Here is a 72,089-nt window from a genome sequence, read left to right on the forward strand (position 1 = left end):
CTACATATACGAATTTGGAATTCATGTAAGTAAAAATGTCAAGATTTGAGATGCCTGATTGTTTTTTGAAAATAGTAGTACCGCGTACTGTCTCAAAAATTACTAATTTTGGATGCTCTGTTGTTATTAGTGAATATCCACATGTATTGTATTTTCCTTTGCTAGTCAATGCAAATATTGTCTCTTGTGAGGTTAAAGAATAAACTGTTTGAGGATGATCCTTGTCGTTATCTATTATTTTGTATGCGTATCCTTCAAATAGTACACCGAAGTTATGGAGTTTGCAAGTATCAGTAGGTACGGGATCCCAGTAAGTATCTCCTCCCTCTACATCTGTACAATGTGTGGAGCCAAATTTACATGCTACCCCGGACCTGAGTTGCACTCGATTAGTATTTATTTTTACGTCGGCTACGTAATCTTGCAGCGTAATTCTTATGCTTGCGAGTACGATTACGTCTGTCCATGTTCCATAGGGATCGGAATACGCTCCTCCGATACATTCCCCGTCGTTGTCCACACTTCCAGCGAGCGTTATTGGACGAGTTGTAGTTTGATTTGATCTTAGACCGGTTATATAGGTATGCCCCATTTGATAAGTACCATAATCGTGCATTCGTTTGCATATATCTCGGGGTATTTCCTCTATGTATGAATATTTTCCGTTATATACGTCCATAGTGTGAGAGAACATTCCGCACCTTTTTATTAATCGGTCTATTTCAACTTTACACTGTATTATTTTCACGGATTCAAATTCATTAATTTGAAGTAATTGTATATATGCTTGTTCACGTTTAACGTTTTGTGGTGGAATGTCACACTCTTCGATAGTTAGTAAGGATAATGTTGTTAAATTCGCTGAAGGAGATCCGCAATCGTACCCTATTATTCCAAGAGTTTGGTAAAATTTGATTAATACTACTAGTATCGCGATTAGTCGTTTAATGTTGTTATCCATCTGAAAGTTTACATAATTATTTCTTCGATAATTATTCCTTATTGGTAGGTTTGATATGTGAAATTCGTAAGCGGTTAGGATGTACAATTCGGCTATTCTTTTTTATTCTAATTTTTACGTTGTTTTTATTCAAGATTTCTAGAATTTCGTAAGGCCCAATATATTGATCTCCGAATTTACCTGGTTTTGGACCTTTTAATAAAAATACTTGATCTCCCGGTTTAAAGGTTTGCGGGTTGATTTTTCTATCATAATAATTTTTTGATCTAATTTTGGCTTGAATTACGTTATCGCGTGCGTTTCCCTGAATTGCGTGAAGCTGAGTGACAAGATTTATTAAATATTCGTCGTAATTTGCTAATTTATCCCCAGGAGGTAGAAGTTCGTTCGATGGAACGCGTGCTATCTTTCCAAAAACCAGCTCATATGGAGTGTGCTTTGTTGCTTCATGTACGCTTGTATTATAATTAAACATAGCAAGGCTAATCCATCTATCCCATTGTTTTTGTTCATTTGCGTATTGTTTTAAATATTCGCCTAATGCGTGATGTGATCTTTCTAAGGATCCGTTTGATTGAGGATGGAAGGCTGTTGTACGAAATTTACGAATTTTAAACAATTTTGCAATTTTCTTTATTAGGTCGCTAAGGAAATTTCTGCCTTGATCCGTTAATATTGCTTTTGGTGCTCCAAGTACGCAAATAAATCGGTCTACAAAAGCTTCTGCGATGGTTTCGGAAGTTTGATTCGGTAATGGTATTCCCATGCAAAATTTAGTTAATTGATCTTGTAATGTCAGAATATATTCGTTTCCTCTTTCGGTTTTAGGTAAAGGACCTACGATATCCATAGCTACTTTATCAAAGGAAGATCCTGGTGTATCTGTAATTATCATAGGTTGTTTTGTTTTTACTCGGACTAGTTTTTTCAATTGACATTGTAAACATAGTTGTATATACTGTTGAACATCTGCTTTTAAGTTTTCCCAGTAATAATTATGTTTTATTCGGTTATAAGTTTTTGTGACTCCCCGGTGTCCTCCCGTTGGTAAGCAATGCATTTCACTGATTATAACGGAACATAAGTCCTTCGGTGGATATTTAATTAGTCCGTGGCAAACAATAACTTTAGTAGGAGCGTCACCGAATATTGATTGTATATGTGATTTAACGTCATTCCATGGGACATTATTAATGAACTCGGTTTTTGCGATACTAAATGTTTCTAATTTTAAGTCTTCGGTTATATTTCGTAAGTCTGTTAAGATTTTAATAATTTGGTTAAGGGTAGTCGTAGGGCCTTCTCGCTGTCCCTCGCTGATGGGTAAAACCAGATGATAATGATTTTTATGTTTTATAGCCTTAGTTTTTCCTAAGACAAGAAATCCTAGGTTCGGAAGCTCTTTTCGTTCGAAAAGTTTTTGTGAGCCTGAATCTAAAGGTGTTCCCTGAGTGTCGACGAAATATACCATGTTATCTTTTCGTAAAAATAATAATTCTCGAGAGTCTATAACGTTACCATGAATTATTCTATTTTCAATAAATGCGGGTTTTCTTTTTCTCGATTTTAAATTTTGGTTGATAATATCTTCCTCGTTTTCTTCTTCTTCTTCTTCTTTTTCACTGTTAGAATCTTTATCCGGCGGGTCGTTTCTTTCTCCAATCTCTTCAATCTTTCCGTCGTTATGCAATTCGTCGGTTATTTTATTTTGCTCAATATTTTGTCTTGCAGTTCGGCTTCTTGTTTGAATTTTGTTTTGTTTAGGAGGATCATGTATTAAAGCCTTTTCGGTAATTGATAGATGATCTGGTTCATTTAGTTCTGTTAGTGTAAATGGAAGAATATCGTTATTGTTATTTAATAAATCGCTTTCAGGTATTATTTTTTCGTTTTCTTCCATATCGGAAAGATATAAATGAAAATCGTCATCTCCTTCTTCTTCTTCGCTATCGGATTTTTCTAATAGTTCGGCAATTAATCTTGCATCTTTAGGGCTATCTGGGTTTAAAAGTTTCTTGGTTTTCAAAATTTTACAATCTATTTCTTCGATATTTACAGGATTTCTGTACAATACGTCTGCGTTTACGTTTGTTTTTCCCGCTTTGTATACGACCTCATAATCGTATTCTGCTAATTTTAATCTCCAACGAAGTATTCGCATATTTGCATCTTGTGCGTTTTTAAACCACATCAAGGGTTTATGATCTGTAACTAAAGTGAATTTTCTTCCGTATAAGTATGGTCGAAAATGTTTAACGCAATATACAATAGCTAACGCTTTCTTTTCGTAAGTATCGTATTTTAATTCGTTATCTGTTAGGGTTCGTGAGGCGTATGCTATCGGTAGGACTTTATTTATCTCTCCTTGTGATAATATTCCTCCAACGGCTATTCCTGATGCATCAGTAGTTAGAATAAATGGTTTAGAAAAATCTGGATATTGTAGTGTTGGTTCTTCGCATAGTTTTTGTTTTAAGATTTCGAAGGATTCTTCTTGCACGGAGGCCCACTCGAAGCGGGTGTCGTTTTTTAATAAATTTGTTAATGGTTTGGCAAATTTGGAAAAGTTCGGTATAAAGCGTCTGTAATATCCTGCAAGTCCTAAAAATTGTTTAATATTTTTAGGTGTTTTAGGTCTTGGAAATCGTTGTACTGCTTCTAATTTTTTCGGATCTGGTTTTACTCCGTCTTTACTGATTACGTGTCCCAGGTAAGTTACTTTTGTTTTTAAAAATTCACATTTGTCTGGTTGTAGTTTTAAATTAGCTTCTCGGAGACGTTCCATTAAAATGTTGTATTTTCTTTCGTGTTCTTCCAACGAGGTTGCGTAGATAACGATATCGTCCATATAAACAAATAATTCCTTGCCTTGTAACCCAGTTAACACTAAGTCCATTAGGCGTTGGAAAGTAGCCGGAGCGTTTTTTAGACCGAACGGCATACGGTCAAATTCGTAATGTCCAAAAGGAGTAGTAAAAGCTGTTTTATGACCGTCTTCGCGGTTCATTTTTATTTGATGAAATCCTGATGCTAAGTCGCATACCGAAAAATATCTAGCTCCTCCTAATTGATCTAATATATCGACGATATTCGGTAAAGGATATGCGTCTCCGATGGTTTTGTCATTTAAAGCGCGAAAATCTAATACCATTCTCCATCGTTTGTTTCCCTTGGAATCTTCTTTCTTCGGCACGATCCATATAGGCGTGTTATATGGCGATTGTGAGTGTTTTACGATTCCTCCTTGTAACAGTTCTTCTACCTGCTTGTTTATTTCTTCTTTATGAATTTGCGGAAATCGATACTGACGAGTGTTTATTGGTTGGTCATCTGTAGTAGGTATTCGATGTTGTAATACGTGAGTTGCGGTTAATTTTTCTCCAGGGATATGAAATCGATCTTGACTGTCCGTTATTAATTTTATAATGCTTTTTCTCTCTGCTTCATTTAAATGTTCTAGACGCAATGATTCTATGATTTCGGCGGGTCGATTCTTTCCTTTTTCCTCGGAAATTGTTAGACAATTATGCAAATTATAATTTCCAAGTTCTTGTTTTCTTTTATATCTTGTTTTGCGTTTTTGCATAAATTTTTCTAAAATTACTTGAGATTTATTCAACAAAGATATAAGGATTTTTGAAGACGGTTTATTTTTATTTTTAATATTTCGTAGATTCGAGTTTTTAATTTTTAAATTATATTTTTGAGCCTCTTCAGGGAGGTCTTTTATAGTAACATGAGAGGGTTTTAATTTATTTTCACTTTCTTCTTTAAATAATCCAACCTTAGGAAATTTGAGATCCAGGGAGGATATAGGACTTCTCCCCTTTTTGGAATGAGGTTGTGTCGAAATACGTAGTGAGGTTTGGTAATTTTCCTCCTCGCGATCGACGGAGCTAGGATTTTCTGACAAGGTTTGGAAATTTCCCTCCGAAATCCTAGAGTTATTCCCTTCTTGAGAGGATTGATAATTTCTCTCTTCGAGGGTTTTTAAATTAATCAAATTTTTAGGAGAGGGTTGGTAACTTCTCCCTCCAGGAGTGGTTAGATTTATTGGATTTTCAGGAGAGGTTTGGTAATTTCCCTCTCCAAGGATTTTTGAATTGTTTATTTTTGTATTTTTCCTCCCAATTTTAATTTTTATCTCGTCTTCGGTTTTAATTTTATTCTTATTTTTATTTTCTTCTTTGTTTAAAGTTGTTTCTTCGTCTTCATAATTAATTTCTTCGATAATAATTTTTTCTTCATCCACATTTTCACTTCCATTTTCAATATCCATATTATTTTCATAATCGTATTCATTATGTATAAATGTTCCGTTAGTGGTTTCTTCTTTTTCCTTATTCAGAGCCTCGGTCTTCGAATCATGGTCATCTAATAATTCGCTGAACGGTTTTAAGCGCAAGGTCGGGACATGTACTTCTGCCTCTTCATCTAAAGTACTGATAACATTTAAGTATGCTTTTCCAGAAACATTTTCCACGATGGTATCTCCTAAATAAATTCCATGTGCTATCTTTAATCTTGGTATGTAGCCTATTTGTATTTCTGGATTTTTTATTCTTACATAAAATAATGATTCGGATCGCGGAGCTACGATAATGGCTTCAGGCGATAAGAAAGGTATGTTGATTCCGGAGACATCCAAGTGCCCTTGTGCGTAATCTATCTTCGATGAAGTTTGTTTAAAGAAGTCGTTTCCTAATATGCCGGATTGTGAAATTGGAAAATCGTTAGATACAATATGGAATATAACCGGTGTTTCAAAAAGAGTTAATGTAATTTCACCTAAGGTATACACAGGGTAATTATTTATACCGTTCAACTTAAGGATATTAGTGTAATTAATATTTATATCTTCAGGAACGAGATTTTCTTTAATTATATTAGGTCCAGATCCCGTGTCTAGCATAAAGGTTATATTAGCAGTTAAATTACCGATGTTGATTTGAACGGTAGGCACGCGACTATGTTTGTCGAGGTTTACCGTCACGGGCCTTATGGTAGTCCTGTCCTTATCTACTTGGCTACCTGGGTTTTGGGCGGGTGCGGCTCTCGTTCGGACCCCTGCTGTGCACCCGACGTCGAGGGACCGTTGTAGTTTCCCTGATTATTTTCCTTCTTTCGAAAGTTACTGGCATGGCGTAATTGACAATTTTCGAGAAGATGACCTCGCTCCTTACAATAGCGGCAGAATAAGGAATTCCTGGATCCCGTTTGTTGGTTTAGTTTTGATCGACAATCTTTAGCAATGTGTCCAAAGTTGTTGCAAATTTGACAAGTTACGCGAGTTTTGTTTTCCGTATAACGTTGTTCGTTCTGTTTCTTCCAGCAATTATTTGCAGAATGGCCGGGTCTCTCGCAACATTGACAAATTACCGAGATTTTATTGTTATTAGTATTATTCTGTCGGCAAGATTTTGCATCATGACCGGATTTTAAGCATAATTGACAAGTTATTAATCTTCCTTGAACTACGTTTACCGGGCGGCGAAGTTGTGGATCGCGGAAGCGGCATTTCTCTGCTCCATGCCCACGTTTTTTACAGATTTGACATACTAATATTGCGGTTCCTAAATCAATCTGGTTATTAACTTGTTGAGGGGTTTGTAAATATTTTCTACAGTTACTACCTACATGCCCTTCCTTATAACAGATTTGACAAGTTTCCCTTAGGCTGTTAGTTTTTTGTTTACCTGCTATTCCCTGTCGTAAATCTGTCATTGCTCTGATTTCTCTCTCTATCCTTATAGCGTCGGCTGCGGTTGCTTGTACATCTGGTAAATTTCTTGAAACTCGTTGCTCGATTTCTGGTATTAGCCCTTTTTTAAAACATTTGCACATGTCCTTTTCTAATGATGCTTTAATACTTTGGTCAGATAACACGTTTCCGGAACTTCTATATGCTTCTAAAATTTGTTTCCCAAGAATTTTTACCCTATTTGCATAATTAATAATATCTTCATCACTCTTTTGATATATGCAACCTAATTCTCCTTGTAATTGATAAACGTTTTTTACAGGTCCATAAATTTGTTTTAAATATTTAGTTAAATGAGAAACGCTATCAAAATCTTGATTTTGTATTGTGCGGCGAGCCTCACCTATTATCCTAGTTCTTATTATTTTAGTAAACTGTGATTCAGCCTCATTAGGCAACATAGATTTCGCTTCTTCACATCCTTCAATAAAATAATTTAGTGGAATATTCTGACCGTCAAAATAAGGGACGGCTTCGACCGCGTATTTCAAAGTAGCGAAAGGATTATTTTGAGTCATGTTGCCGTTGGTACCGCTCGGGTCTTTCCTTTTTTCAGATTTATTAAATTCAGGTATAATAGTCTTATCGCAGGAATCGGCAAAATGAGATTCGGCCGCTGACTCGCTAAACTTTTTTTCGAAATCTTTTTCAATTACAGTTTCGTCTAATGAAAAATTAATGTTTTTAGTGGTTTTGTTAGGAGTGGAAGTGTGATGTGTTTCTGATTTGTTAGATTTTGTTCGATTGTATGTTTCCTGAGCAAACTGAAAATTTCGTTCTACTTCGTCTTTATCAGCTGTACCTCTTGTCCCTTTACTCATTCCAGTTTAAAAGATCGCACATTACAATCCCGGACGAGCCCCCAAAATTTAAAGAACAGTATGTTACGTCCAGACTCGAGGAAGGATGAGTCGACGGAAGGACGCAACAACTATCTTTTATTTTCCCGAAGTTAAACGTCTCGTGGCGTTCGGAATCGGGTCGAACGAACTGATAGGTCCGCAAAGCAGGTAAACGACCGTTCGGATCGCTATTACGCTGTTTATTCAGACGTTCGTTCGGTGGCCCCTTTTCGGTCAGGGAATTTAATCCCTTTTACGCGGGATGGGACCTAGTGCGATCTTCGTACTGGGATCGAGAGAGGGGTTAAGAAATGTTTAATTAATAAAAAAATTATCTTTTCGATATCAATTTATTCTTCCGTTGGAAAATTAGTACTCTGCGTTGATACCACTGCTTTATTTATTTTTAGGCGACTGGCGCGGTTTCGTCACCGGTCTCTCGCGTCTTTCCCACGGTTCCTCATAGCTATTGATATTGATAAGTGACTAAATGTTTAAAGAAATACGTGGCGCAAGATGCTCTATTTACTGAACGACTTATTTTTATCACCGATCGATTATCGTTGCCGCAACATTGCGGTAGGAAGGAATCGTGGAGTCGCCAGGACGTAACACTATAAATGATTGTATTTCTTTTACCTTGGTCGGTGTTGGGAATTCTCGTACTGTTTTTAATTTAGAAGGATCAGGCATGATTCCGTTTTCGGTTACTATATGAGTAGGAAAGTAAGGCCGGTTCTGGCTCAGTTTTTCGTGAGTGTGAGAGAGAGGGTACCGTTGGGGAGTAAGAGAGAGAGATAGATTTGGAGCAGTTTGTAGGCGCTCGAGGGATGGAGAGCGGGCTGGGCGGGTGCATGGGGGGGTAAGTAGGGTGAGAAGGGAAGCGCGGCCGGGGGAAGCGGTGGGTACGAGTCGCCGAGAGCGCTCGAGAGATGGCGCTCGGGGGTGGCGGTTCCTCCCGATTCGCGACCTTGACGCGACTCGTTCTTTAGGGGCGCGCGCCGCTTCTAGCGCGCGATCCGCTGTCACGATTCTTCGGGGGGGCGCGCCGCTTCTAGCGCGCGATCCGCTGTCGCGATTCTTCGGGGGCGGGGGATCGTCGGTGGGCGGTCGAGCGGACGGAGGGGCGTCCCTCGTCGCTCCGCTCTTCTCGAGGCGCGCGTTAGCGGCGATACGAGCGCGCTTATCGCGTTTCGGGGCGAGTTTTTTTCCATTTTCCAGCGACGTCGCGCGTCCGGTGACGAGACGCGTCCGAGAACGAGTTTCCGGTTCGGTTAATCGAAGGCGCGTCCTCGCTATTTTTCCCAGTTATAAAAGGACGCCGCGACGGTCTCGAGGTATTAGTACGTTCGAGAATATTTCGCGGCGCGATGAAGCGCGCGCCGAGCGCTTTAACGAGATTAGCCGGAAGAGCGGTGAATGTTCGAATCGGAAGTATCGAGGATATATGGAATTTGGAGATACCGAATTGTTTGAAGAAAGAACTACGCGAACGTTATATAGAGGACCGTTTGTACTGTATAGAAAAGATCGGCTTCGCGGAAGAGTTCGTGCGAGAGGCGAGCGAGACGCGATTCGACGAGCCTTTCGCTAATGTCGGAGCCGATGGCTATTTCCTTTATCGCAATTGGAAACAGCAATACGGAATTCCGAAATTTTCGTGGGAGGTGAATCACGTCGTGCATTGTTTCTTTAAGTTCGGTTGCCGATTCGAGAACGGAAATTATTTCGAGGAGAACGAGAGATATTGCGCGTATTGCGCGCGTAGCTCGAGTTTCGCGAAAAGCGTATCGACGCACGTGACGAAAACGGTGTATAGCGAGATGGTGCCCACTTGCGATCTCGTCGACGAGGTTTTCGACGTGTCGAATAATTGGTGCGCCGGCTGCGAGACGAGAGCTTTGTTCTACATCGAGAATTACGACGAGGAAGAAACGTGGTTTATTTGTAAAAAATCTTGGCGTTCGTTAGACGACGAGTGACGAATCGAGAAACGATGGATGCGCGCGATCTTCTCGATAGCGCGCGGGACGTCGCGACGGAGGACGCGTATCGCGCGTGGGCGCAACGGTGCGACGTGTGTCTCGAGTCTCTGCGGGAGAGATGTCGAGGCGAGCGCCGAGGGAGATCGACCGGAGCGATCAATTCTCTTGTCGCTCGAATCGTTCGATTGACGGGCGCGAGAGACGATCTGCGTCGACGTTTCGAACGCGTGGGAGGCGGTGTAGAGGGACGCGAGGGATTCTCGTGGTCCGAGATCGAGACGGCTTTCTCTAGACGCGTTTTAACTGGCGCGGTTATTAATTTCGATTATATCGAACCTCGACGATTTCTCGAGGACGCTAGAGATACCGTGCTCGATCGAATACGCGATGTTATGAATGAATATAACGGTGTAAAAGTCAATACCGTGTTTGTTGGCGAGTTCGTTTCGGGTGACAAGATCGATGTTAAGACTATTGTTACGAAGAATTATCCGCTTCTACCTCTTTCCGACTTGCGAGAGTGGTACGAGAAGCGAGTGGTCGACGCTACTCTAGCCTCGTTGGAAGAATTTCAGGAGCGCGATAGCGGATGGGCGTTATCGCGAATATTCAATTTAACGGTGAACGTGAACAGATACAATCCTATGCGCGCGGGATGCCACGTCAAATTACCGCGAGAGATCGTGTTGAAGAAAGCGGTAATAAACGTGCGATCTAATGACAATGCGTGTTTCGCATGGGCGGTGGTCGCCGCTTTGTATCCAGCTGAAAAAAACGCGGGTCGGGAATCTTCGTACCCGCATTACACGACAGTGCTGAATCTGAAGGGCGTTAAATTTCCTATGAGTTTGAACAAAATTACTAGATTCGAGCGTATTAACGACATATCTATTAATGTGTATACCGTTCGAAATAAAAAGGAGGGAAAAGGCGGTTGTCGCGTTGTTCCTCTGCGTCTCACTGACGATAAAAAGGACAGACACATTAATCTGCTGTATTTTGACGATATGACGCGACGAGATAACGCGACGCATTTCGCGTGGATCAAGAATCTGTCGCGACTCGTCGACTCGCAACTGAGCGGTACACGACATAAATCGCATATATGCGATCAGTGAGTACTAATTAAAAAAATCGTCGCGCGATGTTGATAATGCGCGCGATTTAAAAATGTGCGTTATGTCGCAGATGCATGCACTATTTTCGAACGAGCGATAAGTTATCGGCTCACAGCGTGGACTGCGGAAGGATGAACGAGTGCGCTATAGTCCTTCCTACCAAAGACGACAAATGGTTAGAGTTTCGCAACTATAGTAGAAAGGAGCGACTTCCATTCGTGGTGTACGCTGATCTCGAATGCGTACTGAAGAAGAAAGAGGGGAGGAGAACGTCGAATACATCTATCGTTCAGCATCACGAAGTCTATAGCGCCGGATATTACGCGCGATGCGCGCTCAATAGCTCGACCTACAGAGCTTATCGCGGTGAAAATTGCGTATTGTGGTTCGTTAAAGAACTGCATGATCTAGCGCTTCGCGCAAAGATTATTCTCGATATCGATGCTCCTATGACGAATCTTACATCGGATGAATGGGAGAGATTCGTAAACGCGACGCGCTGCAGCATATGCGAGAAACCGTTCGAATCGGGAGACGCTCGCGTGCGCGATCACTGTCATCTGACTGGACGGTACAGAGGTCCGGCGCATTCGAATTGTAATTTAAATTATAAGGATATTTACGTAATTCCCGTATTCTTTCACAATTTATCGGGTTACGACGCGCATTTTATCATTAAAGATGTAGCTAACGCTTTTCCTGGTAGCGTGGAAATATTACCGATAACGAAAGAAACGTATATCTCTTTCACGAAGAACGTCGAAGATGCGTGGGACGAGGGATGGTTCAGGAAACGCTTGGAATTGCGTTTCGTGGATTCTTTCAAATTTCTAAGCGCGAGTCTCGAGAAATTGGCGTCGTATCTAGACAAAAGCGAGTTGAGAGTCGCGCGTTCGGAATTTTCTGATCTTAGCGACGCCGATTTCGAGCTTCTCGCGCGAAAGGGTGTATTTCCGTACGAGTATGTCGACGACGTGAATAAATTGTTGGAAACTTGTCTATCGCCGCGCGAGGCTTTTCACAGTTCGCTAAACGATAACGCGATATCTGAGAGCGATTACGCGCGCGCGATAAGAGTCTGGGAGCGATTTCGTGTCGAAACGTTAGGCGATTATAGCGATTTGTATTTAAAGACCGACGTTCTTCTATTGGCCGATGTCTTCGAAAATTTTCGCGACGCGTGTATGAGAAGTTATAATTTAGATCCCGCGTATTATTATACGTTACCGGGATACACATGGGACGCTATGTTAAAGTATACGGGTGTGCGATTCGAATTATTAACCGACATCGATATGGTGATGTTCGTGGAACGCGGAATACGCGGCGGGCTAAGTCAATGTTCCAACAGATACGCGCGCGCTAATAACAAGTATTTACAGTCGTACGATCCTTCGGAACCATCGTCGTATCTCATGTACTTCGATATAAATAATTTGTATGGATGGGCAATGTGTCAATCGTTGCCTTACGAAAATTTTCGATGGGTCGATAACGTTACGAGTGTTGACTTAATGTCCGTGACATCGGACTCGCCTATCGGTTATATTCTAGAGGTCGACCTTGCATATCCGTCCGACCTTCACGATTCTCACGCTGACTTGCCATTCTGCCCGACGCGCGATAAGCCGCCCGGAAAACGAGACGAGAAGCTTCTCGCTGTACGATAAGAGCCGTTACGTAATATATTATCGCAATTTGCAGCAATGCGTTCGACACGGATTACGCGTTACGAAAATACACAGAATATTGCGATTCGCGCAATCTTCATGGCTGCGCGAATACATCGAACTGAATACGCGATTACGAATTAACGCGAAAAACGAGTTCGAGAAAAATCTATACAAATTAATGAATAACGCCGTGTTTGGCAAAACTATGGAGAACGTGCGCAATCATTCGAATGTTCGACTCGTGACTCGATGGGACGGACGATACGGCGCGGAGGCGATGATCGCGAAGCCGAACTTTCACAGTAGAAGCGTTTTCGCGGAGGATCTCGTAGCTGTAGAATTGCGCAAACTCGAGATTAAGTTCAATAAACCGATCTATGTGGGTATGTGCATTCTCGACATATCTAAGATTCGTTTATACGAATTTCACTACGAGTACATGTTACCATTGTATCGAGATAAATGTAAAATAATGTACACCGATACGGATAGTCTCATTTATCGCGTCGAGTGCGAAGACGTGTACGAGAATATGAAGCGCGATATCGACAAATTCGATACGAGCGATTACGCAACGGACAACGCGTACGGTATGCCTCTCGCTAATAAGAAAATACCCGGTGCGATGAAGGATGAGAACGCTGGCGCGATTATGACCGAATTTATCGGACTCAGAGCGAAGTACGCGCTGCGAGTCGACGGTAAAAGCGATACAAAAAGAATCAAGGGTGTTACGAGCGGCGTCGTCGCGAGAACGATAACATTTGACGATTACGCGCGCTGTCTTCGACAAGGAATCGAGATGAAGCGCGAACAGTTTTGTATAAGATCCGAGTTACACGAGATGTATACAGTATCGGAGTTGAAGATCGCGCTCAGTCCGCACGATGACAAGCGAAACACGATATCGGGAACTACGGATACGTTACCGTGGGGACATTATAAAATACCGCTGTAAGGAGCGAAAAAAACGTATATCAAGAAAATACTATACGTTTTTTAAAATATTTAAACTTTAGTAGTTTATTGTTAGTATAAACATATTTTATAAATAATATATTACCATCGTATTTTCGATATAATTCGCGGTCGCGTCGAAAATAATAGTTCGAGAAAAACTTCTAACTGAAATACATATTTTTAACTCAAAAGAAAAAATTATACCGAAGAGACGCGTTTCTAAATTTCATATCAAAGTATACAAGTTTTACATTACAGGCTTGTGTTCTTTGATTTGGAATTTCAAGACTCAAAACATTCGTGAACGTTTTACGTTGATTAACATTCTACGAATTATCGTGAAGAGACGCGTTTCTAAATTTTATATCAAAGTATATAAATTTTACATCACAGATTTGTATTCTTTGATTTGAAATTTCGAGACTCGAAACATCGGTGAACGTTCTACGAATCGTTTCGAAGAACACGCGTTTTGCACGAATAATATAATTTAAATATAATTTAAATATAGTTTATTGTAATAGATTTTAATAAAACTGAAAATATTCGATCGGTCTTATTTATAATAATAGATTTTAATAATAAAAATGGATCGGTCTTATTTATAATAGATTTTAATAAAAAATCGTGGAAATGTTCGATCAGTCTTATATGTAATAGATTTTGTTAAAATCTATTATAAATAGGACTGATCGGACATTTTCACGATCTTTCTATTATGCTCTCGAAAGTGTTTTATATAGGATAATGTGAAAAAAATGTTAATGCGAGTTTTGATGTTATCATAGTGACGTAATAGAGAATATATACAGAGCGCGAGAAAGAGTACGTATAAAGTTTGAAAGAGAGAACGCAGGATACGGCGGCCGCATAGCGGCGCAAGAGAGAACTTGTATAGAACGCGAGAAAAAATTCGTATATAACGTCAAAAAAACAAACTCGCGCGTGTTTTTGCGATGTAAAAGTCATAGAAACCACCATTCTGTTTAAGTCTCGGCTGATCTAGACTCGATTTGGCAAATTCTCGCGTTCTCTCTCATTAGCATAGAGCATATATCATGCTACATATGCAAACGGGAGAGAACGCAACGAAGCTTACCATAAATCGAGGCGAGATTAGCCGCGAATTAGACAGAGCGACGATTTCCATGACTCTTTATTATATTCTTGAAAGTGTTATATATAGAGCAACGCGGAAAAAAGGTCACCGCGAGATACGACGTTCGCTTAACAATGCGATGAAGAATGAATATAAAATATAAGAAAGAGTCCGTATAAAGCGCAAAAGAGAGAACGCAGGATGTGGCGGCCGCGTAGCGGCGCGAGAAAGAATTTATGTGAAACGCGAGAGAAAACTTTTTCACAAGCCCTAATTTTAATTGTATTGTATTATTTTTTTCTTTGTTTTATATATAATTATACGATTATTTTGGTTTTAACATGTCCACAATTTTTTCTAAGATTTTTTTGTTCTTGGTAACACGAGGTTTAATATATTTAATATATGTATAGTTATAATATTTAATTGTATAGTTATAATATTTAATATATGTAGTTTTATTTAATAAAAATACATTTTTATCATAATACACAGCTGTTTTATTTATCCAAGAATTGTGCGATTCGTCCATTCCTAACCATTTTACGTAAACCTCGTCGCCCTTTCGACGCAGCACCTTTTCTACGAGATATACGTCGGGATCGCCGACGCGTAGCAATTCGTGCTCGTAGAATCCTCCAGCGATCGGCTCGCCGCGCAAATCCTTTAACAGATACGTTACGGGATTAGTCCGTTGTATCTTAGTTATTCGAAAAATCTCTGTAGTCCAGTTGGGTGTAAAGCCTTTCTCGAAAATCGTCTTAAATTTACTAACGCGTACCGGATCGGCTACTTTGAATTTCGCCGGAGCCGCGATCTTTATATTGCTGTATACGGTATGTAAAAGTTTATCGGCGATCGCTGGAGTCACGTCGACAGGTCTCATACTTATAGTGCGATGTTTTCGCGCGTTATATTCCTCGATGAGTCGTGGTAACTCGTCGATCCACTTGTACGTTCCGTTTAGCGTGAAGTACTTCCACATAGAGTTTTTGAGTGTACGATTGAATCGTTCGACTATCGACGCTTTCATCACCGAATACGTCGAATAATGATTTACTCCGCGTTTCTTCGCGAAATTTCGCATATCGGAGTTGTAAAATTCTTTTCCTTTATCGGTCTGCAGATTTTTCAGACACCGCTTAGAGTCTCGCATTATTTTAGATAACGCTCGAGTAACCTCGTTTGCGCTTTTGCTCTTAAGCGGTACAGCCCATGCGTATTTGCTTAATGCATCGATAACGGTGAGTATGTAGTTGTGGCCTTTGTTGAGTCTCGCGTAAGGACGCATCTCGACCACATCCGCTTGCCATAGGTCGTCGTACTCGCGCACCGCAACGCGACGACGCGGGAAGTTTCTTCTCGCGGGCGCGTGCAATTCTTCGACTAGTCTTCGTTTTTCGACGCTCATAATTCTCTTCTCTTTCTCTCGAGAATATTGGATTGAATCTCTCTTTCGAGCGGATCGCCGCTCCCGCTAATCTCTCTTTCGAGCGGATCGCCGCTCCCGCTAATCTCTCTTTCGAGCGAATCGCCGCTCTTGCTAATCTTTGCCAGTTCCCTCACTCTTTTCGATAGCTCGTCCGCGTCTCTCTTCAATCGCGACGTTGAATTTTCCAATTCTCGTATCTTCGTCTCGGATTTCACCGCGGAATTCGCCGCGATGCGCGATTTTTGATTTAGTTCCCGTATTGTTTTACCTTGATTGAACATTATTTTATAATCGCTCGCGTTTCTCGTCGAGAACTCCGCCGCGTTGAGCGATATAGTTTTTTTCGCGATCTCGATTTGATCGCTTAAATCTTTAATTTGTTTATCCAAAACATCGATTCGTTTATCTAGAGCATTAGCGCTCGTTTCTATTCTCGAAATGGAATTTTCCACGGCGTCTATTCGTTTACTCAGAACGTCATCGCGCGCTTTTATCTCGGAAACGAAACTTTCCGCGACGTCTATTCGTTTACCCAAAGCACTATCGAGCTGAGCGAGTCTCGTGAACAGTAGAATGACGCCTTGCCCCGCCTCGTTCGCGTCTTTTCTCAATTGCGATGTGATTCCTTCGACGTAGCTTTTACTTGTCGCATCGGCGTCCTCCTCAGGTTGAGCCAAGCGTTTTATCTTGCGCTCTCTCGCGTCGTACTCGATGGAAGAACTTAGACACAGCGCGTTATCGCGCACGTAATTTCGCAGAGACTCGATAGCCGTACGTAGTCTTCCGGTTCTCGCGTCGTAGCCTCGGTTTCTTAGAGGTGAGCCGAATTTGCTCACGGACATCGCGAATTCCGCGTACGACTGCGACGGTCATCCACGCGACGGTTCGATTTATACGATTGCTCCTGTCTCGCGAAGCTCCTCGATTATCGATAGAATCTCGTTTTCGTGAGCGTTGTTGCCGGCTCGACGCGAAGCATCTAATAATCGCAGACGATCCACTAATTCGTTCGGATCGTCCCAATGGATGTAATTGATTTTATTGTTCGTGACACGCATAGTCGACGGTACGCGACCTGTGCCTGTTTTTTTCGCACCGCTGCCATGAATAAGCGGAGCGATAATGAATTTGTATTTGTATCCTTTATTTCCTAAGACAGACTTTTTAGCATCATGATCGCGTCTATGAGCGTTCGTTGTTAACAATATACTTCTGTATGTTAATTTATCCTTTTCTGTATATATGAGACTATTAGGAATTTTCATAAAAATTAATTCATACAAACCGGGAGTACCAATATATTTAATCTCATCTATGAATATGGAATCATTCGCGTCTACGTCAAATTGCTTATCGCCGAGCATCGCACTTTTCTCGCCGATGTAAACTCCGTAAACGTGATCGATCTCGTTCGGCGCTTCTCCGCCGAGAAGAGTCCCCATATATTTTCGCCCTAACGGTCCTAATCGACCGTGCGATATTTCGCGATCTTGAGAAATTCGCGAAATTTGTTTAACGGGTATTTCGAGCGTCGAGGGCGATTCGAGACTCTCGGATTCGAACGTTTCGTATTCTTCGGTTTCGTTTCGCGCGAATGGATCTCTTTCGACGAAAGACTCGTTTAATGGAGTAGAAACGGCGTTCAATCGTCGTCGCGCGCGTATTCGTTTCGCTTTAGGTTTTTTCCAAACGGGAGTCAGCGCTTCGTCCTTCCATTTTTCCTCGACGCTCGTTGTTGAGGGTGAGGCGTCGATCGCGTCTCGTTTTATCGTTTCGCGCTTAATTTCGTTTCGCTCTATCTCGTCTCGCTTGGCGCGATCAGCGATGCGTCGCAGCGGTTCGACGATCGGTTTGAAACGACTCTCTATCGCGATCTCGCTTTCCATTTTGCCGGTCTTCAATGCTCTGTGTTTTTTACGAATCGACGCGCGCGTCTTAGCTATCTCTTTCGCTGTCTTTTCGCGTTCACCGATATCCGTCGAGGCCATTGCAACTTCTTCTAACTCGCGGGAGAGAGCGATCGGCGCGTTCGACGTAATCGCGACAACTGATCGTTCTACGGTACAATGAAGTCATTACATCCTCGTCTGTATCTACCGGCGCGAAGCGCGCTATCTTTGTCGATCACTAAGAAACCATATTTATACCGCCAACACGCGCGACATAGCGCGTGAAAATTTTCGTACGACATATCCGTGTTCACGTGATCGTTGTATGCGTGACGTAAATTAGTGCCATCCTGTTTAAAGAGAATTAACAGATTCGCGTTATCTCGAATCAAATGTTTCGGTATTTTAGCATACGTTTGACACAAATAGAAGCAATCGACGTTCGAGTGTCGACCCATAGCGAAATATTCCCTGATAGTATCTTGTTTGTCGCACGCTACATCGTCGAACACGAATATCGAATTCGGGAGAGCTTCACTGGATGAAATAACATCAAAGTTATTAGAAAATGTAAAATAACCTATATCTTCCATCAGTGTTAATAAATTTTCTAAATATTGATATTTAGGCTGCTGCAACGACTTCGAGTAAACGTAAACGTTCTCGAAGCGTACGCCATGCGGACTCTCCAACAAACTTATTAACGCGTTTGTTTTGCCGCAACTAGAAGGCCCGCAAATGACGCAGCGAATAGCGCTCGGTAATAGACGACCGTGTCTACGCGTTTCTTTCGACAGTCGCGTCTTATTGTCGAGATTCGTCACCTTTATCGCGATCGGTTGCCGCACGAAGCGCATTCCTCTTGCTGCGCGCGTGCGCGGTACACTCGCGTGAGGCAGGGCGAGACCTTTTTATTTATATACGAATAGATCGCCATCAATCGCGCAGTAGCGAATCGCGCGCGGTGAATCGAGATGTTTATCTTACTAATAGATGGCGACGATATTCTCGATTTCACCACCGATCAATTGCGGTATATTCCGAAAATAATTTTACTAAAGCATTTCGGTCGCTACGTAGAACGATTGTGGGAGAAACTGCCTGAATATATAAGAGTGGATCCGGAGGTGCGGCGCTACCGTCGATGTCTAGAGCATTATAATCGCCCTTGGCAACGAACGCACATCGACGGTCCGGCGCCGCTTGTTAAAGATTGCGGCGAATGCAATTCGCGAAACAGCAGTACGGTGTGAGCCATGGCGCTGGCTTGTTGAATAGAGCGATAAATGCGCTCCCTTTCGAACTACATATACCTGGATATCAATTTTGCGGGCCGGGTACTCGTCTCGCGAAACGACTCGCGCGAGGCGATCGAGGCGTCAATCCTCTAGATGCGGCCTGCCGCGAGCACGATATCGCGTACTCGCGAAGCGGCGAGCTCGCTGATCGACACGTCGCCGACCACGCGCTCGCCAAAAGAGCGCGCGAACGCGTCGCGGCTAAAGACTCGACTCTCGGCGAGAGAGCCGCCGCGGCGGCTGTATGGATGGCTATGAAATCGAAGACAAAACTTGGAATGGGTACAACGAAAATCAAGAGAAAAAAGAACAAAAGGAAAATAATCGCTACGAGGAAAAGAACGCTTCCGATAGCGAAACGCGGCGGCTTTTTACCCCTGCTACCGTTATTGGGAGCTCTCGGTTCTTTGGCCGGGGAAGCGGCGGGAATCGCGAAAGCGGTGAACGATCGCAAAGCAGCGCGACGACAGCTGGAGTAGTTGCAGCACCACGATCGCGCAATGGAAGGTCGCGGTTTATATCTTGCGCCATACAAACGCGGGAGTGGCGCGTCCTCGACGAGAAGAAGAGCTAAAAAAAAACTTCGCGTAAACAGACGCTAGAGATCCTCCCATCCGTCGGAGCAACGACAAACGAACAATTAAATCGCGCAGCGATACTCTCGCGCGTACCTCACTTTAGAGGTGTGTTTATGCGCAACGCGCTTCCGTCGCGAGCGCGCCGCGATGAGAGCGGCATTGTGAATTTAGACGACGCATCCGGACCGGGTACTCATTGGGTGGCGTACGCGAAAAAAGTGGACGACGCGATTTACTACGACGGTTTCGGCGATCTTCGTCCTCCGCGTGAACTCGCGCGTTATCTCGGGCGCGACGCGAACATTCGATACAATCGTCGCTCCGAGCAGACGCGCAATCAGAATATCTGCGGACAATTGAGTCTTCGATTTCTCCGAGAAGTCGATTGGAGGAATCGTCGACTATAATATCAACCGTTATTCGTCGATCGAATGCAGTTCGATCGCTCTCGCCGATCATGTCGCTGACTCTCACTCTTTCCGGACGAAGCAGTATTTTCACGGCGAGTTATTTTCCGCCTCTCGATTTAAACGACGACGATTACGAATTAGGTATAACCAATTTCGAAACTTATAATACGATACCGAATATAAATTCCACAAATAATAAATTTTACTTCGACGATAATGACGAAATTATCGCGATTCCAGTAGGATCTTACGAATTAAGCGCTATAAACGCGTATCTAAGAGCGGTGATTCGTCACAAACGACGAGCGAGAGAGGAGGAACGAGAACGCGAAAACGAAGAACCGGAAACGAACGACGACGATTACATATATGATGTTGATGACAATTATTTCGAAGACAATGAGAATGGCGATAAAAGTGAAAATTCTATAACGCTTCGCGGTAACGATAACACTATGAGAAGCGAAATTAAATGCGCTTATCGAGTAAATTTCACAAAACCCGATAATATCGGTTCGCTCCTGGGTTTCTCGTCTCGTGTATTACAACCGAATAAATGGTATGCATCCGATAAACCAATAAATATTATGGCCATTAACTTTTATTCGAGTAGAGTGCAACGTCACAACAGGAGCGTATCACAACGACAAATCCGCGCATACTATACACAAATTCGCGCCTAACGTTCCACCCGGATATAAAGTGTCAATCGCAAATCATTTACCTTCCGATCATCGCACGGACCATTACCGATATAAATGTGCGTGTTGTGGACCAAAACGGAAAATTGATTGATTTTCGCGGCGAGGAAATCACGATTCGTCTACACGTGCGACGAAAACCGTAGAGAAGCGCGCGATGCTCGTAGTGAACGGATCGAACGCGAGAAACGCGCCCATTATCGCTGTCGCGTCGCCTCTAAACGCGGAAAAGAGAAGGAAGAAGGGAGGAAGACTAACCGTCGCCAACGAGACTTTTCTGCGCTCTTTGGGTTTCGTCGTACCGAGAACCGCTTCTTCGTAAAAAGCGGAATGTGCGACATTTTAAGTATCAGTGGGGAGCCGATTTTCGACGATCGCATCGTCAAGATTGAGACTCACACGTACAACCCTTACGCCAATACTACGTTTGGAAATAGCGATGAGATACGAATTCCTATACAACAGCAAGATTTGTATACGTTACCTTGCGACAGTTTTCTCTACGTTGAGGGCAGACTCGAGTCGAAGGAAGCATCGAGCGCGCAAGGGGAAATCGCATCGGTAACGAGATTAGTGAACAATTGCGCGGCGTTTATGTTCGAGGAAATTCGCTACGAGCTCGATGGCGTGGAGATCGATCGAAACAGAAACGTTGGAATAACGAGCACGATTAAGAATTACGCGTCGCTGACGGTCGAGAGAAGCAAAATATTAAAAAACGCTGAATGGGACTTATTAGCGACAACTCATTCGTCGATCGGTGATTTTAATTTTTGCGTACCTCTTAACGTGCTATTAGGTTTTTGCGAAGATTACAAGCGCGTTGTGATCAACGCGCGACACGAGCTTATTTTAATACGAGCGCGCAACGATAACAATTGCGTTATATCGCGCGAAACGCAAGAACCTAAAATCGTTTTGTTAAAAATACAATGACGAATGCCTCATATAGTATTGAATGATGTTAATAAATTAAGATTATTGCGCACATTAGATAGTGGACGATACTTGAGCGTCGCTTTTCGCTCATGGGATCTCTACGAGTTTCCGCTTCTACAGAGCACGACCAAACACTCGTGGGCCGTCAAAGCGGCGACACAACTCGAGAAACCGCGATACGTTATCTTCGCGCTACAATCTGGAAAGAAGAACGTTCTGTCCGAGGAGCCTTCTTTATTCGATGATTGCAAACTAACTAATGTCAAACTGTATCTTAATTCCGATTTTTATCCTTACGACGACATGAATCTAGATTTCGATAAACATAAAGTCGCCGTTATAACATAAAATTCGATAAACATAAAATCGTGTTATACGATATGTATTCGAAATTTCGAAAAACGTACTACGGATGCGAAAACGACGAAACGCTCTTAAATCTAAATAAATTTTTAACTCACGGCCCACTCGTAGTCATCGACTGTTCTCGACAGAACGAGTCGATTAAAAGCGCCACTGTGGACGTTCGCATAGAGTTCGACTGCAAGGAAAACATCCCCTCTAACACCACAGCTTACTGTCTTATTATTCACGATCGAGTGGTAGAATACAATCCGCTCACTAACGTCGTGCGCAGAATCGTGTAAGCGCAACGATACTCGAAAAAATATAGAGAAAGAATAAAACGCTTAGAAAAATCTAGAAAGAAACACTTCGAGTATCGCTAACAACGACGATGGACGCACCGATCTTTGTCGATCTTCAAGGTTTCGTAGTTAACGAAAAATTTGTCGCGAAAGAAGTAGCCGTATTAAGAAATGGTGTAGAATTGACGCATCACATCTTTCGCTCGCCGATGTCGTGGGATCTGCTCACGAGAGCAGAAAAATCGCGAGCGTGTTGGCTGATATCGAATCATCACCAGCTAAAGTGGAACGATGGACACACGAATTACGGGTCGATGAAAAAACTCGTTCGAGATGCCATATGTCGAGGATCTAGCCCCGATTCGACGGTGCAGATCTATGTCAAAGGTCACGAGAAGAAGAAGTGGTTGATTGAGATCTTAGGAAACGTCGCCGACGATCGCGACATAGCCGTCTCCGTCGAGACTATCGACGCCGATTACGAAGACATCGAACGTCTGGAGACTCTGAACGCTTCGCGGGCATTTCGTTGATATCACGCGAAAAATTGCGCGTTAGAAAACGCGTGCAAACTGCACGATTGATGGTTCGAGCGATGCGATCGTTTACGCGATATGCGCGATTGATTTTATATTATATAAATTATATTATATAAATTATATTATATAAATTATATTATATAAATTATATTATAAATTATATTATAAATTATATTATAAATTATATTATAAATTATATTATAAATTATATTATAAATTATATTATAAATTATATTATAAATTATATTATAAATTATATTATAAATTATATTATAAATTATATTATAAATTATATTATAAATTATATTACATTATTGTATATTATTGTATACTATTGTATATAATCTATAAATTTAAGTTATATATAATCTATAAATTTAAGTTATATATAATGTATCAAATTAATTATTAATTTTATATATTTTAAACTTTGAGTTAATTATATAATCTATAAGTTTAATCATGAATATATTAGTTATACTGTTGCAAAATACACGTTATACGAACGAACCGCGTTTTTCCTTTATCGCGGTTGCATCCTTTATCGCGGTCGCGTAACAAACTTAATTATAGAGATTTTAAATCTATTTAAATATACTATTTAAATATACTATACTTAATGCGGACACAGATGGTTATTACGAGAAGCGCGAGAACAAGAGGATGCGGAAGAAGAAAAGAGAAACGTAAAGAATCGACATTTCGCTTAACGTATGGTATTTATTTATACAAATCATATCTTACAAATGCGCTTTACGCGCATAATGCATTAACGCGTAAAATTATTCCGTGTCGAACAGTTGCGATTCGGGCTCGTAGTTCGCCAATCGTACATTCGCCCGCGATTCACCCTCGTCAACCGTCGCCGATTCGGCCTCGTTCTCTATCGATCGCAATTCAAGCTCCTCGCCGATCGGTCGCGATTCGGGCTCCTCGTCGATCGGCGATGCGACGACTCGCCTAACCTCGGGAACGGCGAAGTTGCGCTCGCTCTCGCGAAGCGGACCAATTAACTCGGGGATGGCGAAGCCGCGCTCGCGCTCCTGAAGCCGACCGATTAAATTGAATCGTTCGGGGGCTCGCGCGACGTCGCGTCGACGAGCGTCGCGTAACGCGCTATGAACGCTTTGCGCTTGTGCGAGCATAGTTCTCGTTCTAGTTATTAAATCGTAGAGCGATTCTCGCGCTGTTCTTATACAGCTTTCTATTTCTTGTCTAAAATACAAAAGTAAAAATTAGTAAAAGTAAAAATTAATAAAAGTAAAAATTAGTAAAAATATTATAATTTATTATAATTTATTTATTATAATTTCAATTGGATACTTACATTAAACGCGCGATATCTACGTCTTCGTTCAACTGAAAAGCGAGTCTAAACGAATCCGGACTATTTTCAATAACACCTTGTGCCTCCGCACGCAAATCCGTGGCGAGATCTCCCAGAACGTAGGACTTTATCGCGATTAAATCTCCGTTTACATTAATGTAATCGGCCGCGTTAATTATCTGTTCGATTCGTTCCATATCAAACAGTTCGCGACCGATTTCAACTCTTGCCACTTCGCGTTCCGCCGTTTCGCGCTTCGTTATCTCGCGAGCGAGAATACTTTGACACTTCTCGAAACGATCTCGCGTTTTATAAAGATCGACGCGCGGATGTCGCGGTACGATTTATCGATCGCGCCACATCTTCCTTCCGCGACCGCTCCGTCGCCGGAAGGGGGTATTTCTACTCGCTCATCGAATGTCCTTTTTAGAAGACCAATGAATAATAAAAATAGAAATAACAAAAAACATCCGTTAGATAACGCGTATCGTTGAAAGAGATATCTTTAATCGCTCATCGAGTGTCCTTCTTAGAGAACAAACGAATAATAAAATAGAAAAAACAAAAGAGGAACTCGCGCGCGTCCGCTAGATAACGCGCATTCCGAACGCTCGATGTCGAAAGAGATGCGTTTCCCTCTCCCTCCCCTCCACCCACCCACATTATTCATCGACGATAAAAATAGACGTCTCGCGGAACGCGCGAATCAATTGCGCTCGGCGTCTCTCGATAGTTTACCGCGTCTTCCCCGCTTCGCGCGATGACTAACACGAGGACGGCTCTTCTCGCTCTAGCGACGATGTCCGTCGCCGCGACGGTCGCCGCGCCCTTCGACTCGGAAAAAATCGAGGCGCTCCGTTTTCTGCGCATATACGGTTTTCTAAAGGACGATGGAGAATCACTGTCGTCCGATAACGCGACATCTCTGCGTCGCGCGCTATCGCTGTTTCAAGAATATTATCAATTATCGGGAAACGGCGCGTTAAACGCCGTTACGCTTCAGCTTATGCGTAAACCGCGATGCGGTCTCGCGGATATTCCCGATCGCGCGTATAGCCCGATCGCGCGAAAATGGCCGAAGACGCGTCTCGCGTGGAATTTTCAGATGGCTAGCGAGGAAATCTCGCGAACGGCCGAAACGGCGTTCGCGTTATGGGCGGCGAACTCATCGCTAACTTTGCGCGCGACCCGTTACACCCCGATATATTAATATCGTATCGAACGGGCGCGCACACTTACACGAATCGTCGAAACGTCGGTATTTGCCCGACGGCCTTGGACGGTCCGGGAGGAGCTCTAGCTCACGCGATCTTTCCCTCTGGAACGACCGACTTCACATCGGAGATACACGTCGACGATTCCGAACCTTGGTACGTGTATCTAAACAAAAATCCTCCCGACACGCATCACCTGCTACAAACGCTAACGCACGAGATCGGCCACGCATTGGGTCTACAGCGTAGCATGCGCAATGACTCTATAATGTTCCCGTATATACCCGACATCGAGAATCAATTTCCAGTTAAGCTGAGCATAGAAGACATTCTCGCTATACAGAATCTGTACGGATCTCACGACGACGGAAACTATCCAACGGCGACTCCCGCGATCACCGCGGCGCCCGCGACGACGAGCGTCGCGCCGACCGACCCAGCGCGCGCCGATCTCTGCGCATTGCGGCGCGTGGACGCCGCGCTAATAATGAATCATCGATTATATATAGCTAATCGCCGCAACGTATGGTCGGTCGACATGACCGAGAAACGTTACGGTAGACCCATGACGCTCACGGATTACGCGACGTTTCTACCGCCGAATTTCACGCGTCTATCCGCCGCGTATCGAAGACCCTCGGGCGATCTCGCGCTATTCGCGAACGATTCGATCTACTTCGCGCAATATCCCAGTCTTAAACTAAAATCGGGTTGGCCGAGATATCTCCACGATATCGGACTTCCCCGAAACGTTAAAATCAACGCAGCGATAAATACGCACACGGGACGAACCTACGCTATATACGACGATGATAAAGTCGCGGAAATCGACGAGTGTCACATGATAGTCGTTAGACACGCTCCATTAAAAGATATATTTCCCGGAATTCCGTCCGCGATAACGTCGGCCTTCCGATACATCGATGGTAATCTATATTTCTTCGCCAAACGTCAGTTCTACGCCTTCAACGACAAGCGCGCTCGTATCGCCGCTAACGCGCGCCTCGAGAAGAGCGGAGCGACGAGGGACGCCCCTCCGTCCGCTCGACCGCCCACCGACGATCCCCCGCCCCCGAAGAATCGCGACAGCGGATCGCGCGCTAGAAGCGGCGCGCCCCCCCCGAAGAATCGCGACAGCGGATCGCGCGCTAGAAGCGGCGCGCCCCCCGAAGAATCGCGACAGCGGATCGCGCGCTAGAAGCGGCGCGCGCCCCTAAAGAACGAGTCGCGTCAAGGTCGCGAATCGGGAGGAACCGCCACCCCCGAGCACCATCTCTCGAGCGCTCTCGGCGACTCGTACCCACCGCTTCCCCCGGCCGCGCTTCCCCTCTCACCCTACTTACCCCCCCATGCACCCACCCAGCCCGCTCTCCATCCCTCGAGCGCCTACAAACTACTCCGAATCTATCTCTCTCTCTTACTCCCCAACGGTACCCTCTCTCTCACACTCACGAAAAACTGAGCCAGAACCGGCCTTACTTTCCTACTTATATGCCCTAAATATATTACTTTTTTTCTGAGGAACTCGCACTTATCAGGTTGAAGTTTTAACTTATGTTTTCGTTATTTGTGCGCCCATTTTTAAGAGATAATAAACGTTTCGATTTGTAACCGCCGTTAAGCCGCGTGTTTACCCGGAACCGTCGCTGCGCTCGGGTAAACGTACCGACCGTTCCCGAAACCACCCGAGTCGCGCGCGGCGGTTCACCGTTGAACAATATGCCTTAAAATATTAAGGCATATTACGCACGCGCACCCGCCGGAAAAGCGGTATAAATAGGGCACGTTTTACATCTCGAGACCAGATCTTCCGCAACCGCCAGAGTCTGTAAGACGCCTGGAAATCCGCTACGATCCTATAACCGCTCAAAGAGAGAGAAAACGGGGTTGGGAGTACCCAGCCTCTGCCGAGAGTTTGCGGCATCTCCAAGAGCGATCCTTCCGATCTTTTACGAAAAGAGGAAAACGAGGTTGGGCGTACTCAACCTCCGCCGAGAGTTCTCGACGCCTCGAACAATCCGTCCACCTAAGTGCAACAGCGATCAACCAGTGGTAGGGAGTTCCCTGCCATTGACGGGTGTTCCCGTCGGCCATTGCACTCCTAAATTCCACGGACAGACTATCCCGGACGAAACGACAAAACACTATTCACGAACCGACAGTAATTCCGCGACCGCCATTTACGAAATCGGACTCGCCATTAATACAGCGCGCTAAGTCCCGCTCAGGGGGAGAATCTAATCCTGCCGCGACATCGATCGACGCAACCGAATCAATACAGGCGCGTCTAAGGACCGCCCACCGGCACGATCAAAATTATCGCCCGACAGTTAGCGGCCTCTGCCGACATCACGATCCGCTAGCGTAATCGATATTATATCGAACCGCCGAAATCGTGCTCCGCGCCGCGTATACGTGCATGTAATTCGGATGCACCGCGACCGACACGACCGCACCGCTAACCGATTCCACATCTCACACATACACGAGTGCATTGTGTCACACACCGATCGTCATTCGCCTCACATGCATACCTTTGATACATTGTTACCTCATACTTCGATATTATACGTTCGCGCACGCACTCGCTTGCCTATCGTCTCACTCGCACACAACTACACACATACACTCACTCTGTATACACACATACTTACACGCAATAAATTATATTTTACCTCACGTTGCTTTCGTTCGTCTCTCGATACCCTTTCACGAGCCCCGGATTCCGACCGAGTTATCCACGACCGCCTCGCGAAATCGGTTTATTACATGTTTAATACTTCGATAAGCCGTATATTATGTTCTTTTAAACTTGCTCCGTATATGACTATGTCGTCTAAATAAACTAGACATTTGATTCTTTGTAGCCCAGTCAGCACAGAGTTCATGAACCGCTGGAATGTGGCTGGCGCGTTCTTTAATCCGAACGGCATTCTATTGAATTCGTAATGCCCGTACGGTGTAGAAAACGCTGTCTTGCATTTATCGTTTTCGGCCACGGGTATCTGGTGATAACCTGACGCTAAATCTAAGATGGTAAAGTATTTTGCATTTCCCTGTTGGTCTAGTATGTCCGTTATATTAGGTAATGGGAAGGAATCGCCTATTGTTAAATCGTTTAACTTTCGAAAATCTACGACTATTCGTAGTTTTTGTTTACCTGACGCATCGGTCTTCTTAGGGACCACTAGCAATGGAGCATTCCATTGGCTGGTACTTGGTCTAATGATTTTGTCTCTCAGCATGCCTTTTACTTGCTGATTTACTTCTTGTTTATGTTTTTCTGGTAAGCGATATGGGCGTATATTTACGGGTGCACTGTTGGCTTGAACCGTAATTTCATGTGTGATAGTAGGAGTATAAGTGAGTGCATCTCCTTATAACATATGTCGCTAAAACCTTCGCAAATTTCTAGCAGTGTTTTTTTCTCTTCTTGATTTAGGTGTTAGGTATTGTATACGCAGTAAATTTTTTATTTGTTCGCGACGGGAAAGCGTTGTAACCTCTTGTTGTTTTTGAATATTGCATTTTTGAGCCGCTGTATTTTTTATTTCTTGGACTGTTACGCATGGAGTTGGTAGTTTAATATCGTATATTTTTCGGTAGTGTTTATAACACTTATTAGGCAGGAAAATTCTTCTGGCTTTACTAGGCATTAACCAATAAAGACTCCAGGCTGTTTCCTCAGCCCGTATTATGCCTACTTTATTTGAGTCGGTAGTAGCTTGAATAATTGTCTCGCTACGCGGTATTAAAGTTAATGCTCGGTACGGATATAATTTTAATATCTGCTAGCTGTATCTGCTTCTTATTATAATCGCACATTACCTTGTGTTTTTGTAGAAAGTCTACTCCTAGGATTCTTTCATAATCAATTGGGACGTCGTCTTTCACGATATAAATTGAGTGCCGTATTTTTCGGTTCTTCAGGATTATCGTTGCCTTGATTTTTTCTATTGTATTCATTTTGTGTCCTGTAACTCCAGTGAATGCCATTTGCTCCTCGTAAATCATGGTTTCTCCTTTTAGATTTCTTAACTTTATTAATGTAATCGTTGCTCCTGTGTCAAATAGTAGGTTTAATTTCCCTTTTTTAACTTCCTGGATGAGAAGAGTTACTAGATCTAATCCAGTTTTTGTTTGCGGTTTTCCTGTTACTTGCGATATTTGATACTCGAGGGCTGATCTCGGCTGTCTTGTATTCTCTTCGTCTTCTTCTTCATCCTCGTTTTGCGTTGTATTTTTTCTTCGTTGCCTATTCGTTTTATTACGATGTTGTGGCTTTTTATCTTCGTTTGATTTCGTCCGGTTAGATTGTACTATCCCAGGGCGTCCGTGTAGACTCCAGCATTCCTCTCGGCCATGACCTGATTTTTTGCAGTAGATGCAGTGTTTTTCGAATGTATTTATTCTCGATTGTTCCTGTGGCTTCGGCAAGGAGAATCGGTTTGAATATCTGCTTGTTCGGCATTCTCGTCCGTGATGTCCTAGTTTTTCACATTTAATGCATTGTAATACTTTATTTCGCGCTGCTTGTATGAAATTGTATGATCGGGCTTATGCCGCAATGCATGTTCTAATGGACCCTTGACTTTCTCTTCCGCATTGGCTCCAGCGATTGCTTCTTGAAGCGGTGAGTAATGCTGTGCTCGTACTACCAATTTGATATCCTCGTGGATTTGGGAATTTTGCAGAGCTTGCTGTTGTATAGTTTCACGTATAATGCGTTTTCGTTCGCTGCGGTAATCTTGGCCTTCGATCATGGATTCATATAATTCCATGGCCAAATTGTCGGCGCGCAGCCCCTATGCTCTGGCGCTCTCACCGGCTTTTTGTTTTAAGGAGTTAAACTCGATTTGCAAGTGAGTGATGCTCTTCTTGCTTAAATAGCAGATTTCGAGTTCTCTTTTAAACTGTCCGAAACTGTTTATATTTCGCGTTTCAAAGTCTACCATAGCTTTTCCCTTTAGCTTTGTGCAAAGTATTGCTTCTAATAATGTTCTTTTATCTGCGGGATTAATATTTTTTATCGCGTATGAACATGCGCTTAAAAATTTCTTAAGTTTAGCTTGTGAATTCCCATCAAATTCCGGAATCATATCTCTTGCTTCTTTTAATCGTAAATGACCGTTTAAAGGTGACGATTGATCTCAAACATCGATAAGTGTTCGTCCGTATGTGACATCAAGATTAGTGTCATTCGGTATCGTTCGCGTTCTATTTAAATCTTCCCGATTTGCACGTAGATCGTGTATTTACCCGTGTAATTCTCTTATTTCTTCTCGAATGTCTCGAACGGTTTGCACGATTTCGATTATCAGTGCATTGCTCGGATCTCCGAGAGGACTTCCGGCGTCTTCATAATCCGCGATGGCGTTATTTCTAGCCTATGCTCGCAAGTGTTCTATTTCCTTATCAACGTTTTCGAGGGGAACAGTTGATGGTAATGGATTACGTTGCATGTTTTCTTCGTTATTTGCTTCGAAGATGCTACTGTCGTATGATACGGGGAGCAATTTCTCCTAACGGCAACGCGTTCGACGGATGTACGATTTATATCAGATCCCTCTACTTCTATTATGTTATTGTTATTGTTATTGTTAGGCGGGAGTGTATTTTTTGCTACTTGGTTTATTTCTAGTTCGCGGGATCTTAATTCGGGTGAATTCTCGCCTGAAAAATGGTTATCTAAATTTCTCCGTACGTTATCGCGAATATCGCAGGCCGCTCCTTCGATTACTTGTACGGGGTTTACCAAGCCGAACCTATTTGCTAGTCGCGCTGGTGCGCTTAAAAATCGCGATCGGTGGAACGTAACTCTTTTCAGTTATGCCGACATTCACGTTATTTTATTGTACAATGTTTTTGACTTACAGTATAACGATGATACGCATTCTTCTTTCGCTTACTTGTTGCTTCTGCACGGTCAGCTGTTGTGGTTGGATCGCTCGGCAGTGCACGTTGTTGTAGGTCAGCGTCGGTGAGTTTTCCGTTGCACGGGCGGCGTCCTCGCTTTACTACGATCAGCTATTTGCTGGGCATTGCGTTGGATTGCTCCTTCCTTTGCGCTTCAGCTTCTTGTCACGGTTCTTCTTCCGGGTCTCTCAGGCACTGACGATGTTTTGGCTCGCACTTTGTGCTGATTTGCTCAATCAATTTTTTGTTATTGATTGTGTCTCGAAATAGTTGGGCGTATCCCACATATCCTTATTTATTCCTTTAACTGGACCAATCCCACCGCTGCCACCAATTTTGTTGTGCCTCTCTGGGTACAACGGGAATTTTGGGGATGATCCAAGAGTTCGGCTCATCTTAGGAGTAGGGACTCCGAGTGTCGAGAAACACGAGGCAAAGATTCTGTGCAAAGAGATTTATTTGTACAGCTTACGTATCGTAGAGTTCGGTTCGGTGATGCTTCGGCAATGTAACAGTTTCGGCGCTTGCAGAATCTCACAGTTTCTTCAAGTACACGCGTCATCACTTAGTTTCGGCCTCGAGGTACTCGTTATCTCTCTTTTTATGGTCCAAAAGTAGGTGGTTTTTCGGTATTAGGTCGCGATGTCTTAATTGCATATTGCAACGAATTGCATATCTTGCATTTAATCGCGGGTTTGGGAGCGCGCGCAACAGCTTACAAAGTGCTGACAGAAGTTCACAAAAACTATATTATTTACAATGCAACACATGCGAGAACGGTGCGTACAAGAGTTCGCGACAACGGTTCTATGCGTTGACTGGTGCGCATGGAGCTCGAGAAGCGGACGCGGCTCATGCGGCCATGTTCCTGCCATCGCGGTGTTCGCATGCAAGCAACTACGATTATACTATGATGAACAGAATTGATCTTAAATACTACGGGATGTCGCGTGGCCTTCGATGTGGTTCCAACTACCTGACTACCTTATTCTTAAAAGGATGGGGCGTCGGCACTTTCTGCGGCCTATCCTTAGAACGACTGGTGCGCTATTGTAGTCCGAAGACTATGTGTAAGAGTGGAGTCGACGCGACAATGCCGGAAATCTTACTACGGCTAACCATTCCTATTATGACAATGCGCGGTATATACAGTGCGGTCTTACGGTCTATCTAGACGCGGAAGACAAAACGGTCTTACAGTGTAATGGGTCTTACAATCTAACAGGTCGCGGTAATAATACAAAGCGGTACTAGAATCTGGGCGCGGAGACCAAAATGGTCTTAAGGCATAACAGATCGCGGAGTAGACAAACGGTCAGGCGATTGAACTGGACACGGAGAATGCGGTAGGGCCTTACAAGATAGCAGGATGCGCCGTCTTAGCAACCGGTTAGTCCGGCATAACCACGGGTAGCCCGTGACCTGGTTAAACGCAGGGTAGGATGCGCCGTCCCAGCAACCGGATAGCTCGGCATAACCACGGGTAGCCTGTGACCTGATTTAACACAAGAAGTAATTTCGGATCTGGAGTTAATGAGGGCTCAGGATCGGGAACTGGTAACGCTACGCTCGCCGGAGCGTCTTATATACCGGCGGTCGGCCTCCCACTCACGCGAGTCGGTGCATGATGGGGCGGTTCCACGGTGGGGCCGATACACGGGTGTGGGAGTTTAGGGGCGCCATAGGCGCCGAGCCTCAAAAAATGCGGGCGGCTGGTCGACCCGCGAGGCTAGTAACGGTATCGTTACAATTTCACGAGATGAAAAACTAATGTCGAATTTTCTTATAGAAGACAGAATTTATACGCATTTCCCCACTGTTTTCCAGAAGGATGATAAAATGAAAAAAAAATTTTATTCTAGTGCTGCCTAGTTTTAGTTATTTTCATTTTATGGATGGCTAATTTCCTTAGTTTCTATAGAGCTTAGATATAACAATATAAAACACGGAAAAATGCATCAGGATCTGGTATTATCTCAGACAATGAAAGGATTATAAAGATCTGGTATTAACAAGTTCGAACGTTTGGAATACTAGGCTGTAAAAAAGGGAGAGTGGAGTAGACGAAAAAAATTTAACAATTTAAGTAAAAATTCCCACATTTATTGATATTCATTTTTCATAAATCAATATTCTTATTACTGTTCTCCAGATCGATTATGCTCATCCGTATTAGCGACTGTCGATCTCGTCCACACTCTCGGGACTCTGTCGGCTGGATAAACTCCCACATGTCTGGCATTGATGTGACGCAATGCTTGTAGAATTTCGCGAGAGTTCATTATTTTGATATGGAGGCGAACAAACGAGCGGTATTATATATTCAATAATTTCGGTATTTACTTCTTTCGGTATTGTGTTTTTGATCGTGTCGGCTTGTAGCGTTGAGTTTTTATTGTCTGCTTGTGTGGAATTAGTAGTTGTTTTGAACTTGTCACTATCTATCAACGCCGATAACTCAGATTTTGCAACTTTCTCTTCTTCTTCTTTTTCTGTTGATTGCTCAGATTTTTGCAGATTTTTTTTTCTATTTCATTTCTATCGCGGAAAATCTCATCCGCTCTACTGATTTCCTTGTTTTCGTCGTCCTCATCGTCGTTATCGTCACTGACATTTAAACTCCAATTATCCGGAGAACCACGAGTAGCTTGAATACTATCGTTCGTAGCGTCGTTGGCGATATTATTTTGCTCGATTAACCAATATTTTAATTTATATGCGTTGCGTAATGCGCAATGAAATATTCCGAATTTTCGAAATCCGTGGTAACCAAAATATCGTCCGCGCGCTTCTCCCTTCGACAGATTTTTGAATGCGGGGGAAATACCTTCCAAATTATATACATTTCTGGAGAATAGATTCTTCAAATAGTTTGCTTTTACGGTACCTCTGACGTAAATGTAACGTGCCTGTATTGTTATTTCACGTAGTTGCGTTGTAAAATATTTCGGATTAGCTTCACCGTCGAACCATCCGATTCCGTGATAGTTTCGTGTGAGCCAATTGTTTCCTTACTTTACCTGGTAAATCGCCAAATGAATGTGGCGGCATCATAATCCAATGTCTGACGAATGGAACATCAAGCGCGATAACAGCAACTTCCTTAGGGGTAAATTTCTCATTGATATCGCGGAAATTCTGTATATCGATGACGATATCCATTTTGTGAAGACTGGAGCATTCACGATAACAAGGTTTAAATTGTTCGCAAAGCGTCGACGTTCGTGTCTCGAATGAAACTGAATCCTCTTTTTTATTACATTACACATTTTTTGATATTTTATGCTGTTGGCATTTTGATCAAATGTAGAGGTAGAAAAATGAGGGAAATTTTCCGAGTATTACGTTGTAACGGTCAAATACCTGAGCGCGATAAATATCTAGCAAATTCGACGATGACTTGACGAAACAAGTCGATTTCTATTACATTATCGAATTCGGCGTGAATAATAATACAATAAATAATAAATAATACAATTTCAATGAGAGCCTTCTCAAAGCGCACTTCTAATCAGTGTTGTTCTCGGGAACGCTTTTTTCGCGCATGCGCAGCGCAGTGGTAGAGAAATCCAGCGACGGCGTATATAGTTAGTATGTAGTGTGCACACAAGGGCAATTAGGTGCGAAAGTTTTGGCGGGTTCCAGAGGAGGCTAAGCATAGGCTAGGTAAATAATAATAAATAGATATTATTTTTTTATTAGTATGGAGGATAAAAACAAAAAAGGAGCCATTAAGAAAGAAAGACGTTTTGTTAATGCGTGGCTAGATGAAGATAATTTTAAAGGATGGTTGGCTCCCCATCCAACTGAAAATAAAGCTTTTTGCAATTTATGCAATACTACCATTAGATGTAGCAAAACAAATTTAATATGGCATTCGCAAAGGGCCAAACATATTGAACAAGTAAATCTTCAAAGTCCCGATCATAATAATAACAATGGTCTGCATAGTGATAAAGTTAAACGCACGGAAATAAAATTAGCAGCATCTTTTTCGGAACATAATATTGTTTTTTATATTGCGGATCATTTAATTCCTTTATTTTTAACATTATCTCAATAGAGGTTCCATAGCACCCTTTTTCTTATAAACGTGACACATACCTAAAGGCCACATTTAATACGCGAAAAAAGCGTCCCCGAGAACAACACTGCTTCTAATCGTAAACTACCATGTCTCACGAGATTTCAATGTCCCGTGTAATTAGCAGATAGTTCGGGTGTAAGATCAAAAGCGAATAGCGTATAACCTTGGAATAATGTTATAGTTTGTACTTATAGAATTTCTTTCGTTCACAAAATGGATGACCGTTCCCGCAAAGAAAGTTTGATAAACTTCGACGTAAAGCGGTTCCTCCTGTAAGAAAACCGGTTGTAACGGTCTAAGAAATTTACATACCGTCGACGTATAGCAAAAAAAATTTGTTTTGTAATTTTTGAAAATAGATTTAATTTTCTATCCCTATTAAGAGGATGCCGGAGCGATAGGCGAACTCCGACGGGTGAACGCCCTCATCTAAGTGTAACTAAAAATGTCGGTATATTACCAACGCTTTATAGTTACATTACCGATATCATTATGTAGAGTAATGGAGTCAAAGATATGTGCATACTTTGGAAAGAACAATAAAATATAAGCTTTTCGCATTGTGTTAAATATGTACAGACAGAAAATATGTTGAATTTCTACTCTATTTCTATTCTATCGTCTCGTAGAAGCAACGACTTTACATAGATATCTGTTTGTATCGCATAAATATTTTGAATACAAATGTATAATATTGCTCATATATTATCTCTTTTGATTTTATCATAGTATATATGTGTGCGCGCGCGCGCGTTTGTGTGTATGTATGTGTGTGTATGTGTGTGTGTGTGTGTGTGTGTGTGTGTGTGTGTGTGTGTGTGTGTGTGTGTATATATATATATATATATATATATATATATATATATATATGATACATATACCCAGCAAACATCGAATATATCTGCCATATAACATAGATGTAATATGTGCACTTTAATTATGTACATGTATATGTATAACAATTATATCTTGATTTGCTGGATTACAATTTATGCAGTACAGTTCGAGAAAATTGAACTAAATATATTATAATATTTTAAAATATATTATATATGGATATAAATATATTATACATATAATTTTGAATATGATGATAAATCTTTGTCATCGATAGGATATCGGTATAATTGATATGATTGAGGACTAATGAATAATATATAAACTTTTTCACTATAAAAAAGTGAATGTTTATATATTCTTATGACATAAGTTTGCACATATTAAAAGTTACATTTATATAAATATTAATATAAATATTTATAAATGCAAACACATAAATACTCTGTCCGCAAAACATTGCAACAAAATTTGATGATTGTTACAATATTTGGGATATTTATAATATACAAAGGGCTCATCGGCAATTCTCGTGACAATGCAACCAAAATATTTTATTTATTATTTTCATATCTGCGATTATAATTTGCAAACAAGATTGAGGCATCTTTTTTCTGGCCAACATTGTTACGAGTATCAGGATAGATTTTTTAATCATAATTTCTTATCACTTTAAAAAAAGCAGCAGTTTATTGTTTCCTATAATATTACGAAACCGTTTCCTCATACTCGAGTATGTAAAGATCTTTATATCCTTGGAATATTTTTTCTCATAAGGATTGCCTCCTAACAACGAAGATGTATATATTTTCTCTCTTTAGCTACCAACTTGTATATACACAGTCTGATAGACTATTATATACACGAAATTTGGTGCCATTAAAAAAAGAAAAAATACATCGCCAGGAATTACAATAATAATTCCCTCCAATAATTTGTAAGCTTTTATTACCATATATGATTGGTTGCAATCATATGAAAGAATACCAGATATTGCACACTTAGTCTTTCAAAAACGGAAGTTTCTTTACATTTCTTCTGGAATAACTTTTTTAATAACAAGAATATTCATGCACAAACCGCATATGATATGAAATATTTTTTAAACCAACCAGCACACGAATAAAAATCGCCTCTGGAATAAAATATATTTTTAATAACCAAAGCGCACATGCAAACCGTTTCTGGAATAAAATATTTTTTAAACCAACCAGCACACGAATAAAAATCGCCTCTGGGATAAAATATTTTTTTAATAACCAGAGCGCACATGCAAACCGCTTCCGGAATAAAATATTTTTTAAACCAACCAGCACACGAATAAAAATCGCCTCTGGGATAAAATATTTTTTTAATAACCAGAGCGCACATGCAAACCGCTTCCGGAATAAAATATTTTTTAAACCAACCAGCACACGAATAAAAATCGCCTCTGGGATAAAATATTTTTTTAATAACCAGAGCGCACATGCAAACCGCTTCTGGAATAAAATATTTTTTAAACCAACCAGCACACGAATAAAAATCGCCTCTGGGACAAAATGTTATTTTTTTAATAATCAGAGCACACATTCAAATCGCATCTAGTGTAAAATATTTCTTAAAACAACTTGTTCACGATTAAAAATCGCCTCTAGAATAAAATGTTATTTTTTTAATAAGCAGAGCGCACATACAAACCGTTTTTGGTGGGAAATATTTCTTTCGACAACCAGTTCACAAATTGATCGCTTCTGGGATACATTCTTCAACCAAAGCGCACATGCAAAACGCATTTGGTGTAAAATATTTCTTTCAAGAAATAGCTTACGAATTGATCGCCTCTGGCTAACTAATTACTGTGACATAACTACTATTGCAAAATATATATAATCAATTTTCAGTGAAATATACAAATGAGCGCAAAAGATTAATTATATTTTAATAAGTTTGAAGTTACTATTACATATACACAAACATATACACACATGTAGATAATATATAATACACATATGGTATGCTCGGATAAAAAAGAGATGGACAGAGAAGAATGGACAAAGAGAGAAAAAAGATATGAGTGCAACTGAGCAAGTATCTGTACAAGTGCTAAAAATAAGAAAAAAAAGGAAATAGTTATATCTTTTTCTGTAGCAATACTTTATGCTCACTAAGAGTGTCTAGTGACTGATGTGAATTATCTATCGATACATCGTTTTACAGCCATTCCCTTGCTTACTCATTCCTATTCTCTTTGTCTCTCTGTCTCTCTCTCTCTCTCTTCCTTTTTTTTTGGCCATATCTTTTTTGTCCATTTATTTATAATAAAAATACTATATGAGTATTAAATACTATGTGCATCATATATGCATCATGTATGTTTATGTGTATACAGTCATTTTAAATTCCATTTGAAGATCAATTTTATATTACAATTTTTTATATAAAAATCGTTATGTTGTTTTCTATTTAGGAATTGCTTTAAAGATATAATTAAAAAAAAAAAATTTGGGATATTATATTTTTACATAATATTACATTATTATATTTATATTTTTGTATAGACTGCATGGAAATAAAATTAAATAATATCTACAACATATTAGTATATAGTATACATTAAAACAATTCCTTCTAAAATTAATGTATATAAATATACTAACTGTTTGACCCTTACTTTTTTTAAGAAATGTCTGCGGGCAAGCGTCTCTCGAAAGTTATATTTTCGTCCCAGTATGTAAGGGGACACACTATTAAAACCACATTACAAAAACATGACACTCGTTTTTTAAAATCAACGCGTTATAACGCGTTATAACAGTTGAGCGTACTTTTGCAGTAATCTCTTGTTACGCGTATGTACACAACACGCGCGATTGAGTATCTGCCGCGCACTGATATGATCGCGTGTGTCTGCCTGCACGTGTGTGTGCATGGTACAGTCGACTTATTCCCCGATATATACATACCACAGATGAATAGACAAATAGCCAATGGCCTAGATTAAGGCGAGCATTTCCGTGTTCAGATTATCGACACACTATGCCCCTTACCGACTATGCCCCTGGTTTGAGTCCAGATTAAATATATTCGATTTTGTCGACAGACTATGCCCCTGGTTTGAGTCCAGACTAAATATATCCGATTTTGTCGACAGACTATGCCCCTGGTTTGAGTCCAGACTAAATATATCCAATTTTGTCGATAGACTTTGCCCCTAGGTGCAAATCCGGACTAAATGACCGCGAGACGAGTGTGACAGTGTGAGAGATGAAATGATGAGAATAAACATGAGATTAATAGACAGATCAGTGACGCGATATTGCAGCGGTGGCAAGCGGCCGGCGAACTAGAGCAGTTTATGACAGATAAATTAATTATTTCAACAGTAATATAAAAGTTAATTATTATATTTTATATATATTATATATATATAAATATATATAACACAAATATAATAAAATAATGAATTCCGATTTAATCTTCGTGCAAACCAGAAATAAATTATGATATCTATTGTCATCAGCCAGTCTCCAAACATCGATATCTATAATAATGAGTAATTATTATATACCATATGCATATTACTAATTATAATGCATAAAAAGAAAGAACTTGAGATTTAAATACTCACGTGTTTTTTGAAGAATTATTGTATTCAGACTCAAATAAGATTTAAATAGAAGAATTTATATTAATTTTTATGCATACATTTTCAAAGAGATTTATACTTGTTCTTCATATTTGTGTAATGTACTCTGAGTTGCATTATGACAATATATTTTTAATCCATTATACCTTATCATCTGCATGTAAAAAAATGTGACCCTGAAATATATCAAATAAATAAAATATGCACCTGCATGTTGCAAATTACAAATTTTTTCTTAAAAGCAACTAAATACATTTGTACGTAATAATTAAATAAATATATATTTATGTATTTATAAATGTAATAAAATATATATGTACATACGGAAAAAAGGCATTGAACAGGCATTCTGCCAGGCGCGCAAAGTTGTAGCAAAGCGCAGTCTGTATTGTGTATGTAAAATACTTTTTTATCCCAGCTTTAGATTTATTGAGATATCCGTTGCTGTTTTTTATCTTTATCTTTTTACATGTGCTTTATGTTCCTCAGTTTTTGACACTTTGTTCTTATTTCTTTTGATCCTCCAACTGTGTTTATTCCTTCTCTCCTTCCATTGTTATTTTTTTTTTGCAATTGCATATATCTTGACTCTTATCATAAAGTCCAACATTTGGATTCTATGCAGATAGCACTCGTTGTTTGGGTCAAACCAATCTGCAGCTACATGATGCTGAACGTGTTTTATACAAATCTCAAGAAGATTTCTTTTCACATCTTTTAAATTCCAATATTTCTTATAACAAGAGTTGAATGCTTGAAGTTGAAGAGCAACAATATTTATAAATACATCCGTTGGCCTTGATAGCCATTCAACTTCTGGTCCATCTTCGTCTTCGTGTTCATATTCACGTAATTGAATGTAAATCTCATTATCATTTGATCCCTCCATCGATGTTTTTATATTTGTTTCACAGCAGCTGTCGCACTTAGTATTTTTGTAATTATTTTGAGCAATATATCCTGCAAAATATGCAATTGCATTTCCTTCATATGTCCGTGGTGAATAACTGTTGTCGATTATATTTATTATAAAATTGTCGGAATAGTTCTCTTCTGAATATTTCATTATTTCTTCAAAAGCTGTCGCAATAAGATCATCATTATTTCAATTGGAAAAGTTAATTCTTCTTGCAATTGAACAGTATTTATAGCTTCCATTTCACGAACTTCCGATGTACTCTCCGTTAACGAAAGCGTTTCTGGACAAGTTACGTTGTCTTTACCACTTCCGTAAATACATCCACTTGATAATATATGGCGCAACCGTACCATTCTCGCGGTGGGATTACGGTTGAATCCTCCGCGTCCTCTAACTTTTCCGAATGTATGCTCTACGGAATCCTGGTTACATAGTGCTGTAGCGAGCTTGAAGTCTGGATAATGTTGTTGGATGGAACGATACATAGATCAAATTGCTCGCACAGTCATAATCATTCCATCAAAACACGGAGGTCTCGACATTTTGTTAGAAGAAATACTCCACTTTGAACACCATTCTATAAAAAATGTTAATAACTCTTCAGCCATTGCATTAGCATTTGATAACGGCCCCTTTTCTCCTTTCCAATCATTTAAATAGTACACGTTCATAGCATGTATTATTTTATTCATTTTGTATACAAAATCCGCAGATGCTTTCCATGAAGTACTTTTCAACACATTACTGTGGCCTGCTGTTGATATTGATGCAGCAAATCTTGCACTTAACATTTGAAAAGCTCTTTTGACATTCATGGCTTCAAAATTATTTGGATAAAAGTGTGCGTAGGTAATGTGATTTAATAAATTTGGAAAGCTCTCGATGTCAGCAAGAATACTAAATAAAAAATGGGGATTTCCATTTAAGATTTTAAAGTTGACCTTCACATGACCTTCAAATGATTTTCCAAGGTCAAATCATTGTCACCATCTTATGGCCCCCTCGAAACCAAACAACTTTTGTCTGAAACATTTTTCTCTTCCGGGCTTGGTTTTTGAGATATTCGACTGGATGGATTAAATTGGGCCACCCAGTATATATATATATATATATATATATATATATATATATGTAAAGATGTAAAGAAAATACATGGTTGTCTTTAAAAAGAAGTATGCACCTGCATGTTGCAAATTACGTTTTTTTTAAAGCCAACTATGTATTTTTGATACTCCAATTGATTTGTCTCATTATTCTGTTATTTTGCGCGGTAAATCTGTTATCCATTATTGATTTTTTTATTACATGTGATATTGATTTTCATTGCTCAGCTGATTTTGTCTTTTATTTATTATGTTATTGTTCCAATGTTATAAAAAAATCATTATTGATTTTTTTGTAGACAAATTTTGTTAAATATTTATTAAGTGATACATTTTTCATTATTTAATTTTTTTTTATAGTAAATATTTTATAAGTAATATTTAATGTTTGTTCTTGTTTCTAGTATTTTTTATTTTGCGCAATATTCTGTTTTGTATTAAAATATTTTTTTCATAGAAATCGTATTTAAATGTTATGTTGTGCCTCCGGGAGAGGCATGGTAGTTGGGATCGTTTGCCGGAAGGAATTTAGGAATTCGGGCTCCGCCCGAGAACTACACGTACTTTAGTTAAATAATTCAGATACTTTCCACGTTAAATAAATAGATAAATATCAGTTTTATTTGTGACTTGGCTTATTTACAAAGTTCCCGCACATTAACTCGCGTCGCGTGTCGCGATAGCGGATATTTCAACGTGCGAGTCGATTTCGGTCTCGAGACTCTTATTTTGAATCAAGATGTGCGCGTGATACTTAAATGTAAAAAAAATATTAATTCCTGATTTCAGCTTATTTTTATCGCTGTTAACTATTGTATATTAATATTGTAGTTTTATTATTATACATATGCGCGCGCGTATGTGTGTGTGTGTATTTATTTATTTAAATTAATATAAATGTAGCTCGAAGAAGCATATTATGTCACGCTGTTATACGCAACGAGAAGTCTGCATACCACGTAACGCGTCGCTTCGTAATTGCCAATTTGCTTGAGAACGTAGTTACTGCATTGGCCGTTATGACAGTATGGCGCTGAAACCAGTGAGAAAGACCAGTCTCGCCTTAACCCGGGCCATTGGCTATTTGTCTATTCATCTGTGTACATACATACATACTTACATACACGCATGCTACAAATATCGCGTAATAATAAAAATAAATGCGCATCTTTATAAATGAATATTCTCTAACCAAATAAAAAAATTATTCATAAATATTTTACGACAAAAATTAAATTTCTAAATTTTTACTTTAAAAAAAGTTTATTTTCTATAAATATAGGCAAACTTATATAAATATGCAAATGTTTGGTAACATAAGAAGATAAAATATATCAAATTTTCTTTTCTCATTTATAAATTACTAAATATAACTATGAATAATAATAAATTATCATAAAGATTTTATACAGGGTGGTCCTCGTAACGGTCGCCACGATTTTTAAGGCACTTACAATAATCTGACATAAAAAAGTTTCAAACAAAAGTTGTGTGGCTTCAAGGGGGCCATAAGATGGTGACAATGATTTGACCTTGGAAAATCATTTGAAGGTCATGTGAAGGTCAACTTTAAAATCTTAAACAGAAACCGCCATTTTTTATTTAGTATTCTTGTAGCTGACATCGAGAGATTTCCAAAACACTATAACAAAGTATTTTTTTATTAAGTACTTTTTGAGTTATTTTATATTTTAATCTGACATATTTTGATATAAAAAATTAAATATCTCGTAAAATATTTAGTTTTTGATAATCTTACCGTAATACTTCTATGTACAGAATAATGAGACAAATCAATTAGTATAAAAAAAAAATTGTTTTTAAGAAAATTATTTACAATGTATTTTTTAAACAATTATTTGTTTTTTTTTGGCACTAATTAATTTGTCTTATTATTCTGTACATAGAAGTAATACGGTAAAATGATCGAAAACTGAATATTTTACGAAATATTTTATTTTTTATATCAAAATATGTCAGATGAAAATATAAAATAACACAAAAAGTATTTAATAAAAAAATACTTTGTTATAGTGTTTTGGAAAGCTCTCGATGTCAGCTACAAGAATACTAAATAAAAAATGGGGGTTTCCATTTAAGATTTTAATATATATATATACAATATATATATATATATATATATATATATATATATATATATATATATATATATATATTGTAAAGATTAGAACAAAAATATATTTTTTATTGTTTGAGAATAATTACTTTCAATCTTACATTTCAATATAAATTTGTAAACGTCTGATTAATAATCTCTATATTTAAATACTTCGTCAGTAATCCAAAATTCTCAGCAACTTTAAATCATATGTGAATATGTTATCATACTGAAAAAATTAAGGTCGAATTAGTAACCAAACTTTTACAAATTTGTACTGAAGGTATAAGATTAAATAAAATTATTTTGACCAAATTTTTCTGAAAATAAACATATATATTAAAATAAAAAGCTAGAAACTTGTATTTGTAATAACATAAATCTTATCATAGATAATTATTATTATAAGTAATTAATAAAATTGTGAAATTAATATAAAGCACAAAGTACTAATCCTGTTCTTTGGTCTTTGGAAGATCGGGAGATAATGGCTGCCTTTTCCCTCACGCACGTGTTTTTCGTGCACATGTATCCCGTACACATGCATATTCTATATCTATTGATATTTATTACCGACAGTAATAAAAATGGTAAATGTGCTCGCAGTATTTATTACCGACAGTAATCAAAATGGTAATTGTGCTCGCAGTATCATGCATTATCGATAACTTTAATTTTCAACTAACGTCATCTTGTGTGTAAAGCTAGAAAAGTACATTTTCATGTGGTCGACTTACTATATATATCGTCGACGACGTCGACGTTTCTTAAGTGAGAACTTCCACATTGTGACTTTGCATCATAATATGGCCGTTCACGACACATGTAGAGTGAAAATAAAGATATTTTCGTTATATAATTAATACCCAAGCTATCGATTAAGCCTAGTAAGATCTCAATCAGTCCAGCCATTATTGAAATCTGATAATTTCAGTTACTCTCAACTGATCAGCTCGGGTGAAGATACACGGTACGCCTTGCTGTTGCTGCGCATGACTTGGCGCGAGACACTACCGTGTCCCTTGATATCGCTCCTTAGCCTATTTTTATTTGTTTGTTATAAAAATTTATTTTCTATTAATATCAAGAAAAAGAATCATTGCTCTGAAATAGCTACTGGAATAAATTTAAATCCAAAGTTAACCATTCAAAGCTTGCACCCGCATTACAATTAATCATAACCAGCATATATTTTTCAAGCAAATTATCACCAAACGATTTCTTAAGTCACTTTAACAAAAACTTAGCAGAGAGAAAGAGAAATTTTCACAAACATAAAAAGTCTAATATATGTAAGACGAAAATAAAATTAATTAAACACACTTTTCTTTATATTATTTAACTGTCTTGTCTAATTATTCAAATTTTTGCATCTATAACGCCTATTTTCTTAAATTGATTTTAAAAAATTGGCTACACATAGATGTGTGACTTCCGGAAAATGATGAAAGATCAGATATTACAACCGTAGCGAAAATAAAGTATCTTTTCATTCATGTCCCGCTCTATTAACAGCATCCTGTGCATATTTAATTCTCCCGTTTGTGCTTTGTATATTCTGCTCGGAATTAGTCGGTCATGTATTTGTGTGAAGGAGCAATAACGGACTGTCGAGCTGTATCGATCGCAGCAGGTCGGTACATGGTCAGGTAAGATGTTTTTCAGGACTAAAATTTGAGAAAGGATACGCATCCTGTCGTAGTGTCCGCGTAGTTTCCTCGTGTTTTCGACGAGCAGCTGCTGCAGTATGTAAAAAATTCCATGTAAAAAAAAAGAATATTGTAACACTTCTAATATGCTACATTAATGAATGATAACGAAACATAATAAAGATAACAACAGGAAATATAAAAGTCGCACAATTTGAGCACATGTCACAGATGATATTAATTAATCTAAATAAGAATTATGTCACGTTGATGTTTAGAGTATGTATGTTTAGATAAGCATACAAGAACCTCTTATTTATATATCAATTAGAATATAAAAAAAGATAATGTTTGAAAAATCCGTTAGTACTTTTAAACGTTTTGTGAAAAAAGTTTAATCCCTTTAGAAATTTTATTTTTTTAAATTAATTTCTTAATTAAGTTTTTTAAAAATTTTATTTTTTCGAATTAATTATTTAATTAAACTTTTTAAAAACTTTATTTTATTAAATTAATTTCTTAATTAAGCTCTTTAAAAACTTAATTTTTTAAAATTAATTTTTTAATTATTATATATCCATAAAAGAGCTTAACAATTCTATGAATTTAAAATTTCTTTTATACCCACGAATTATTACATTTAATAATCTAAAATTATTATAAATTAAAGATTTCTTTGATTATAATATCGTTCGATCATTACGATCAAATTTATATCATCATGCTTTTATATAACTTTATCATCTCGCGCATCTTCGGTAAACGTGAAACGTCGTTTTCACTTTTCAGAACGTGTTTGACAACGAAACAAGCTTATACTCTTCTCTATAACTCATTTATCTCCTTTCTACTTCCTTCCATTATGTCATTTCCGCACAGTTCGCGTAGGAAGATTCATAACATCCTCTTTCACCGATGTCCTCCTCGGGATCGTCTCGATTCGCAGGACTTGAACATCACAGGGTCCATCTATCTAAGCTGATTTTTCTCCCTCGTCCCTCTCCTCACGAGACATCCGACGCAAACAAAACAGCCGGCGAACCGATTCACGAATTTTTCGTCGGTTTCTCGTCCCAGACTTTAAACCGCGCAAGCACGCAAAGCGCAGCGCATAGGCAGATAGTTCTGCAAGTCGTGTGCGCGTTTCGTAAATTGCACGCGACATGCGTTCCACGCAAGGCTGGTTCGATATTTGTCTCATGAGAAATCCGATTCAATCGTATTTGATGTATCATAAATTTTATTTTTTTTTATATAAATTCGCCAGATAAAGAGAGAGAGAGAGAGAGAAAGAGAGAGAGAGAGAGAAAGAGAAAAAGAAATATAAGAAATATTTTATTACACGAATTCATGTTTATATAATATGCCTGCAAAAACTTGTGATTTCAACAAAACTCTTTCTTTTCATCACTCTTTCTATTTTCTTTTATGTATATATAGATTATTCATTAAAAAACAAATTTATGTCATTACTTTCATTCTAAAAGTATTCGTCCATCTACGCGACACAAAATAAAAATATTTAATTAATTTATCGTTTCTCGAGAACTGTACGCTTATGAAGTTTATAAAATTCATTTATAAAGTTCTTCAACAAAGAAACATACACCAGTACGTGTGAATTAGGAGAAAAAAATTAAAATAAGAACAAAATTAGAAAAGTTAAGGAAATTGATAAATATTATATAGCGGAAATGCACGATACATGGCAATTGCATTTTAACAATAAATTATGTTAATTGAACAAGAAAATTTTTTATTTGTATTTAAATATATATAAATAGAGAATGATAAATTATGTTTTTACTAGCTATATATTATAAATTGAAAATAACATATAAATAAGTCTAATGTAATAAAAAAAAATTATATAATTATGTACGTTTTTATATTATATATTACAGAATACGTCAACATTCCATAACATTGCTTAATTTGCTGCTAATTGCATGATTTTGAAGAAAATAACCTAAACTAATCATCGGCTAATTAAACTGTGCACAAAAAGCGCGATGAGTAACAATCATTTCTGATTATCGACATCCAGTTTCTTGACAAAATGATAATTTCACGAGCGATAACGCGAAATGAGACAATTTTGTACGATTGTATTTCTCTGACTGTTTATTGCACACCGCGTAGTAACTGGATTGTGCCACATAATAGAAAGTTACATTAAATCGTGCAATATATTATGATAACAGCATGACGGCACATGCGCGATTAACAAAAAATGATGTTTGCACGGTAAAGCTTCAATCGCTGTAACTGACCGCTGATTAATAAGATAAGATTATAAAAGTCCGCATACGTATCTCAACGTGAGACGCAAATGACGTGCAAGGTGAAATGGAGTATTTATCCTCAAGTAAGTGTGAATCAATATAATAATTTTCCCAATACTAAAATTAAGACTTATGATGAAATCATTAGTGAATATATATTTTTAATAATATTTAATAATTAGAAAAAAAGTTAGTGAAAAATATCAATTAATAGAATATTTTTATTATAATAAAATATTAAATCGCGAAAGTAGATCGTTTCACACGACACATTTAGGAACATTTAGGAACGTAATTCGAAAATATTTTAAATTCGCGAAAATTACTATTGTCTTAACACTATCCACCTTACGTGTGCAATAATTACACATTATATCGAAACCATCGAAATTATTGCATAAAATATCTATTGCTAAAAAATGATTTTTATTTCTAAAGTGAATAAAATAATTTTTCTTGCAATTGCATCAATAGACTAAGTTTTGATGAACTTCAAGCAATTTTAAACACAATTTAAAGTTCTCATTTACATTAACGACATGAGACATGATATTTATATCATCGATGTTTCTCCATCACGTATTTACACTTTTACGTGAGATGATGTAATTTAGCAAAACTATGTACAATGTTTTTTAATGCCCTTTTCGGTAAAAATACGGTCAAAATGGTTTTACCTCAGGGAACGAATGGTTGACGCGCAGTGCACAGTGTATCTTGGACTATTGATAGATTTTAATTGATGTTGATATGTCTGTGTGTTCATAAGTCAAATTATTTATCTTCGTATGTATGACCTTAAAAAATATTTGCACATATATATGCTCTAGCAACTTTGTAATAAAAAACGCCTGCCTGAGGATAAGGAATCGAATAGTTGTGTGTATAACTAATTTTTCTTAGACCGGGTCCATAATTTTTAAATGTATGCGATACCTATACAATCCACAAAAGCATATAAAAATATTAGTTAAAGATATATAATATTAGTTAAAGATAAGTTGATTTTAAGCTCTAAGTGAAACCATTTTACTCACATATATCCATTGTTTTTCAACTTTTTTGATACCACTAAAATGGAATTTATCAATGCAGCTTCCTTTGTCTCCTAATAATTTGACATCACATTCAAAAAATGATGGAAAATCTGGGTCAAATACATAATATTCCTCCACCTAGAAGATATTATAATTTCTATCAATTTTATTCTCAGAATTTTGTAGAGCATTTTAAATTAATGTAATTAATGATGACGATACCGTTATAGATGATTGTAAACAATCCAACACACATGGATGAAATCCTTTAATTTCCAGATCAATTAAATGATCAGAATGGCAGAACATTTTAATTGTAGTACCAATATTGCGTACTAATGTAAAATTACATATTCCCTGATAAGAAAATCGGTTCACAGAATTGTATAATCTCTCAGTATCAAGGAACAAATCCCGGAACGAATACCTCTTATTAATTGATTTATGATTATTGAAGAATTCTTTGTCGTAATAATCTTCCATTAAATTGTTCTTAAATGGTGATTTCGTGTTGCACATGATGTGCAATATGTACCACAGTATATCATGGTCTGAGAACGATTCGTTGAATATTGCATCCGCCTTCTTACGCCAAATTATTCTCAGGTATCTTTGTATCTCTATTTCCCAATATTTGCACACTAATCGGCAAATCAGCAAGCTCCTATGATCTATATGGCGGAAGATATTTTCTAATACTTCGGGTGCAAGCGTTGATATATTGCAAGCATTATGTGTTAATTGAATATCACGTAAATATTTGCGGTCGCGTTTTGTTGTCTGTCAACGAATTCAACCGTTACCATATATTACATTCGATTTTATAACGTAAATGTCAATGTCGTCGATGTTATTTTGGGTAATTATTTACTATAACGGACCCAGTTCCAATCACGTTGACCTTGATATATGTTGTCAAGGACTTAATCCTGAATAACTTTTTCTTATAACTTAATCGGCGGTCTCTTATAATTTTTGAGATATTTAAAGTTTAAGTTGGATTCGAAACGAAAATTTGGTTTAAGTTATACGACGTAATCCACACCAAATTTTTGTTTTAAATAAGAAATAGGTTTGGGTTAGGTTATATCTTCCGGAAATGGAGCCCCCTCGCAGAGGGGGCGGAACCCACTGTATCCATGCATATATTGTACTTTACAATGCGAAACGAGGTTCAGCCCAGAATTGTTGTGTGAATGGGAAAGTGTATGCGTGGATGTAGTGGGTTCCGTCCCCCCTGTGGGGGGACTCCACTTCCGAAGGATATAACCTAACCCAAACCTATTTCTAATTTAAAACTACAATTTGATTTGGGTTAAAGGGGGAGGGGGGGGGGCGGAACGCACTGTATTCATGTATATACTTTACAATGCGAAACAAGGTTTAGTCCAGAATTGTTGTGAGAATGGGAAAGTTTATGCATGAACGTAGTGAGTCCCCCTCCCCCTCTATTGTTGTGTTTCATCCTGTAAACAGAGAATGTGTTGAAATCGATTTTTGAAATAATGGCAACATTGTATCACTTAGATGAAAACAGTACATTTGCAACTGTAGAATAAATAAAATTTTTGATTCCTATGTGTACTGATTTTTTCTAATATTATATTAATTATGTAAAGACCTTGTTTCACATTTAAATCAGGGTTCTGATGCAGATGGACCTCGTTTCTTGCGTGGAAATTACAAACTTATGTAAAAATTAATATCTTATTTTTCAAGCTTTATTTGTTAATAACTTTTTAATAAACAATGACCGCCGATTAAGTTATAAGGAAAAGTTACTCAGGAGCTGGGTCCGTTATAGTAAATAATTACCAAATATTTAATTTTTTCTTGAATAATAATTTAAATGGTTGATTAATTATTATATTTTGTTGTAACCCGAGCAAATTTCTTAATATATTAAAGGATAAAACAATAAAGTGAAACAGAAAAGTGTAAGAAAGAGCTGAGTAAAGCAAAGCAGTAAAATTAGAAAAGAGATCAAGGAAGAGTAAAGTAATATTAATAAAATAAAAGTAAGATACGTGACTAAAGAGAAGGAAGTCACGGTCAAGTTCTCGGAAGCTGAGTAAGCAGCTGACGAGACAGACTGACAAGCGGAGCACGAGACATGCTCCGGTCAGGGACACCACACTCCTCCCTAATCAACGACCTAATTAATTAAGATATATAATAAGCGCGAGATGCACCGACGCACAGTGGGAGAAAATGAAAATGAAATCTGTCAAATCTGTAAAAATAAACGAATGCCTTTGAACTTTGCAGATTATACTAAATAAAGATTGAATATATGAATTATGGATTAATAAATTATATATCATATATATTATATATTATATACATATATATAAATATATATACATATGTGTGTGTGTATGTGTGTATTTCAAGGGTATTTAATTTGAGGGGCAAAAATATGGTACCAAATTTTGAAATTAATTAAAGATGTGTAAATTTGTACATTAATGTAATATTAAAAATTAACTCTACATAAAATTATAAGTATTATTTTTTAAACATTTTTTAATTTTTTTATTTTCCTGGTATAATTTATAATTTTAAACATATGTTTTTTCTCTATTCATAAAATTTACTCACTATAAATACTATTCTTTAATAATTGTTTTGCTTCTTGCGTTAATTCTTTCAACTTTTTATCTTTTTTTAATCTTATTGCGCTAATAAGTGGATCCGAAGAAATCAGCAGAAAATGCAATGTATCTTCATTATTAGCTACACGAGAACAAAATTGGCTATTGTGCGCTCGTGCGTTTTTAAAAATTTTGTTACTAGCTTCTTGAGCTTCCTCAGACAAATGACCAATGGATATAGAAAGTTCTTCCATTATTTTTCTGCCATGTATTAGTACTTTGTGTACTGCAGGAGGCATTTTGTACCAGCTATAATGCTGCACATATAGTTTTGCAGTTTCGATAGTGTATTTTTCAAACTTATCTAAGTCAACTTCCAAGCCACATGAAAAAATCTGCAGTATAGTACCGAATTTTGTAATTAAATTAACATCAATTTCGAGTATTTTAGCTACTTTCTTCGGCTCTTCAAAGAATCGTCTTGCTGTGTTGCCATTGTTTGTAGTTCCGTATCCTTGTCTTACGAAATCTACACTAATAGATAAGTACGATTTTAATTCACGTTGAATTTTCTTCTTCTTATTTTGTTTTAGTATTCTGTCCAAAAGCATAACTCTTTTTAAAATCCGTATTATACGCAATGTGTAAAATGCACTCCATGAATCTTATCCAGCAATGCAATGTGGATAAGCCAAATTTATAATTTTCTTCATTCTCCTTTAGAGACATTACAAGATTTAAATTATTCATTTGATTGGGTTTAGCACCACAAATATTACAAGATGCAGACGATTTTTGATCTGTAAATACATTACAAACTTTTCCGTCAACATTTAATATTATGCGTAACTTTGAATGATATCTCATTTTTTGTTATTATAGTTGGAACTAATTTGCGAATTTTCTCCGTATAAAAATTATATTCCTGTAAGATTATCGAAAATGTTTCCTTAATAAATTCAAATTTTATGGGCCGACAATATCGTATAGATGATGGGCGCTCATTTATCCATAAAATATCATCTTCCGAAATTATTTTCAGTGGCACAAACGAAATTATGAAGACTGCTCTATCCGACTCATCTTCACCTTCTTCAATGTGTTCGACTTCTGTTTCGGATAATTCATCTAGTGAGCTTGAAATATAATTTTGATTACTGCGAGATTGATTATTCACATCCACACTCCATCTTTGCTTAATCGTTTGTTGCCCAGAAGCTCCACTTGCCATGTAAAATTAGCTTTTTTCCATTAAGATTGTTTAATCGCGAATATTCTAACAAAGATATAATTCTGTAGACAGTATGGTCGAGTAGGGATTGTAAATGCACACTTGCACCACGTTCCGTTACTGTAATATTATCAGGATAGCAATCTTTCTTCAGACATTTCAATTTTTCATATGGAGGATAGTTTTTGTCCTTGAATAAAAGCAAATTGTATGAACGAAGATTTTCATATTTTGCCTTTGACATCCCCAAATCCATATACATTGCTAGGACTGTATTTAAAAAGTTACGGTCTTCGTCAATTGTACGTTTCTCCCTGGGTTCATCGATTTTAAACAAAACTGCCTTGGCTAATGCTTCTTGATTATAATTGCATTTAAGCTCTTGTACGCGTCTTCTTTTTGATCTAGCAGAACAATTTTCATAACTTAACTTTGGCCGGCCTCGACGTGTAGGATCTTGAGTTGGAGGTAATGAATCGGAAGAACAAGTACGAGTCACAGAATTGAATTTAATTTTGAATATTTGTTTCATAAAATAAGTATATTTCTTTCTAAACGTTCGCTGCATTCTATTAGAATTATTCCAGCATCTAGTAAATACTGGTAAAAATAAAGTATTTAATTTTTGTTTTATTTGTGCCAACTGGTTTTCAGTGAAATTAAATTTATCTTTTAGTTTATTCATAAGAATATTTATCTTGCATTTTTGTTTGTGCGTATCACTCCATAGCCAAACACATAACTCTTCTTGACTTATTTCAAAGACATCCATATTTTAATATCTTCTCAATAAAACGAACTATATAATTGTTATTTAATATAATTATATATCTAACAAGCTAACTATATAACCTATATAACTGCAATAATTTTTCGATTACGCAATCCCGTTCAACGCCGTTTTGTTTCAACGCTGTTTTGTTTCAACGCTGTTTTGTTCCAACGAGAATTTCTGCCACCTAACGGCAGAATTAATGAATACAATACTTTTAAAAAATTTAAAAGATATCCTTTAATGCACGCGCCCGGTCAATCGCGACCGTGCACGGCTGATCCGAGCGCGCTCATCGAGTCATATCAGAATCATTGCCATGATTATATCATTCGTAACTTTCACATCTGCAAATATTTGCAAACGGGATTTTTACTAACTCTTAAGGAAGATCTTACAGAAAAGTTTTATCAAAAACAGAACCTGTCTATTGCTGTCTATCATTATAAAAAATGTGTTGAAAATATGACCATTTTTCATATATAAATCTTCAAATCAGCTACGCATTCACGAACTGTTTAAAAAGCAGACATGCAAGTTGTTGATTTGCTTCTTTTCTTGTGGATTCTACATAAATATGCAATAAATTCAATTTATTTATAAAATAATTCCCAATTAATTAATTTTTAAAAATAATTAGAACTTTATCATAATGTACACACACAAAAAATAATAAAAATATACGACTTTTTTATATACAGAATTTTATTGAAATTTTCAAATACTTAATATGTTTAATGGTTATCAAATATTTTAGAATGTTATACAACAGGTTTCGTTCATTATTATGTAAAATAAAAATATTGTTAAAAACCTATTTTTGGCCGCAATTTCCCGATTTCTCCCACTGTGCGACGCTGGCTACTCGCTCGCTCAGTAATAGTATCGAAGTACCGTACGTATCGCGCCCGACTATTATAATCGCGAAAAAGTGAAAGTGTATTAAATCTTGCAAAATATACTAAATTATACCTAACGTCCGGGAGTGTCTTATTTCGAGCGTGGATCCTAATCCTTTGGGCGTACAAATCCCGAAAGACCTCTTCCTTAGCGGCTAGAGGCACAACAATTTAAATAAAAATATAAACTTTATTTTTATACGAAACGAAGTTTATTTTTGTTTTCATCGCGCGGAGAAGTTTTGTGGAAATCAATTTATTTTATCTGTCAGCAATAACAGATGACAGATCAGTACGTATGTAAATGTAGTTACGAGCCTGAGGACGCGAATTCTACGCAATATTATTGGCAAACTTTGATCACTTATAACTCAAAAACTATTGTAGCCTCGATATTTCTGTATTAAGATTTTTTACTCCATTTGCCTCTAGAATAGGCTATTAAAATATTGTACGGAGGTTGTGAGACGCCCTGTATATATATACATATAAGTAGGATAGTATGGCCGGTTTTGGCTCAGTTTTGCGTGAGTGTGAGAGAGAGGGTATCGTTGGGGAGGAAGAGAGTGAGATAGTTTCGGAGCAGTTTGTAGGCGCCCGCGGGATGGAGAGCGGGCTGGGCGGGTGCATGGGGGGGTAAGTAGGGTGAGAGGGGAAGCGCGGCCGAGGGGAAGCGGTGGGTACGAGTCGCCGAGAGCGCTCGAGAGATGGCGCTCGGGGGGTGGCGGTTCCTCCCGATTCGCGACTTTGACGCGACTCGCGCTTCTAGCGCGCGATCCGCCGTCGCGATTCTTTAGGGGGGCGCGCCGCTTCTAGCGCGCGATCCGCGAGCGGGCGGCGGGCGCCCGGCGTCGAGGGGGCGGGGGATCGTCGGTGGGCGGTCGAGCGGACGGAGGGGCGTCCCTCGTCGCTCTCCTCTTCTCGAGGCGCGCGTTAGCGCGAGCGCGCTTGTCGCTTTAGCGAGATGGCGAATCTTCGAAAGGTCGTGAAATAAAGAGATATCGTCGTTCTAGCGAAAGAGGAGAGGTGTTTTTATTGTTTTCTTTTACAAATTTTTTAATATATTAATAATACGATGATACGAGTACGCGAGTGAGCGTATCACGATTCTCCGAAGAGCAGAGCTTGCAGTTCGCAATCGATTATATCGTTGCGGTCGAAGTTATCGCTCTCGCGTATCATCGCGGGAATAAGCGCCTTATCGCGAGCGCCTGCCGCGATGTCGAGGAAACAAGTTAGCTTGTTGTCCACGCGTGCGGTTAAACCGCTTAAAGATGCAACGATGCGGTTGACGCAAAGTTCCAGATTTAATATATTTACGACGGTGCTCTTTGATATGGCTAGGCGAATTTTAGGCGTTTCGAGACGAAGTATTCGGAGATTGTTGAGTTTGCCGAATCGTAGCGTCAACTGTCCGATGTGTATTGGCGTCGGGCGCGCCTCGTCGCGCTCGTCGGAGCGAAAGTGCGACAGAAGCGCGGGTCGTAGATCGAGCAGTTCCTTCCACGTATCCGGCGTTAGCGAGATCTCTTTGCCGTGACAATCTCCGAAGACGATTTCTACGAAAGAGGGTCGGCTGACGTTAACGCTAATTTCCAGATGTTTATATGCGGTTTTGGTCAATGGATAGCGTCTTCCTAAGATTCTGAGCGGTCGCGCGACCGAGACGTCCGCGTCGTGTCTTGGCGTTCGATCGCGATCTCGTCTAAAAAATAGATATGAGCGATGAGAGAAACGGTGTTAGCGAATTATTAGTTCGAATAAATGTTCGATAGTCTTACCTATTGTCCATTTTAGCTTTTTTAGCGTATTCCGCGCTATCTTCGCGGTCTCGTTCGGTTAGTCTCGATCGATCGTCGAATGAGTGTTGCTGCTGCGGTTGTCCCCCCATTGTCGCGTACATCGTCGCTCGTTTTTTCTCGTTCTTTCTCGTTTGTTCTTTTTCGCGCGTTAGCTTCGGTGTTCTCCGTCAATAATGAAGCGCTTAATGGATGGACGGTCTTTATGTATATAAAGGGGTGTCTATCTACGCGAGTATTCGCGTAGAGATCGCTTCTTCCCCTTTCGCGCGTTTCCTCTTATATATTCTATTTTTAAAAAATAACGGTAGGGTCGCTCTAGTCGTTCTCATCGTCGATTCTCTCTTTCTCGATCGTATCGCTGAGACGATAGACGCGACTAAGGAGATCGTGCAATTGCCTTAGCAGTCCATCCGTAGGACACTCGATGCCGAGCGCGTGTAGATCGAAAGGACCCGCCGAGGTTACGGTATTTGTAAATTCGTTGAAGGCGTAGAACTGACGTTTGGCGAAGAAATATAGATTACCGTCGATGTATCGGAAGGCCGACGTTATCGCGGACGGAATTCCGGGAAATATATCTTTTAATGGAGCGTGTCTAATGACTATCATGTGACACTCGTCGATTTCCGCGACTTTATCATCGTCGTATATAGCGTAGGTTCGTCCCGTGTGCGTATTTATCGCTGCGTTGATTTTAATGTTTCGGGGAAGTCCGATATCGTGGAGATATCTCGGCCAGCCCGATTTTAGTTTCAGACTGGGATATTCCGCGAGGTAGATCGAATCGTTCGCGAATAGCGCGAGATCGCCCGAGGGTCTTCGATACGCGGATAGACGCGTAAAATTCGCCGGTAGAAACGTCGCGTAATCCGTGAGCGTCATGGGTCTACCGTAACGCTTTTCGGTCATGTCGACCGACCATATGTTGCGGCGATTAGCTATATATAATCGATGATTCATTATTAGCGCGGAGTCCACGCGTCGTAATGCGCAGAGATCCGCGCGCGCTGGGTCGGTCGGCGCGACGCTCGTCGTCGCGGGCGCCCCGGTGGTCGCGGTAGTCGCCGTTGGATAGTTTCCGTCGTCGTGAGATCCGTACAGATTCTGTATAGCGAGAATGTCTTCTATGCTCAGCTTAACTGGAAATTGATTCTCGATGTCGGGTATATATGGGAACATTATAGAGTCATTGCGCATACTATGCTGTAGACCCAATGCGTGGCCGATCTCGTGCGTTAGCGTTTGTAGCAAGTGATGCGTGTCGGGAGGATTTTTGTTTAGATACACGTGCCACGGTTCGGAATCGTCGACGTATATCTCCGATGTGAAGTCGGTTGTTCCAGAGGGAAAAAATGCGTGAGCTAGGGCTCCTCCCGGACCGTCGAAGGCTGCCGGGCAAATACCGACGTTTCGACGATTCGCGTAAGTGTGCGCGCCCGTTCGATACGATATTAATATATCGGGGTGTAACGGGTCGCGTGCGAAAGTTAGCGATGAGTTCGCCGCCCATAACGCGAACGCCGTTTCGGCCGTTCGCGAGATTTCCTCGCTAGCCATCTGAAAATTCCATGCGAAACGCGTCTTCGGCCATTTTCGCGCGATCGGGCTATACGCGCGATCGGGAATATCTGCGAGACCGCATCGCGGTTTACGCATAAGGTGAAGCGTAACGGCGTTTAACGCGCCGTTTCCCGATAATTGATAATATTCTTGAAACAGCGATAGTGCGCGACGCAGAGATGTCGCGTTATCGGACGACAGTGATTCTCCATCGTCTTTTAGAAAACCGTAACGCGCAGAAAACGAAGCGCCTCGATTCTTTCCGAGTCGAAGGGCGCGGCGACCGTCGTAGCGACGAGCATCATCGCTAGAGTGAGAACCGTCCTCGTATTAGTCATCGCGCGAAGCGGGGAAGACGCGATAAACTGTTGAGAGACGCCGAGCGCGATTGATTCGCGCGTTCCGCGAGACGTCTATTTTTATCAGCGACGAATAATGTGGGTGGGTGGGGAGAGGGAGAGGGAAATGCGTTTCTTTCGACGTCGAGCGTTTGGAATGCGCGTTATCTAGCGGACGCGCTCGAGTTCCTCTTTTGTTTTTTCTATTTTATTGTTCATTTGTCCTCTAAGAAGGACATTCGATGAGCGATTAAAGATATCCCTTCCAACGATACGCGTTATCTAACGGATGTTTTCTGTTATTTCTGTTTTATTATTTGTTTGTCCTCTAAGAAGGACATTCGATGAGCGATTAAAGATATCCCTTTCAACGATGCGCGTTATCTAACGGATGTTTTCTGTTATTTCTATTTTATTATTCGTTTGTCTCCTAAGAAGGATACTCGATGAGCAATTAGAGATATCTCTTTCCGGTAATGATAAATTAGAGATATCTCCTTCCGGTAACGATAAATTAGAGATACCCTTTAGATACCCCCTAGATACTTCTTTCCGGTAATGATGATCTCATTGTTCGCAGAGTATTCGGAATGCGCATTATCTAACGGATGTTTTTTGTTATTTCTATTTTTATTATTCATTTGTCCTCTAAAAAGGACACTCGATGAGCGAGTAGAGATACCTCCCTTCCGGCAACGGAGCGGTCGCGGAAGGAAAATGCGGCGCGATCGATAAATTGTACCGCAACATCCCGCGCGTCGATCTTTATAAAACGCGAGATCGTTTCGAGAAGCGTTAAAGTATTCTCGCTCGCGAGATAACGAAGCGCGAAACGACGGAACGTGAAGTGACGAGAATTAAAATCGGTCGTGAACTGTTCGATATGGAACGAATCGAACAGATAATTAACGCGGCCGATTATATTAATGTAAACGGAGACTTAATCGCGATAAAGTCTTATGTTTTGGGAGATCTCGCCACGGATTTGCGTGTGGAAGCGCAAGGTGTTATTGAAAATAGTCCGGATTCGTTTAGACTCGCCTTTCAGTTAAACGAAGACGTAGATATTGCGCGTTTAATGTAAGTATCTAATTGAAATTATAATAAATTATAATAAATTATAATAAATTATAATAAATTATAATAAATTATAATAAATTATAATAAATTATAATAAATTATAATAAATTATAATAAATTATAATAAATTATAATAAATTATAATAAATTATAATAAATATTTTTAATAATTTTTACTTTTACTAATTTTTACTAATTTTTACTTTTACTAATTTTTACTAATTTTTACTTTTACTAATTTTTACTAATTTTTACTAATTTTTACTTTTGTATTTTAGACAAGAAATAGAGAGCTGTATAAGAACAGCGCGAGAATCGCTCTACGATTTAATAACTAGAACGAAGACTATGCTCGCACAAGCGCAAAGCGTTCATAGCGCATTGCGCGACGCTCGTCGACGCGGCGAGCGCGATTTCGCCGTTCCCGAGGTTAGGCGAGTCGTCGCATTACCGATCAACGAGGAGTCCGAATCGCGACCGATCGGCGAGCTCGAATTGCGATCGATGGAGGACGAGGCCGAACCGGCGACGGTCGACGAGGGTAAATCGCGGGCGAATGTACGATTGGCGAACTATGAGCCCGAATCGCAATCGTTCGACACGGAGTAATTTTATGCGTTAATAAAGCGCATTTGTAAGATATAATTTTTATGAATAAATGCTATATGTTAAGCGAAACGTTAATTTTTTACGCTCTTCTTTCCTTCTTCCGCATCCTCTCGTTTTCGCGCTTCTCGTAATAACCATCTGTGTCCGCATTAAGTATAGTATATTTAAATAGTATATTTAAATAGTATATTTAAATAGTATATTTAAATAGATTTAAAATCTCTATAATTAAGTTTGTTACGCGACCGCGATAAAGGATGCGACCGCGATAAAGGAAAAACGCGGTTTGTTCGTATAACGTGTATTTTGCAACAGTATAATATATTCATGATTAAACTTATAGATTATATAATTGACTCAATACAGTATAATTATATATAAAGTTTAAAATATATAATTAATTTGATACATTATATATAACTTAAATTTATAGATTATATACAATAATATACAATAATGTAATATAATTTATAATATAATTTATAATATAATTTATCATATAATTTATAATATAATTTATAATATAATTTATAATATAATTTATAATATAATTTATAATATAATTTATAATTTATAATATTATAATATAAAATCAATCGCGCATATTGCGCAAACGATCGCGCCGCTCGAACCACCAATCGTGCAGTTTGCAAGCGTTTTCTAACGCGCAATTTTTCACGTGATATCCGCAACGAAAGGCCCGCGAAGCGTTCAGAGTCTCCAGACGTTCGATGTCTTCGTAATCGGCGTCAATAGTCTCGACGGAAACGGCTATGTCGCGATCGTCGGCGACGTTTCCTAAGATCTCAATCAACCACTTCTTCTTCTCGTGACCTTTGACATAGATCTGCACCGTCGAATCGGGGCTAGATCCTCGACATATGGCATCTCGAACGAGTTTTTTCATCGACCCGTAATTCGTGTGTCCATCGTTCCACTTTAGCTGGTGATGATTCGATATCAGCCAACACGCTCGCGATTTTTCTGCTCTCGTGAGCAGATCCCACGACATCGGCGAGCGAAAGATGTGATGCGTCAATTCTACACCATTTCTTAATACGGCTACTTCTTTCGCGACAAATTTTTCGTTAACTACGAAACCTTGAAGATCGACAAAGATCGGTGCGTCCATCGTCGTTGTTAGCGATACTCGAAGTGTTTCTTTCTAGATTTTTCTAAGCGTTTTATTCTTTCTCTATATTTTTTCGAGTATCGTTGCGCTTACACGATTCTGCGCACGACGTTAGTGAGCGGATTGTATTCTACCACTCGATCGTGAATAATAAGACAGTAAGCTGTGGTGTTAGAGGGGATGTTTTCCTTGCAGTCGAACTCTATGCGAACGTCCACAGTGGCGCTTTTAATCGACTCGTTCTGTCGAGAACAGTCGATGACTACGAGTGGGCCGTGAGTTAAAAATTTATTTAGATTTAAGAGCGTTTCGTCGTTTTCGCATCCGTAGTACGTTTTTCGAAATTTCGAATACATATCGTATAACACGATTTTATGTTTATCGAATTTTATGTTATAACGGCGACTTTATGTTTATCGAAATCTAGATTCATGTCGTCGTAAGGATAAAAATCGGAATTAAGATACAGTTTGACATTAGTTAGTTTGTAATCATCGAATAAAGAAGGCTCCTCGGACAGAACGTTCTTCTTTCCAGATTGTAGCGCGAAGATAACGTATCGCGGTTTCTCGAGTTGTGTCGCCGCTTTGACGGCCCACGAGTGTTTGGTCGTGCTCTGTAGAAGCGGAAACTCGTAGAGATCCCATGAGCGAAAAGCGACGCTCAAGTATCGTCCACTATCTAATGTGCGCAATAATCTTAATTTATTAACATCATTCAATACTATATGAGGCATTCGTCATTGTATTTTTAACAAAACGATTTTAGGTTCTTGCGTTTCGCGCGATATAACGCAATTGTTATCGTTGCGCGCTCGTATTAAAATAAGCTCGTGTCGCGCGTTGATCACAACGCGCTTGTAATCTTCGCAAAAACCTAATAGCACGTTAAGAGGTACGTAAAAATTAAAATCACCGATCGACGAATGAGTTGTCGCTAATAAGTCCCATCCAGCGTTTTTTAATATTTTGCTTCTCTCGACCGTCAGCGACGCGTAATTCTTAATCGTGCTCGTTATTCCAACGTTTCTGTTTCGATCGATCTCCACGCCATCGAGCTCGTAGCGAATTTCCTCGAACATAAACGCCGCGCAATTGTTCACTAATCTCGTTACCGATGCGATTTCCCCTTGCGCGCTCGATGCTTCCTTCGACTCGAGTCTGCCCTCAACGTAGAGAAAACTGTCGCAAGGTAACGTATACAAATCTTGCTGTTGTATAGGAATTCGTATCTCATCGCTATTTCCAAACGTAGTATTGGCGTAAGGGTTGTACGTGTGAGTTTCGATCTTGACGATGCGATCGTCGAAGATCGGCTCCCCACTGATACTTAGAATGTCGTACATTCCGCTTTTTACGAAGAAGCGGTCCTCGGTACGACAAAACCCAAAGAGCGCAGAAAAGTCTCGTTGGCGGCGGTTAGTTTTCCTCCCTTTTTTCTTCTTTTCCGCGTTTAGAGGTGACGCGACAGCGATAATGGGTGCGTTTCTCGCGTTCGATCCGTTCACTACGAGCATCGCGCGCTTCTCTACCGTTTTCGTCGCACGTGTAGACGAATCGTAATTTCTTCGCCGCGAAAATCGATCAATTTTCCGTTTTGGTCCACAACACGCACGTTTATATCGGTAATGGTCCGTGCGATGATCGGAAGGTAAATGATCTGCGTTGGAATCTCCGACACTTTATATCCGGGTGGAACGTTAGGCGCGAATTCATGTATAGTATGCGCGGATTTGTCGTTATGATACGCTCCTGTTGTGACGTTACACTCTACTCGAATAAGGTTAATGGCCATAATATTTATTGGTTTATCGGATGCATACCATTTATTCGGTTGTAATACACGAGACGAGAAACCCAGGAGCGAACCGATATTATCGGGTTTTGTGAAATTTACTCGATACGCGCATTTAATTTCGCTTCTCATAGTGTTATCGTTACCGCGAAGCGTTATAGAATTTTCACTTTTATCGCCATTCTCATTATCTTCGAAATAATCGTCATCAACATCGTATATGTAATCGTCATCGTTCGTTTCCGGTTTTTCATTTTCGCGTTCTCGTTCTTCCTCTCTGGCTCGTCGTTTATGACGAATCGCCGTTCTTAGATACGCGTTTATAGCACTTAATTCGTAAGATCCTACTGGAATCGCGATAATCTCGTCATTATTATCGAAGTAAAATTTATTATTCGTGGAATTTATATTCGGTATCGTATTATAAGTTTCAAAATTGGTTAAACCTAATTCGTAATCGTCGTCGTTTAAATCGAGAGGCGGAAAATAACTCGCCGCGAGAATACTGCTTCGTCCGGAAAGAGTGAGAGTCAGCGACATGATCGGCGAGAGCGATCGAACGCAGTTCGATCGACGAATAACGGTTGATATTATAGTCGACGATTCCTCCAATCGACTTCTCGGAGAAATCGAAGACTCAATTGTCCGCAAATATTCTGATCGCGCGTCTGCTCGGAGCGACGATTGTATCGAATGTTCGCGTCGCGCCCGAGATAACGCGCAAGTTCGCGCGGAGGACGAAGATCGCCGAAACCGTCGTAGTAAATTGCGTCGTCCCCTTTTTTCGCGTACGCCACCCAATGAGTACCCGGTCCGGATGCGTCGTCTAAATTCACAATGCCGCTCTCATCGCGGCGCGCTAGCGACGGAAGCGCGTTGCGCATAAACACACCTCTAAAATGAGGTACGCGCGAGAGTATCGCCGCGCGATTTAATTGTTCGTTCGTCGTTGCTCCGACGGATGGGAGGATCTCTAGCGTCTGTTTCGCGAAGTTTTTTTTTAGCTCTTCTTCTCGTCGAGGACACGCCACTCCCGCGTTTGTACGGCGCGAGATATAAACCGCGACCTTCCATTGCGCGATCGTGGCGCTGCAACTCCTCCAGCTGTCGTCGCGCTGCTTTGCGATCGTTCACCGCTTTCGCGATTCCCGCCGCTCCCCCGGCCAAAGAACCGAGAGCTCCCAATAACGGTAGCAGGGGTAAAAAACCGCCACGTTTCGCTATCGGAAGCGTTCTTTTTCTCGTAGCAATTATTCTCCTTTTGTTCTTTTTTCTCTTGATTTTCGTTGTACCCATTCCAAGTTTTGTCTTCGATTTCATAGCCATCCATACAGCCGCCGCGGCGGCTCTCTCGCCGAGAGTCGAGTCTTTAGCTGCGACGCGTTCGCGCGCTCTTTTGGCGAGCGCGTGGTCGGCGACGTGTCGATCAGCGAGCTCGCCGCTTCGCGAGTACGCGATAACGTGCTCGCGGCAGGCCGCGTCCAGAGGATTGACGCCTCGATCGCCTCGCGCGAGTCGTTTCGCGAGACGAGTACCCGGCCCGCAAAATTGATATCCAGGTGTATGTAGTTCGAAAGGGAGCGCGTTTATCGCTCTATTCAACAAGCCAGCGCCATAACTGACACCGTACTGCTGTTTCGCGAATTGCATTCGCCGCAATCTTTAACAAGCGGCGCCGGACCGTCGATGTGTGTTCGTTGCCAAGGGCGATTATAATGCTCTAGACATCGACGGTAGCGCCGCGCTTCCGGATCCACTCTTATGTATTCAGGCAGTTTCTCCCACAATCGTTCTACGTAGCGACCGAAATGCTTTAGTAAAATTATTTTCGGAATATACCGCAATTGATCGGTGGTGAAATCGAGAATATCGTCGCCATCTATTAGTAAGATAAACATCTCGATTCACCGCGCGCAATTCGCTACTGCGCGATTGATGGCGATCTATTCGTATATAAATAAAAAGGTCTCGCCCTGCCTCACGCGAGTATACCGCGCACGCGCGCAGCAAGAGGAATGCGTTTCATGCGGCAACCGATCGCGATAAAGGTGACGAACCTCGACAATAAAACGCGACTGTCGAAAGAAACGCGTAGACACGGTCGTCTATTACCGAGCGCTATTCGCTGCGTCATTTGCGGGCCTTCTAGTTGCGGCAAAACAAACGCATTAATAAGTTTGTTGGAGAGTCCGCATGGCGTACGCTTCGAGAACGTTTATGTTTACTCAAAGTCGTTGCAGCAGCCTAAATATCAATATTTAGAAAATTTATTAACACCGATGGAAGATATAGGTTATTTCACATTTTCTAATAATTTTGACGTTATTTCACCCAGCGAAGCTCTCCCGAATTCGATATTCGTGTTCGACGATGTAGCGTGCGACAAACAAAATACTATCAGGGAATATTTCGCTATGGGTCGACACTCGAACGTCGATTGCTTCTATCTGTGCCAAACGTATGCTAAAATACCGAAGCATTTGATTCGAGATAACGCTAATCTGTTAATTTTCTTTAAACAGGATGGTACTAATTTACGTCACGCATACAACGATCACGTGAACACGGATATGTCGTACGAGAATTTTCACGCGCTATGTCGCGCGTGTTGGCGATATAAATATGGTTTCTTAGTGATCGACAAAGATAGCGCGCTCCGCGCTGGTAGATACAGACGAGGATTTAACGACTTCATTGTACCGTAGAGCGATCAGTTGTCGCGAATACGTCGAACGCGTCGATCGCTCTCTCGCGAGTTAGAAGAAGTTGCAATGGCCTCGACGGATATCGGTGAACGCGAAAAGACAGCAAAAGAGATAGCTAAAACGCGCGCATCGATTCGTAAAAAACACAGAGCATTGAAGACCGGAAAAATGGAAAGCGAGATCGCGATAGAGAGTCGTTTCAAACCGATCGTCGAACCGCTGCGGCGCATCGCTGATCGCGCCGAGCGAGACGAGATAGAGCGAAACGAAATTAAGCGCGAAATGATAAAACAAGACGCGATCGACGTTTCACCCTCGACGAGCGTCGAGGAAAAATGGAAAGACGAAGCACTAACTCCCGTTTGGAAAAAACCTAAAGCGAAACGAATACGCGCTCGACGACGATTGAACGCCGTTTCTACTCCATTAAACGAGTCTTCCGTCGAAAGAGATCCATTCGCGCGAAACGAAACCGAAGAATATGAAACGTTCGAATCCGAGAGTCTCGAATCGCCCTCGGTGCCCGAAATACCCGTTAGACAAATTTCGCGAATTTCTCAAGATCGAGAAATATCGCACGGTCGACTAAGACCGTTAGGGCGAAAATGTATGGGGACTCTTCTCGGCGGAGAAGCGCCGAACGAGATTGATCACGTTTACGGAGTTTACATCGGCGAGAAAAGTGCGATGCTCGGCGATAAGCGATTTGACGTAGACGCGAATGATTCCATATTTATAGATGAGATTAAATATATCGGTACTCCCGGTTTATACGAATTAATTTTTATGAAAATTCCTAATAGTCTCATATATACAGAAAAAGATAAATTAACATACAGAAGTATATTGTTAACAACGAACGCTCATAGACGTGATCATGACGCTAAAAAATCTGTCTTAGGAAATAAAGGATACAAATACAAATTCATTATCGCTCCGCTTATTCATAGCAGCGGCGCGAAAAAAACAGGCGCGGGTCGCGTATCGTCGACTATGCGTGTCACGAACAATAAAATCGATTACGTCCATTGGGACGATCCGAACGAATTAGTGGATCGTCTGCGATTGTTAGACGCTTTGCGTCGAGCCGGCAACAACGCTCACGAAAACGAGATTCTATCGATAATCGAGGAGCTTCGCGAAACAGGAGCGATCGTATAAATCGAACTGTCGCGTGGATGACCGTCGCAGTCGTACGCGGAATTCGCGATGTCCGTGAGCAAATTTGGCTCGCCTTTAAAAAATCGAGGCTACGACGCGAGAACCGGAAGACTACGTCCGGCTATCGAGTCTCTGCGAAATTACGTGCGCGATAACGCGCTGTGTCTAAGCTCTTCCATCGAGTACGATGCGAGAGAGCGTAAGATAAAACGCTTGGCTCAACCTGAGGAGGACGCCGATGCGACAAGCAAAAGCTACATCGAGGGAATCACATCGCAATTGAGAAAAGACGCGAACGAGGCGGGGCAAGGCGTCATTCTACTGTTCACGAGACTCGCTCAGCTCGATAGCGCTTTAGGTAAACAAATAGACGTCGCGGAGAGTTTCGTTTCCGAGATAAAAACGCGCGATGACGTTCTAAGTAAACGAATAGACGCTGTGGAAAATTCCATTTCGAGAATAGAAACGAGCGCTAACGCTCTAGATAAACGGATCGATGTTTTAGATAAACGAATCAAAGGTTTAAGCGATCAAATCGAAGTCGCGAAAAAAACTATATCGCTCAACGGCGGCGGAGTCCTCGACGAGAAACGCGAACGATCGTAAAGTAATGTTCAATCAAGGTAAAGCAATACGGGAACTAAGTCAAAAATCGCGTATCGCGGCGAATTCCGCGGTGAAATCCGAGACGAAGATACGAGAATTGGAAAATTCAACGTCACGATTGAAGAGAGACGCGGACGAGCTATCGGGAAGAGTGAGAGAACTGGCAAAGATTAGCGGGAGCGGCGAACCGCTCGAAAGAAAGATTAGCGGGAGCGGCGAACCGCTCGAAAGAAAGATTAGCGGGAGCGACGATCCGCTCGAAAGAGAGATTAGCGGGAGCGGCAAGCCGCTCAAAAGAGAAATTCAATCCAACGTTATTCTCGAGAAAAAGAGAAGAGAATTATGAGCGTCAAAAAACGAAGACTAGTCGAGGAATTGCACGCGCCCGCGAGAAGAAACTTCCCGCGTCGTCGCGTTGCGGTGCGCGGGTACGACGACCTATGGCAAGCGGATGTGGTCGAGATGCGTCCTTACGCGAGACTCAACAAAGGTCACAACTACATACTCACCGTTATCGACGTATTAAGCAAATACGCATGGGCTGTACCGCTTAAGAGCAAAAGCGCGAACGAGGTTACTCGAGCTTTATCTAAAATAATGCGAGACTCTAAGAGGTGTCCGAAAAATCTGCAGACCGATAAGGGAAAAGAATTTTACAATGCCGATATGCGTAATTTCGCGAAGAAGCGCGGAGTAAATCATTATTCGACGTATTCGGTGATGAAAGCGTCGATAGTCGAACGATTCAATCGTACATTCAAAAATTCTATGTGGAAGTACTTCACGCTAAACGGAACGTACAAGTGGATCGACGAGTTAACACGACTCGTTGAGGAATATAACACGCGAAAACATCGCACTATAAGTATGAGACCTGTCGACGTAACTCCAAAAATTGCCGATAAACTTTTAAATACTGTATACAGCAATATAAAAATCGCGGCTCCGGCGAAATTCAAAGTAGCCGATCCGGTACGCGTCAGTAAATTTAAAACGATTTTCGAGAAAGGCTTCACACCCAATTGGACTACAGAGATTTTTCGAATAACTAAGATACAACGGACTAATCCCGTAACGTATTTGTTAAAGGATTCGCGCGGCGAGCCGATCGCTGGAGGATTCTACGAGCACGAGTTGCTGCGCGTTGGCGATCCCGACGTGTATCTCGTAGAAAAGGTGACAAGATTTACGTGAAATGGTTAGGAATGGACGAATCGCACAATTCTTGGATAAATAAAACAGCTGTATTATGATAAAAATGTATTTTTATTAAATAAAACTACATATTATACATATTATACATAAAATACAATTAATGACATTTTAATTATTTTTATTAGTTTAATTTCTGATACAATATTACATATTAAATCTTGTGTTACCAAAAACAAAAAAATCTTAGAAAAAATTGTAAACATGTTAAAACTAAAATAATCGTATAATTATAAAACAAAGAAAAAAATAATAACACAATACAATTAAAATTAAACAAAAAATAATAACACAATACAATTAAAATTAAGGCTTGTGAAAATCGATTAAAATTAAGGCTTGTAAAAATCGATTAATTCGATTAACCGTTTAACCGGTTAAAAACGAATTTACTAGTTAAAATCGGTTAGAGTGATTACCATTATTCTATTAATCTTTAAATCGGTTAATCATTTAATCGATTATTCCGATTAATTAATATATATTTATTTTTTATAAATAGCTTGTAATTTTGTACGAGTTCTTTCTTGCGCTCCACATAAATTCTTTCTCGCGCCGCTACGCGGCCGCCACATCCTGCGTTCTCTCTTTTGCGCTTTATGCGGACTCTTTCTTACATTTTATATACATTCTTCATCGCATTGTTAAGCGAACGTCGTATCTCGCGGTAGCTTTTTTCTCGCGTTGCTCTATATATAACACTTTCAAGAATATAATAAAGAGTCATGGAAATCATCGATCTGTCTAATTCGCGGCTAATCTCGCCTCGATTTATGGCAAATTCTCGCGTTCTGTCTCGTTTGCATGTAGCATGATATATGTTCTATGCCAATGAGAGAGAACGCGAATTTGCCAAATCGAGTCGAGATTAGCCGAGACTTAGACAGAATGGTGGTTTCCACGACTTTTACATCGCAAAAACACACAAAAACAGTTCGTCTTTTTGGCGTTATATACGAATTTTTTTCGCGTTATATACGAATTTTTTTCGCGTTCTATACGAGTTCTTTCTCGCACCGCTACGCGGCCGCCGTATCCTGCGTTCTCTCTTTCAAACTTTATACGTACTCTTTCTCGCGCTCTGTATACATTCTTTATTACGTCACTATGATAACACTAAAACTCGCATTAACATCTTTTTCACATTATTCTATATAAAACACTTCCGAGAGCATAATAGAAAGATCGTGAAAATGTACGATCAGTCCTATTTATAATAGATTTTAATAAAATCTATTATATATAAGACTGATCGAACATTTCCACGATTTTTTATTAAAATCTATTATAAATAAGACCGATTCATTTTTATTATTTTATTAAAATCTATTACAATAAATTATATTCAAATTATATTATTCGCGCAAAACGCGTGTTCTTCGAAACGATTCGTAGAACGTCCATCGATGTTTTAAATCTCGAAATTTCAAATCAAAGAATACAAACCTGTGATGTAAAATTTATATACTTTGATATGAAATTAGAAATACATCTCTTCACGATAATTCGTAGAATATTAATCAACGGTTCACGAATATTTCGAGTCTTGAAATTTCAAATTAAAGAACACAAGCCTGTGATATAAAACTTGTATACTTTGATATGAAATTTAGAAACGCGTCTCTTCGATATAATTTTTTCTTTTGAGTTAAAAATATGTATTTCAGTTAGAAGTTCTTCTCGAACTATTATTTTCGACGCAATCGCGAATTATATCGAAAATACAATGGTAATATATTATTTATAAAATATGTTTATACTAACAATAAACTACTAACTAAAGTTTAAATGTTTTAAAAAACGTATAGTATTTTTTCGCTCCTTACAGCGGTATTTTATAATGTCCCCACGGTAACGTATTCGTAGTTCCCGATATCGTGTATCGTTTGTCATCGTGCGGACTGAGCGCGATCTTCAACTCCGATACTGTATACATCTCGTGTAACTCGGATCTTATACAAAACTGCTCGCGCTTCATCTCGATCCCCTGTCGAAGACAGCGCGCGTAATCGTCAAACGTTATCGTTCTCGCGACAACGCCGCTCTTAACACCCTTGATTCTTTTTGTATCGCTTTTACCGGCGACTCGCAGCGCGTACATCTTCGCTCTGAGTCCGATAAATTCGGTCATAATCGCGCCAGCGTTCTCATCCTTCATCGCACCGGGTATTTTTTTATTAGCGAGAGGCATTCCATACGCATTGCCCGTTGCGTAATCGCTCGTATCGAATTTGTCGATATCGCGCTTCATATTCTCGTATATGTCCTCGCACTCGACGCGATAAATGAGACTATCCGTATCGGTGTACATTATTTTACACTTATCTCGATACAATGGTAGCATGTACTCGTAGTGAAATTCGTATAAACGAATCTTAGATATGTCGAGAATACACATACCTACATAAATCGGTTTATTGAACTTAACCTCGAGTTTACGCAATTCTACAGCTACGAGATCCTCCGCGAAAACGCTTCTACTGTGAAAATTCAGCTTCGCGATCATCGCCTCCGCGCCGTATCGCCCGTCCCATCGAGTCACGAGTCGAACATTCGAATGATTGCGCACGTTCTCCATAGTTTTGCCAAACACGGTATTATTCATTAATTTGTATAGATTTTTCTCAAACTCGTTTTTCGCGTTAATTCGTAATCGTGTATTCAGTTCGATGTATTCGCGCAGCCATGAAGATTGCGCGAATCGCAATATTCTGTGTATTTTCGTAATGCGTAAGCCGTGTCGAACGCATTGCTGCAAATTGCGATAATATATTACGTAACGGTTCTTATCATACAGTGTGGCGAGAAGCTTCTCGTCTCGTTTTCCGGGCGGCTTATCGCGCGTCGGGCAGAATGGCAAGTCAGCGTGAGAATCGTGAAGGTCGGACGGATATGCAAGGTCGACCTCTAGAATATAACCGATAGGCGAGTCCGATGTCACGGACATTAAGTCAACGCTCGTAACGTTATCGACCCATCGAAAATTTTCGTAAGGCAACGATTGACACATCGCCCATCCATACAAATTATTTATATCGAAGTACATGAGATACGACGATGGTTCCGAAGGATCGTATGACTGTAAATATTTGTTATTAGCGCGCGCGTATCTGTTGGAACATTGACTTAGCCCGCCGCGTATTCCGCGTTCCACAAACATCACCATATCAATGTCGGTTAATAATTCGAATCGCACACCCGTATACTTTAACATAGCGTCCCATGTGTATCCCGGTAACGTGTAATAATACGCGGGATCTAAATTATAACTTCTTATACACGCGTCACGAAAATTTTCGAAAACATCGGCCAATAGAAGAACGTCGGTCTTTAAATACAAATCGCTATAATCGCCTAACGTTTCGACGCGAAATCGCTCCCAGACTCTTATCGCGCGCGCGTAATCGCTCTCAGATATCGCGTCACCGGTTAGCGAACTGTAAAAAGCCTCGCGCGGCGGTAGACTAGTCTCCAACAATTTATCTACGTCGTCGACATACTCGTACGGAAATACACCCTTTCGCGCGAGAAGCTCGAAATCGGCGTCGCTAAGATCGGAAAATTCCGAACGCGCGATCCTCAACTCGCTTTTGTCTAGATACGACGCCAATTTTTCGAGACTCGCGCTTAGAAATTTGAAA

At 39.9% G+C, this 72,089-nt stretch overlaps 7 protein-coding genes across 7 annotated transcripts in view; 3 read left to right on the forward strand and 4 right to left on the reverse strand.

Annotated features, from left to right (window-relative positions):
• Positions 1 to 5,250: 5,250 nt before the first annotated feature.
• Positions 5,251 to 7,572, reverse strand: LOC138942362 (uncharacterized). Its single transcript, XM_070312545.1, has one exon. It carries the CDS (start codon positions 7,541 to 7,543, stop codon positions 5,981 to 5,983), a length of 1,563 nt encoding a protein of 520 aa, XP_070168646.1. The 5' UTR covers positions 7,544 to 7,572; the 3' UTR covers positions 5,251 to 5,980.
• A 2,369-nt stretch (positions 7,573 to 9,941) lies between these two features.
• LOC138942417 (uncharacterized) lies at positions 9,942 to 10,667 on the forward strand. Its single transcript, XM_070312636.1, has one exon. It carries the CDS (start codon positions 9,942 to 9,944, stop codon positions 10,665 to 10,667), a length of 726 nt encoding a protein of 241 aa, XP_070168737.1.
• A 5,139-nt stretch (positions 10,668 to 15,806) lies between these two features.
• Positions 15,807 to 16,673, reverse strand: LOC138942481 (tropomyosin-like). The gene has a single exon (XM_070312718.1). The coding sequence runs from the start codon at positions 16,671 to 16,673 to the stop codon at positions 15,807 to 15,809; it is 867 nt and encodes a 288-aa protein (XP_070168819.1).
• A 4,364-nt stretch (positions 16,674 to 21,037) lies between these two features.
• LOC138942483 (uncharacterized) lies at positions 21,038 to 21,994 on the forward strand. Its single transcript, XM_070312719.1, has 2 exons — positions 21,038 to 21,467; positions 21,702 to 21,994. The coding sequence occupies exons 1-2, from the start codon at positions 21,038 to 21,040 to the stop codon at positions 21,992 to 21,994; spliced, it is 723 nt and encodes a 240-aa protein (XP_070168820.1).
• A 3,317-nt stretch (positions 21,995 to 25,311) lies between these two features.
• Positions 25,312 to 27,403, forward strand: LOC138942484 (stromelysin-1-like). The gene is made up of 2 exons (XM_070312720.1): positions 25,312 to 26,299; positions 27,246 to 27,403. Exons 1-2 carry the CDS (start codon positions 25,312 to 25,314, stop codon positions 27,401 to 27,403), a joined length of 1,146 nt encoding a protein of 381 aa, XP_070168821.1.
• Positions 27,404 to 56,566: 29,163 nt separating this feature from the next.
• Positions 56,567 to 57,808, reverse strand: LOC138942485 (stromelysin-2-like). Its single transcript, XM_070312722.1, has one exon. The coding sequence runs from the start codon at positions 57,806 to 57,808 to the stop codon at positions 56,567 to 56,569; it is 1,242 nt and encodes a 413-aa protein (XP_070168823.1).
• A 13,301-nt stretch (positions 57,809 to 71,109) lies between these two features.
• LOC138942486 (uncharacterized) overlaps positions 71,110 to 72,089 on the reverse strand; it is a 1,669-nt gene continuing 689 nt past the window's right edge. The window contains exons 2-3 of the mRNA XM_070312723.1: positions 71,244 to 72,089; positions 71,110 to 71,200 (exon numbers count right to left, since the gene is read on the reverse strand). The exon at positions 71,244 to 72,089 is cut by the window's right edge and continues 434 nt beyond it. Of these exons, the coding sequence (XP_070168824.1) occupies positions 71,110 to 71,200; positions 71,244 to 72,089 (937 nt within the window). The remainder of the gene's footprint in view (positions 71,201 to 71,243) is intronic.

This window comes from Polyergus mexicanus, unplaced genomic scaffold, assembly GCF_030449975.1.
Source record: "Polyergus mexicanus isolate NDT 795.1 unplaced genomic scaffold, iyPolMexi1.0 SCAF_22, whole genome shotgun sequence".
Taxonomy (NCBI): domain Eukaryota; kingdom Metazoa; phylum Arthropoda; class Insecta; order Hymenoptera; family Formicidae; genus Polyergus; species Polyergus mexicanus.

Coding starts and splice junctions, on each gene's coding strand:
- LOC138942362 (XM_070312545.1), bottom strand. CDS start 7,543: ATGAGTAAAGGGACAAGAGGTACAGCTGATAAAGACGAAGTAGAACGA.
- LOC138942417 (XM_070312636.1), top strand. CDS start 9,942: ATGAATGAATATAACGGTGTAAAAGTCAATACCGTGTTTGTTGGCGAG.
- LOC138942481 (XM_070312718.1), bottom strand. CDS start 16,673: ATGTCCGTGAGCAAATTCGGCTCACCTCTAAGAAACCGAGGCTACGAC.
- LOC138942483 (XM_070312719.1), top strand. CDS start 21,038: ATGTGCGACATTTTAAGTATCAGTGGGGAGCCGATTTTCGACGATCGC. Junction 21,468..21,701: donor GACAACTCATTCGTCGATCG/GTGATTTTAATT, acceptor TGCGCACATTAG/ATAGTGGACGATACTTGAGC.
- LOC138942484 (XM_070312720.1), top strand. CDS start 25,312: ATGGGCGGCGAACTCATCGCTAACTTTGCGCGCGACCCGTTACACCCC. Junction 26,300..27,245: donor GGCCTTCCGATACATCGATG/GTAATCTATATT, acceptor AACCGCTCAAAG/AGAGAGAAAACGGGGTTGGG.
- LOC138942485 (XM_070312722.1), bottom strand. CDS start 57,808: ATGGCTAGCGAGGAAATCTCGCGAACGGCCGAAACGGCGTTCGCGTTA.